This window comes from Toxotes jaculatrix, chromosome 12 (assembly GCF_017976425.1).
Source record: "Toxotes jaculatrix isolate fToxJac2 chromosome 12, fToxJac2.pri, whole genome shotgun sequence".
NCBI classification, from domain to species: domain Eukaryota; kingdom Metazoa; phylum Chordata; class Actinopteri; family Toxotidae; genus Toxotes; species Toxotes jaculatrix.
Window position 1 is genome coordinate 18,228,905 of NC_054405.1, and position 64,974 is coordinate 18,293,878.

General features: G+C 40.3%; 4 protein-coding genes across 6 annotated transcripts; 2 read left to right on the plus strand and 2 right to left on the minus strand.

The window, feature by feature from the left end:
• Window positions 1-5,297: 5,297 nt before the first annotated feature.
• On the minus strand, window positions 5,298-10,891 carry plac8l1 (PLAC8 like 1). Its single transcript, XM_041051463.1, has 6 exons — window positions 10,770-10,891; window positions 9,267-9,302; window positions 8,643-8,837; window positions 7,868-8,100; window positions 7,459-7,595; window positions 5,298-7,019 (listed from the first exon to the last, which is right to left on the minus strand). The coding sequence occupies exons 3-6, from the start codon at window positions 8,666-8,668 to the stop codon at window positions 6,888-6,890; spliced, it is 528 nt and encodes a 175-aa protein (XP_040907397.1). The 5' UTR covers window positions 8,669-8,837; window positions 9,267-9,302; window positions 10,770-10,891; the 3' UTR covers window positions 5,298-6,887.
• Window positions 10,892-10,952: 61 nt separating this feature from the next.
• Window positions 10,953-32,182, minus strand: lars1b (leucyl-tRNA synthetase 1b). The gene is made up of 32 exons (XM_041051462.1): window positions 32,025-32,182; window positions 31,571-31,692; window positions 31,069-31,156; window positions 30,868-30,948; window positions 30,347-30,484; window positions 29,800-29,961; window positions 29,463-29,575; window positions 29,105-29,168; window positions 28,610-28,698; window positions 28,293-28,518; window positions 27,888-27,975; window positions 27,014-27,090; window positions 26,733-26,786; window positions 26,426-26,566; window positions 25,670-25,747; window positions 25,377-25,462; window positions 25,081-25,146; window positions 24,783-24,865; window positions 23,172-23,310; window positions 22,464-22,676; window positions 22,166-22,223; window positions 21,776-21,839; window positions 20,236-20,419; window positions 19,262-19,352; window positions 18,833-18,973; window positions 17,857-17,997; window positions 15,834-15,944; window positions 15,453-15,563; window positions 14,479-14,583; window positions 13,335-13,430; window positions 12,869-13,001; window positions 10,953-12,067 (listed from the first exon to the last, which is right to left on the minus strand). Exons 1-32 carry the CDS (start codon window positions 32,028-32,030, stop codon window positions 11,862-11,864), a joined length of 3,555 nt encoding a protein of 1,184 aa, XP_040907396.1. The 5' UTR covers window positions 32,031-32,182; the 3' UTR covers window positions 10,953-11,861.
• Window positions 32,183-32,411: 229 nt separating this feature from the next.
• rbm27 (RNA binding motif protein 27) lies at window positions 32,412-51,219 on the plus strand. Of its 3 annotated transcripts, none has more exons than XM_041051944.1 (21): window positions 32,412-32,576; window positions 34,029-34,147; window positions 35,257-35,384; window positions 35,702-35,778; window positions 36,473-36,672; window positions 37,164-37,478; window positions 38,322-38,549; window positions 39,715-39,909; window positions 40,861-41,007; window positions 41,155-41,308; window positions 42,058-42,211; window positions 42,652-42,885; window positions 42,997-43,125; window positions 43,719-43,844; window positions 44,026-44,100; window positions 44,281-44,457; window positions 44,793-44,897; window positions 46,837-47,064; window positions 47,159-47,242; window positions 47,402-47,521; window positions 48,455-51,219. In XM_041051944.1, exons 1-21 carry the CDS (start codon window positions 32,491-32,493, stop codon window positions 48,557-48,559), a joined length of 3,186 nt encoding a protein of 1,061 aa, XP_040907878.1. In that variant the 5' UTR covers window positions 32,412-32,490; the 3' UTR covers window positions 48,560-51,219. The 3 variants fall into 3 exon arrangements, with proteins under 3 accessions (XP_040907878.1, XP_040907879.1, XP_040907880.1); XM_041051945.1 differs by having other exon boundaries at window positions 43,000-43,125; XM_041051946.1 differs by lacking the exon at window positions 39,715-39,909.
• Window positions 51,220-53,941: 2,722 nt separating this feature from the next.
• pou4f3 (POU class 4 homeobox 3) lies at window positions 53,942-55,359 on the plus strand. Its single transcript, XM_041051811.1, has 2 exons — window positions 53,942-54,061; window positions 54,424-55,359. The coding sequence occupies exons 1-2, from the start codon at window positions 53,942-53,944 to the stop codon at window positions 55,357-55,359; spliced, it is 1,056 nt and encodes a 351-aa protein (XP_040907745.1).
• Window positions 55,360-64,974: the final 9,615 nt, after the last annotated feature.

Consider the following 64,974-nt stretch of genomic DNA (forward strand, 5'->3'; position numbering starts at 1 on the left):
TTTTCGGCAGAGATTTCAGGCAGATGCTACCACTCGTCGCCAAGAAATAGTTACAGTCAGAGCCCACAGGAGTAAATAGGCATTTTCCCACAAAATGTCAAAGACGATTATGTCTAATGGCCAAAGTGACCTAAAAAAACACTAAAAATATATGATGTATAAATAAAGCTTTGCCTTGAGGACAATTTTAGTCGCAAAATTTGTGTGTAGTGAGAGAGTGGACCATCAAAAAAAAAAAAAAAAAGGGCTGAAGGGGGAAAAATGTAGTTCACACTTTAAATAGAAATTTAAATAGAAATTATGTTTATAGCTGGAGACTGGGGAGGCCACTCTTATCAGCTCAGAGTATGGGAACATCTAATGGTTTCTGGTTTTTCAACCATTAAGCAGAGCAATCAGATACATCGCAGCAGACAGCACACAATGTGCTGAAGACTTTTTTTTCAAATGTAAATGTGTTGAGAGGGAAACAGATGACTCATCAGACTGTTTACTGTTTTTCAATGCCCATGGCTTCAGGTTTGTGCTCCTCACATGAAGAGCAGATGTCCTGGAGGCCAAGGGGTCCCTGTAAGCAAGAACCCCTTGCTTGCAAGATCTGCACAGTGAAATGGCAAAAAGTCATGACCTAAACATTCACTTTGAAGCTGTCACAAGAAAGAAACCATCATGACACCTTCAAAGGGACTGTTTATCCCCAAAGGTTTTCTGTTGGACATTTAGGACCAGTGCTCTGCATTGACAGATATGCAATATGGCTCCTCAAAGTCTGCAGGGAGAAAGCAAAAGGTGATCACAGAGTTGCAGTAGAAGGAAGCCTTTCAGGCCCAGGGACCCATCATTTCATAATCCAAGCTCATATCAAAATATGCATGTCTTTGCAAAAGGAAGATTCAAAAGCCAGCGGTACTGTGAGCATTTGGGCTTCTGTGTTGGAACTCCACAGGTGCTGAAAGAAAAGGGGAAACACTGTGAAAAATTATACCTTTACAAGAAGTGTCTAAATCAGCATCCTGGCAAAATGGTGCATACTGAAAGCATCTATGCAAAAGGGAAAGAGTAAATCAGAAAAATTATTTAGCATCTGCCTTCTTTGGGGTGTTCAAACAGGAATGAGTGACATTCTTGACATTCAACAGAGAAGCATTTCTTTTTCTGTGTTTAAAAGACAGTGTTAGAAAGGCTTTTAACACTCACAGTTGTGTTGCTACTCCATGTTTTGTTTTTGTTTTTTCTATTTTTAGTTTGTGCTTTTGTGGTGTTAAGAAATTATCATAATGATTTTTTAGTTTTTTATCCTTGTGGGTTTTTTTTGTATCTTGCTCGTCCTGATCCATTTTTGTAATTTTACTTCCAAACTGTGGCACAAGTTGCATGGATTTTGAAATCTTGCACTTTGACCTCGTCTGACTAACCCTGATGTTGATTCGGCTCACATATTAGTGTGGTCACATTCCACCTAGTTTGAAGTTGACATGCACCTTTAAATAAAATTTAACTTTGAAGTTAAATTCTTTTGCTATTTGGTGTCTCGGCTTACTTATTTATGAACTATTTTAACATTCAGAATTCCACTCCTCTGCATAGGACAGTTATTACATTATTTAACCCATGTGACCAATAATAATTTGCAAGTAATGTTGTGACTCACTTCATCATCCACTTTAATTCTTTCAACACATTCATTTTTCTAAAATATAACCATATAATTCAGTATGTTCCATGACCAAATTGTAAGCATAGCCCATATTTGTTTATTTTAATTAATGCTGGAAGAAAAAAAGGCATCTGCCATTTTTTTCTAGGTCTGGCAACCGCCACTGTTTAATAACCTCAAAGGACACAAAGCTGATATCATGGAGAAAAAAAAGATCCTCCCTCTTCTTGTCAGGCAAAGAATTTATGGATAAATTTTCTTTAGCAGACAAGAATATAGTCGTGCTGCGGAACAAAAACTACAAAAGCAGGCAAATCTCTAGCATTATAATCCCTGTTTATGACAGTGGTTTTTGAAGTCAAATCATTCTACAACAAAATCCTCCTGCTGTCTGTCTTCTGGAAAAAAAAAAAAAAAATCTATAAAACCGCCTGCTTAGTCTGAGGAGCGGAGCGGTGCCAACACATTCCAAGCTTCCCTCATCATCACATACAAACACACACGCACACACATACAAAACAAGACAAGACTGCTCAGTAGCAGAGCACGCAGGCTGCTGCAAACTGCCAAGGCTCCTAGCTGCAGGCTAACCAGCAGCTGAATGCCTCCCACCCCCCCTTCTCTATGATGATGATGTGTTTGAGAGTAAGACAGAATGAAAAACAGAGAGAGACATAGGAAGGGCAACGATGAAACAAAAGAGTATCACAGAGAAAATGATATGAGAGAGAGAGAGAGAGAGAGAGAGAGAGAGAGAGAGAGAGAGTGTGTGTGTGTTATGTAAACCCCAGGTGGTACTTGTTGTCCTGGATAGAAGTATCACCAGGGGGACGACTGCTCCAGCTTAGCAGGTCTCTCCACACCTCTCTATTTCCTTTCGCTCTCTTTTCACAAACACACGCAAGGAGGAGTCAGGAAGAGAAGAAGAAGGGAAACAAATAATGGAGGGCAAAGAAGGACAGATGAAGGGAGGGAAAGAGATGGGGTGACTGAGGAAAAGAGGAGATTGAAGGGAGGGCAAGAATGAAAATCGCAAAGGAGAGTAAATACATGAAGGAGAAACAAGTGAAAGAGAGGAATGATGAAAGGAAGAAAGAGAGGAATGAAATGCATAAAAATACATTTCAGAAATGTTAGTGTGAAGTTTGGGGGTGCACAAATACTCCATGTTATTCAGTGGTTGTATGTTTGCAATTTGGGAGGTTAAAAAATAGGAAGGTCTATTTTTTGCCATCACCATGTTTGGTATTTTTATCTGTTTACTGATATCTCTGTATGAATAACAGTTCACAGTGAGCACAATCATGGGAACAGTCTGTTTAGCTACATCTGCATATACAGTATCACACCCACCTACCTACCCACCCACACAAACACACCACCCCAAGGGGCTGTTGTTGATAACAGCCTGCGAGCTACACCTGATGCCTCTGTTGGGATAGTCATCTTTGCGCTGACACAGCAGACGTTTTATGGTCCCCTGTTCCACTGCTGGCTTAGGATGAGCTTCAGTGTTCCAAATCTTGACCCGCACTACTGCTGTGGAAATCCCAACTCTGACCCCAGATCAGCACTTAAGAGTGATTTCACCCCACGGAGCAACAGAAACAGACAGCAAGGACCCAGATCTGGGGCAATACTGCCCTCTAATGGTTCACCCATGGATGTATCTCTGATAGAGATGACGTAAGGCCAGACTGAGTGTGTGCATGTGTGTGATATAGAAAATGAACAAAGCTTACATGTGTTTGGGGTTTAAGTGTAAACATATGCATAGATTACAGTATTCATTGAATATTGTCAGGTCTGTTTCATGAAACAGCAGCTCACAATACAGTATGTTATAGTTAAAGGATCAGTTCACCCTAAATTATGTAAAAAAAAAAAAAAAAAGAAAAAAAAAAAGAAAAAAGAAAGAAAGAAAGAAAAAAAGAAAAATAGGAATTTTGTTTATGGTGCTCACAGCAAGGAAAACATTTTAAAAATTCCAGAAATAACATCCTCATCATTCTGGATCAGCTACAACCCTCACTGAAACAGGTTTCATCGACACTGTTCCTTTTGGAAGAAGTTCCAATGAAACTTCCAGAAGGAGAACCATCACTGCAACACTCCACCGATCTGGGCTTTGTGGCACAGTGGCCAGATGGAAGGCACATTAAAGCTCATTTGGTGTTTGCAAAAAAGGCACCTAAAGGACTCTCCGACTGTGAGAAACAAGACTCTCCGGTCTGGTGAAACCAAGATTCAACTGTTTGGCCTCAGTTCTAAGTGTCATGTCCAGAGGAAACCAGGCACCAATTAACACCTGCCCAGTGCCATCTCAGCGGTGAAGCATGATGGTGGCAGCATCAACTGTGGGGGTGAGACTGGTCAGGGTTGAGGGAAAGTTGAAAGGAGCAAAGTACAGAGAAAACATTTTTGAAAGCATGGTCCAGAGAAGTCAGGACCTCAGACTGGGCTAAAGATTCACCTTCTAACAGGACAGTGACCCTAAGCACACAGCCAAGACAACACAGTAGCGGCTTAGGGACAACTCTGTAAATGTCCTTGAGTGGCCCAGACAGAACAACTGAACATCTGAACATCTGAAAATGGCTTTCTGTCAATGGTTGTCATCCAATTATTCAGTTAGCATATCATTTTTAGCATGATTTTAGCATAAGGCTGCAACATAAAATGTGGAGAAAAAAAAGTGAAGGGCTCTGAATACTTTCTGAATTCACTGTAGATACTTAAAAATTGTGTAAACATAGACATAAAGTTTGAAGCAGTATGTGGGACATTCCCAGACTGTATTTGATTTGCAAAGCAAATAGATTTCCAATTCAGATCTACTGATGCTGAAGAAACAACATTTGGTCATAGCGCAGTGAGGGAGAGATGCTAGCACGCCGCCTGAAGGCAGCTCTGCTCGAGGCGGATCCTGTTCCTTAACAACCCCCAGTAGGCAGAGAACAGGGGATCAGTGGGAGCATTTATCCATCCTGGGCTGATCAGGAAACACTAATGAACACATAAGGAAGATATTGCTGACCTTATTACCATGGTGACAATCATAAGCTTATGTTACAGCTCTTTTGAAACTTACATAGAAGTATTTTTACTTCAGTGCATAAGTGAAGAGTCAAAATAAAGCAACAGAACTTTAACATCACAGGATTACAGGTACTGTATTTTATACTGGGTAGTTTTCCTAGTTTGCATGATGAGAGTCTGCACCAGTATGCTATTTTTTTTGGGCTACAAAAAAGTGAACATATTTTTAAGATGTTTTTCAGCTGGGAATTTTGTGAATTGCAAAATGTTTATCTGTTTGCTGATGTTTCTTTGATCTGCCTGGGTACACACAGCCGCATGATACGGGCTGCTCTTGGTCTTCTGTGAATTCAGAATGTCCTCAGTGGGACATAAACTGGAAGGTGAAACCCCTCACAATGCAAAGTATTATATTCTCTCTCAGTATTTGTATAATATGCTGATGCAAACAACTATAATCTGAAATCACCTTTGCGTAAGATGCATTATCTGTCATTCCGATACTTCATCAAGCTTTAATAGAATTACAGTGCTGGTTAAGGATGAGGACTTCCAATATACTAAAAACCAACAATAAAATAATCGTATGAGAGAGGTGCAGTGATCTAGAAATATTTATTTTCATTCAAATGATTAACTCTTTGAAGACTATACAAGGAGTACTATATGTAAAATATGGTTGGATGTTATTATTCACATCTCTCTCCTTTTTGACACCAAACCAATTTCTCTTTTTCACCCATTTCATCTGAAGCAGCTGGCAGGTGGGGTGGGAACCACATCCGTAGAATTTAAGAAATTACATATTTGCCCTTTGAGGACCCATCTGCTTTGTGTATAAATAACATTTTCATATCCGTTCTTGCTGGTTGGCATTTCAGGTCCAGGGAACCACAGCAATCAGGACTGGATTAATAATATGATTGAACGCCTGAGGGTGAACCGAGGAACAGGAGGATAAAAGAATAATAGAAATATGGAAATAGGCTTTATTATCATCAGACTGTACTTGAACTGTTGACTGTAATCTGAACTGCACTGTGGCCTGCATACCATGTAATCAGACAGGTGGTTGTGCACCTGGAAATGACTCACTCACTTGTCTCAAATCAACTCTCAAAAGCGTTAATGCTTACTTAAGAAACCAAATGACTGCTAAGATCGAACTGAAGTGGCATTCAGCTTTTCTGTGCTTCTCTGGCTTTATTTGGATTTATTTCAAATATGAGCCTGAAAATAAAATTTATTATTCCGAGCCGTCGATATTGTCCCATTTGCGCCTCAAGGTCTGGAAAGCTTCATGTTCCCGCACTTCATCTTCCCTTCATTTCTGAGTGAGACCAAACACATTAATGTGTCTAGTGACCTTTGGCATGCAAGACAGGATTAAAGGGATCGGTTCACACAATCCACAGAAAGTTTTCTCACTTACCTCATTTGTACAACTTCCTATCTAAGAAATTGCTTCTCTGAACTGTCGTCAGCGAGCTTCATGGACTATCGAGAGCACAAAGGACATTGTGTTTTGAAGGACATGTTGCTGAGTTTTTCAAAGCTAAATTTTCACTCTTTAGTCGTTGTCTTTGATCAAGTTCTACATGTATTAATATGGGTTTGATTATCTTGATTAAGATGAACAGATAAAGCTGCTTACACGGCAGTTTCATTAGTTGGAGTATCGACTTTGCTGTTTTTTGAAACTTTCTATTGTCTCACTGAGAGTTATACCAGATGTTTAGTGCTATTTGCTGACAATGATGGCCACTGAAACCAAATAAGCATGTGTCTTGCCACCTGCTTTTCACTCAATTCAAAATGTAATTAAGGAACTCTTGGCTCTGCTAGAAAAGCAGAACATAGTCATGATATCCTCTCTAAACAGGAGTCCAACAGCAGTTTAAAGGCTGGTTTCAGTCAGAATTTAACATCTTTCGTGGCAGTTTTAAACCCTACACACTGTTCAGATCTAACAGCTGTGATTTCTCTTGTTGTATAATCAAACTTCATCCCTTCCAGGTCTTCTTTGAAAGTTGCAGCATAGATTTGATTTATTGTCCAAGGCATCCTCAGGAGCATTTAAAAGTACATTCAAACCTTATAGTATTGATTCTTCATGCTATTCATACCATGCTGTTCATCGGCCTCTGTTGCACTGTGAAAGGAAAAGCCTCATCTTCTGTCTGGAGTTTCCTCAGGAGCACTCGAGGGCAGTGGACACATGATACGTCTGAGTCTTCATCCTCCGCTTCATCTCTCTTATCATCTGACATACAGCCAGAGGGTAACAGCAATACACTGTGGTCCAGTCCTCACACACACTTCCCTGTGGATAAACATGCAGACAGGCGTACACACATACACGCAAACACATAAAGAGGAAGCACACATAAACACAACACAGTGTAGCAAGAACATGACCAGAAACATGAGGTATGTACATGAAAAAACACAGAAATTCACTGACATGACAAAGAGAACCAATGAGTGTGTGTAGTACTAGGACAATGTACAAGCCACTTTCCTTGTGGCCTTTGATTTTCCATTTGTTGTGGAGTCTTAAAACTTTCTTTGGACAAGTAAACGACCACATTGAATATTCTGTCACCTTTTCTGTCTATTTGCAAAGTTATTTTGCAGACATATGGTAATGCCAGTATGAGCAGAAACCATTTTGCAGAGTCAACCTATTAGTGTCTTAGCGCTGCTTGTCACTTCCCATTGACAAACACAGTATGTTTTTGAATGTGAACGCACTCACTCACCCGTATCTTATACCGCTCTCTGATCCCGACTCGCATGGCAAAAGTGGATCCTGGTAGGAGGGGCATACACAAACACTCACCGTACTGATGAGCTAAACTCAGGTCTAAACAGAATGGCACCAGAGCCCCGAGGATACCTGCAAGCACAGACACGGGTCAGCGCAGTGTGTGAGAGACAGTGTTTGTTCGTGACAGAACATTTTCAGTTCCAGTACAAAATTTTTTCCTTCAGCCTGTTATAATGATGAATGTTTTTTTGTTTTTTTGTTTTTTTTTTACATAAAATTAATTTTGCAGAAACACAAAACTGAGATAGCAAAGATACAAAGAATAACAGAGTCATAAAGTTCTGATGTATTGGAGCCTTGTGCTCAACAGAATACAGTGTCTGGCTGTGTGTTCATGTTACATGTAGTCTTGTCTCCACAGATGTCAAACAGGCCAGTGCTCCAGTCTCCTCCCGTCTGCGTGATGGTGGTGATGGTTGTCGTGGTGATGCCGAGTCCAGGCTGTGTGAGTATTGGGTCTGTCTCTGCAGGGACGTTTTTTGACCTCCAGTTATCTTCACTTCCTGTGGTGAAGCCCCCCACTTCCTCCTCTTGAAACACTGATGCTGAGACTTTGGAGACTGACGGTCCTGGTCTGAAATTAGATTTTTAATGAATCTCTCTTTAGATAGATGGTTGATAAATATACAATGGCTTGTCAAGCTTCTAGCACACCTCAGATTAGCTAATTAATCAGTTTTGCTTTCTTGCAAGGAGGAATTTATTTCATTTCAGTCATTCAGCCAATTTCATTTTGCTTTAGCAGCATGTTTTGTACTTGACTGGCTTCTATGAAAGTTTAGTAGCACAGTACCACAATTACACTAATATCTAAATAATATTATCTTACCACTATTAAAACACTGTATGTAATACAACATTTATTCTTGAAATCATCTAATTAAGCAACACTTCAATCTCATCAAACTGCAGTTAAGGCAAAATCTAAATTAGTTTAATTTAGCAGCAAGGAGTGAAAAAGCAGAAGCTGCAACAAGGATAATTTATAAAATGTTCCTGTTTCATTTGTTTTAGAGGCATTAAAAAGCAGAATAAGGTAAGTGAGCTGTCGGCTGTACTTCCATTGTGCTCAGTGGTGACAACACCGTGCACTGGTAGGGACAAAGAAACACTTACTGGTGTGTGACCGTCGTCTGCTCCATGACTAGAAACTACTGGCATCCAGAGACGGGTGAGGTGAGGAGATGAGGAGAGGGTGAGCAGAGAGTCAGCAGAAATGAGGAGGCGGAGGAGGTGGCAGAGCGGCACTTCCCCAGTGAGAGGGTGTGTGTTGGAGCAGATAAACCAGCAGTCGGATGGCTCGGCCAGAAGCTGTGTGACAGAGATAAGTCTCGTCTTAGTTGTCTTCTGTCAGAGACTTTACTGTGCCCCCCACCCCCGCCCCTCGTTAATATAGCAAATGCAGAGAGGGCAGATACCCATCAGGGTGCATGAGTACAAATGTCTAGCATAAAATAATCAGATGTGAATAGACGTATTCACAAAACACAAGCACACCAGCACAGAACAGGCTGAATCCATGCACTGATGCACAGTGCATCAGAAACATGTACACAAATAAGAGAAATTAGCTAAAAATCATACAAATTCATTTCAGTGGCAAAATCATGGATGTCGAATACAAGCTCAAACACAAGAAATCAAATCTAATAGTTTGTTTGACCCTTGACATTCAAAGGCATCCACTGCCTCTATTAAACTGATGTATTTAAAAAGACGTGCAGTAAATGTTAGACTCACCCTTAAGGCAGAAACACAGACTCGCACAGTGAAGCGCTGGGAAGTGAAAGACGCATTTTAGGACCAATGAAACACCTGTGGTTCATGTTTAGAGGGGACTGACTGCAATCATCCATTTCCTGTGTTCTGACATTGACCTTTAAATTTAGACTGATTGTGTGTGTGTGCGTGTGTGGCTGTTAATGAGAGAGAGAGAGAACTGAGGGGAGCTGTACGTGGTGGAAGGACACATAGTGAAACTAGCATGGGTTTTGAGCCTCAAACAGTTCACACACATACATATTGGCTCTTAAATGAGAAGTGGATGCTTTTTCACTCGGTTTAGCTCCTTCTCAGAAGATAAAATTGCAATTTTTTTACCCCTCAGTCTACACTAAGTAACCCACAGTGACAAAGACATGTTTTTAGAAAGTTTTCCAAATTTATTAAAATTCAAAAACTAAAATCTCTTCATTTATAAAATTATTCAGAACCTTTAATTCAGTAGTTTGTAGAAACCCCATTTGGCAGCAAACACAGCTTAGAGTCTTCTTGGCTAAGTCTCTATAAGCTTTGCACACCTGGATTTGGGCAGTTTATCCAGTTCTTCCAGGCAGATCCTCTCTGTGAACTGCCATATTCAGGTCTCCCCACAGATGTTCTAAAGGGTTTAAGTCTGGGCTTTGGCTGGGCCACTAAAAGGACAGTCAGAGACTTGTTTCTAAGTAACCCCAGCGTTGTTTTAGCTGTTTGCTTCGGGCCATTGTCATAGTGAAAGGTGAACAGTCGCCCCAGTCTCAGGTTGCGTGTACGCTGGAGCAGGTTTCCCTCAAGGACCTCTCTGTATTTGACTGCATTCATGCTTCCCTAAATTCTGATCAGCCTCCCTGTCACTGCTGCTGAAAAGCCCCCTGACAGCATGATTCTGCCCCCACCATGCTCCAACATAGGGACGGCATTACCGAGCTGATGGGCAGAGCCTGGTGTTTGCCAGACATAATGTTTGGGAATCTACTTAAAGCGTTCAAGTTTTGTCTCATGAGACCAGAGACTCTTTTCTCTCATGCTCTCATAGTCCTTTAAATGTCATTTGATAAACTCTGAGAGGGTTGTCATATGTCTTTAAGTCAAAGATACAGTGTGTTAATGACTTCAGAGGCAGATTTAGTTACCTGATGACAGAGCCAGGCTAGCTGATTCCATGTTTCCAGTCTTCACTCTAAGCTATGTAGCAGTACAGTAGCATACACAACTGTGGCATCAATCTTCTCACCTTACACTCGACAAGAAAGCAAATAAGCACATTTCCCCATGAACTTTTCCTTCAACAGTATCTCCATCCGAATAATAACATTTTTAGTTTCAAATATTTTATTCATTCAGTCAGCTGAAGTTTATTGCCTAATCCGTCTCCTTTTCATACTTCCACTCCAATGTTGCTCCAAGTAATCAATAAATACAGCCTGTAGGTGCTGAATTCTTACATACTCAAACCCCCCAGCTAGTTTGTAGCTACACACCAACCTCATCAGAAGACAGCTCACACAGAGTCCTCACCATCCACACAATAGGGGCAAAGATCCAACGACTTCTCCAAAACCATGATGCACTCTTGAGATGAGTGTCATTCTTGTGGCAAACACTTGTCTCATTTATGTCCTTAGATGAAATGAAGCAGCACAGAAAGGAGAGAGAGAGAGAAATAACAAGGCTGAATATTTCATGGTTTTATTATTTCCCTGGAAAAGCACAAGCCAGACATGTGCCATCCACAGCTAGAAAGTAGGAAAGCTGTCTGACAGGCTGACAAAACATGAAGAAACGCTATGCCTCACCTTCAACGTATAAAACAACACAGCAGACACATTATCACCTACATGAAAACAACAGGCATTCGGTGGGATGCGGGAGCAGTCTCACATTGTAGTAACATAAGTGATTGGTCAGCGGCAAAGTAAGAAATGATGGTAGATGTTTGTTCATTCACTGTACAAATAATTACTTAATGTGTCTTCTAAAATAGGAAAAACAGCCCATGTAGAAAACTTACGAGATTCGACTTTAACCTAACAGACAATTAACAGATGTAACAGATTTCAAATCCTGGTGTTATACTCCCATATCAAAACTTTAAGGGAAAGTTTATAGGGTTTTTTTCACACCATTAAAGAGCCTAACTGAAGTACTCCCATCTCTGTTTTGTCCAGACCAAACCCAGATCTGAATGTGCTGCAACTGTACGAGCTGTTTTCAAAAAAGGAAGATAGAAGCAAAATTTTCAGGTCCCACGAGATTCCGATATTCCCTGAGGTTGCATTCAGCAGTGACAAGATAAAGAAGAGAGAGAAGTTGGTGACAGTGAAGAGAAGAAGATCTTCCAAATCTTACACCATGTGCTGTTACAAACGGTGCCAGGACAGATGCACAGTTTATAAAACATACGTACGCATTTGAGTCAGTGTTCTATGGCTTTGAGAGAAAATTACCCATTTAATTATAATATTATATAATAATATTATAATATGTCATGATGTATTCAAACCTTTCAGAAATGATTCACTGCTGAATGTGTCCCCATGTGCCTGTGTGTGTGTTTGTGTGAGAGTGAATGTTACTCTAATGAACCAGATAAACCAGAGTGTCCCCGATGTCCACAGTCAGGCTGTTGTCAACCAGAGTGACCCTCTTCTCCTCCAGATTGATGTTGAATACCGATTTGTTGGAGATGGGCAATTTGCCCTGCTCCTCCTGTCCCAGGACAGGCACCCGGCGAGGCCCCAGCAAGGGGTCCTCATACCTCATCAACTTCACCCTGGACAGGTCTAGAGGAGGGGAAGTAGGCAGAGTCAGAGGGATCAGAAGTGAGGTGAGGTGAGGTAAGGTAAGACAGTGGTAGAGGTGAGACACAGTGGAGGGCAGGGACAAACAATGGCAGGGAAAGTAGAAGAGAGAAGAAAAGGATGAAGTCAAAGAAGTGGAAAAGGAGACTGAGGAATCAGAGCATAGAGGGAAGGAGGAGGATAAAGGAGAGGAGTGACAGGGATACACGCTACAAAGCAAACTGGGTCATATATTGCTCTTTTTTTCCCAAATCTGCCAGCATGTTAAAAACACAAAAGTAAAAGACAATGGGGAGCAGCAGAAAAGTAAAAGCCTCTGAGAAGGCAGAATGCCTGGTGGTGTTCTAATCCCAGTGGCATGTTTTTTGAAGTTGTTTACACAAATGTGATGAAGGGCGGTGGTGCTGGCTGTGTTCATGGCACACTGGTAGAGATATCTACCTTCACTGCTTTAGCTGCGTACGTCAACCACCTTTTGTGAGCTGACTAATCAGTAAAAAAGGAAAACTGTGGCACAACCGTTAACGTGGTTCAAAAGGCTAGCAGTAGGTGTTTTACTGGTCATAGTCAACACCCTCTCTAGACCCTGCGCACCTTTTTCCATCTAAAAGCTTAATAATCTGTGAACACCCTTATAAACTTTGATCCAATTGTTTCGCAGCATTTTCATCTAAAATCAGTCAATGTTATTTGATTATGATTAACATTCGTTTTTGTAGATTAACAGTCTCATTTTTTGATTTCTAAGCTGCTGAATTTCTGCTATCAATTTATCTTACTAACCTTTGATGAGTCTGTTGACCTTGGCTAGTCTGCGGATGATACTGTCTTTGCTGTCCCCCTGCCGGATGTCAACCTTTGTAGAAAACAAGCCGTTGCAAGGCTGAGGGTTGACCAGAGACACGCACACTCCAGGCTGGGTAGACAAAGGAATGACATAAATGCACAAACCCACAATTTCATTGTTGACTTGAGTGTACAACAAGCATTTTGATAATCAGGAACACAAACTGATGCTGAGGAGATGCACACAGTTCAACGAGCACCTACAGAGACAGATGCACACACACACAAAGTAAATATACAAACAGAATAAAATCAGATCTTAAAAGCTGACAAATGGGAGACTGAAAAAGAAGCTTACACCTGTCCTCTAACACACACACGCACACGCACACGCACACGCACACGCACACGCACACACACATACTGCTTTGAGAGCAGCTAACACACAGCCAAAAGCATTTACCTCTGATCTGAAAACACTGAACGGTTTCCCTGGGCAACAGTCCTCCTTCACTTTGTCGTCAGCCTCAGATGCAAACAAGATGTCGATCTGCTCCAACTGTAGAGGAGAAAGGATGTCATGGAGGGGGAAAAAACAAAAAAAGCATTAGATTAGTCCGGTCTCCTACATGGTGTGTATACAGATGTATATTTGGTACATACACTAGCAAACGCTGGTGTTGTCAACCAGGCTCCTGCAGTGATCAGAGACTTTACATCTGCCTTTATACTGATCTGTCACATGTTCCCAGTCAGTAGTGGCAGCTCAGTGTGAGAGTGCACAGAATACTGTACACGAGTTAAGAACAAGAAAAGTGTATTGCCACATTCTTGAATTGAAATTACGCTAAACGGTGTAGCAAGGATAAAGAATCAAAGTGTCCATAGAAAACTCTCAAACCGCATAAAGCCCTTCTCTGCTGACCATTCATATCCACAGCCACCTTCAAATCTATAGTGTTTGTCTCTCAAAAGACGGATTTGGTGGAGCACCTATTGAGTACCCGTGAAGTATTCTGGGTCACTATGTCTTGTGTGTGGCCATTCATCTTCAGCTATGATCGATCAGACACGTGGGAATTGGATTCAGGGTATTACTTTGAATTATGTACGATTTTTCCTTTTCTGTGGTTAAATCTGTGCTGGTTTCACAAAAGTATCTTAGGGTTTTAGTTTTTGACTGGACTAAGCTTCGGTGCATACTTATGTATTAAAGGCTTTCCTGACTGACAGCTGAGCTCACGACTGCCTCAACTGACTTTTGCAGAAGTAGTGAAACTCAGCTTTAAAGCTGAGGTATTTTTGAGGAAACCAAAATGATGTAACTGCATTTTACAGCCTGACATTTAGGTGAACACAGTCACAACCTAGTAACCTTCTTTGGTTAACTGCACGTATTTGGGAGGAGCAGAGATGTTGGGTTTTGCTGCTTGTGGTTGTTGTCTAACCTCAACAAATTTAGTATTATATTTCCAGCTTTGTTCAGCTCTGGGATCACAAAAAATGTAGACCCTGTCAGGTGTGTTTTTGGTTGGGAAAGACACTTTGAATGGGATGTGCCTTAAATGTCATGTCCGATTTAAGGACTGATGGATTACAAAACACACCTCCAGAGAATTGGTTAGGTAGACCAGGTTCTCCATCAGAACTGCCCGTTCGTCAAACTCCAGCTCCAGATCCAACACCCTGGGACCGTTCTTCTCCAGGTTCTCCTACAGAAGACAAAGCAGAAAGCAAAGTAATGAACAAGAAATTAACCTATTCAGTTTTCTTACACACCAGCAATTGGTAGAATAAGAGGAAAACCAATATTTCATCCACCTACTGAAGACATCAGGTTTTAGTTTATAATTCAACATTATGCAGAATGTTCATTGTTATGCTGATGTTGCCACCACAAGATTATTAAGAAAAAAAAAAAAAAAGCTTTACAAACAAAAGATGCCAAAACAAACCATCAAACAAGGAAGGCTGGGAGAGAAAACAACTTGAAAGCTGAAAGACCAGCTTGAGAGACAAACCACGGACGAACACAAAGCTCATCATGACTATTTATCAGTTTCATTCTGTTTGATCACTGCAGTGAAAACAGCAACACCTGAACAAAGCCTTCAGCACCTGGGAGATGAGACATCTAAAATTTTAATAAGCATCGTCCTTCTGATCATTTATTATCGACTTGACCTTTAGTGTATATATAACTTGATAGAAGAGAAACAATATCTGCAGTGAGACTTTAATGTCTTTTTTGTGTCATTTTAAACACTGTGTCATGCTCACATGTATTTACTGAATGCCTCTATTAGATCCAACAAAGACCTTAATTAGCTGTGATGCAGTTTTTGCAATTTCATAAGAAGTTAATATAATTTGAATGTAAAGCAGCTAAATTATGAAAGGTTGGAATAAGAACTTAAAAAGTTTAAAATTTTTATAAATGTAGCAAACGAATAAAGGAAAAAGATTGAGACGGCATGTTAAAGGTGTGTTTTGTACTCTTTCAATCATTAAACTCTGTGGACCAAGTTTTACTGCAATTTCTTAGGAATTTCAATGTAATACTGTTGTCCTCCAAATGTACCTTGATCATGGCCACAAAAGGCATGACTCTCTTCATGTATTTCTTCAGTTCAGGCAGGGCTCCCAGCTCGCTCGCTATCACTTTGTTGTCTGGAAGGACACCATTGTTGCTCTGGACAGGCACCAAGAACAAAAACAAAAACAAAAAACAGACAGGAAAGACATTTAGACAAACAGGAACAGAGACAGAAACAGAGATATGCACTAACTTGTAGAAAAGACACACAAAATTAAATAATCATTTAAGACAGTTGAAAATATGTATAGATAGGAGCAAGTATTTCAGTGCATCACTAAAGTACAGACCCCTGTACTAATGAACGTAATATAAAAACTTATATATGCATGTGTATGGATGTTAGGTTGTGTCTCTGTTGCTCACCTTGTAGTGCTTGCCGAGCAGGGATAAGGCACTGTGCTGCCATGGAGGGTAGCTCTTGGCTACGTAGATGGTGCAGTGGGAGGGCTTGGCTGGGGGCTTTGAGTCACCTTTCTGTCGGAGGAAAACAGCATAAAAAGGAGCATTTCAGATTCATCTCATTTACCCCCTCTGTCAGGTGGACAAGACTTTGATGGTTTAGTTTTTTATTCAGTACAATGGCGGCATATATTTTGGGGCGTGGGCGGCCTCAGTAGGAAGAAGAAAACTGTGTGTTTGGATTATTCAGGAGGTTAGCTGGGTTTTTTTTCGTGTGTGTGATCTTCTACAATGAAGATGGGCATCTGTGAACTTATTTTACGTGACAGCTGTCAAGTCTGCTCTTGTCCTGCACTGTATGCATGCCTGTATGTGTTTCCATAAATAAGTCTTGATATGACAGTATGTTACCGCAGTAAATTAAACATTATGAAAATTAGAGAAAGCTGCTTAATGGACATGCTATGCAAAGAAAAAGCCTTTTGCCTTTACAGTGGCCAGTTATCCAGCCTTTACTGTTTCAGTGCTGTTGCCTCCCACTTTGGTGTTATTTGTGTCACTTGGTCTGAAGATGCACATTTGTTGGCAAAGGAAGTTGCAAGTCTACAGGCTGCATAAAGCCCTTGATACCGCCTCTGAAAAATTAATCATCAACTTGACATTTATTTGGTAATTAATTAAAAAAATATGTATGGAGTTTTGCACATTCATAACATCAGCTTGTACCTTGTGTGTATAATGTGTGTTTAATGACGGTCACATGACGTATAGTGGCTCCAGCCGGGGGGAAGCTGGAGATAGAAACTAGCTCATTTTCCAACAAAATGCATCTGCCTCTTCACATACATGTATGAAAAAGCTACTGTTATCATAATAAAAAGACAGCCTCTTCCATCTATCCTTTTCTCCTCTTTTCCCATCATCCCTACAACCATGGCACCAAAATATTTGCAGCAGATCGATAAGGGCGGTCTGGAAGCATGAGGTATCGGCCGCCTTGTCGGTGCATGTTCTGCTATTCTTCCAGCTGCTAACAGCCACTTATCAAACTGCTAAATCGTAGCACAGACTTAAGTCTTAAAGAATATCTAAAAGGATACAGGACGCCATGGCACAGACAGAAGGTGAGAACATCAATAATCCACAACTGTTACATATTGGATGAGGAGGTGTGGGATGTATAAAAAAAGGTGATTGCTACACATTTTGTAAGCATGCTTGACACAGGATGAGAGAGACTGACCAGGGAATGGAAAAACTAATAATAGGGAGCAGAAAAAAATAATTTATATGTAAAGTCTTCATGAGGAAAATCGTGTCCCTCAGTAAGAAGGCAACTCTTTATATATTTATATATATATATATATTTTTTTTACATTCACTTCCAGGCTGGTAAAATACACACTGGTACACTTGTTAAGCTCTAAGTCATAGCAATTTCTGATTTCTCTTTTTGATTAGCAAAAACCAAAGCACAAAAGAAAAGTCAGGTAATCATTTATCTAAACAGCAAAAATATAATTTCATCAAAGCTTGAGTTTTAGTTCTAAGTTTTAATTTAGTTGTTTGTAAACCTAAATAGATTCAATAAGCGATTGAGATTTCATAAGCAGTTTGTGCACTTGAATCGGATATAAAATGCTTTCGAATGCCAACTCTACTTTTGGCTGCTCCTGCCTGATATTTTCAAGCTTCTTATTTGCTCTTTTTTATTTTCTGCCTCATTGTGCTCCCCATCAAACAACCATGAAACTGTTAAACAATACCGGAGGGAGAAAGGACTCCAATACATTGCTGCCTCGGATTTAATTACTAGACTTAATGAACACTTCCAGACTTGTGTTGGATTTCATAAAAAAACTATTAAAAAAGGAACACAGTCAATTCTGAAGTCAATATTCATTTTCATAGTTAGTTAAAAAAGCCATTATAGCAGTAAAAGAGAGTGGTAGTGAAGCATGTGACACCACACAGACACATATTTTACCTTGCTTTTTGGGGGAAGCATGTAAGCTTTGAGTCGCAGTCGGAGATCGTGTGCGGTCTCCATCAGGTACTGAGAGGAACGGATCAGAATCTCGTCAACTGGACCCGCCACAGGCCACGACGCCTTTATCACAGAACCGGTCTATCAGGAAGAGAGAAACCAAAGGACTGATGACAGGGGCATATTAACAGAGAAAGACTGTTGTTACTGTGTTTTGGTTTAAAGAAGTGCTCTGTGTGGAGAACGAGAAAACTACAAAAGTTTGAGGCCCACAGGAGGTTTTGAATGCTATTAAACTACACAGCCAGTGGTAACAGCACCTTCATAACAAAACTAGGCACACACAAAGTATTGACCAGGTTTGTGTACAAATCGCACACTGTTGTGTGTAGCTCTGTGTCCAATGAATGCCTCTTAGCTCTTTAGCTAGCGGTGCTGAACACATGATTGGAGAAAACACTGGTTGTGGGGCTTTTGTTGTTGCTAAGCGACAACCGAAAAACCCATCTACAGTGCAGCAGCGCTCTTTCATATTCATAAATTCGAGTGTTAAAAATATTTTTGGCTCTCTGTGCGGTGGGGAGTGTGCAACAGTGTGTGCAGTCCTTTCATAGCGATGAGAGAAACTAGTCCAGCGTGAAGACAGGCTCAGACAGTGTGTGTTAGTAGCCATTTCGCACAGGTAAATAGCAGTTGGATCAGCACCCATCCGGGCCTACATGAAAACATGCCTGCATGTTTCTTACTTTGTTGATTCCAGGTGTCATCATGAAATGCAAATGAACACAGGAAGTTTAAATGTCTCTTTTGACTTTATTTCTGTTTTAACTGAGACTATACAAGGGAGGTTAACTCTAAAGACACAGACTCTAAAGTGAAGAGAGGATGAAAGACAGACTTGAACCAACAGTCAGAGCACACAGACAACTCAGGACATGAAATCAACAGTATGAGGCCAAATCCATATGTGTCTTACCTTGCCCAGCAGACCCCAGGTGTATTCACAAAGGTGAGGGCAGATGGGGGCCAGCAGCAGAGTTTGTCTCTCTATGAACTGGAAGACAAGGTCCCTGTGCATGCCCTCGATAGCCAGCTCGCGGTACTTATCCTTGGCTGCCTGCATGAACACATAAAAACAGTTTAATGGTCATCATCATCACTGGTTATTATGTGATTCCTAAACTATCCCATACACTATATTCAGTTCAGTGAATTCACCACATGCTCAGGATGAGATCTGAACCTTTAGCCATGTTAAGCTCTAACCACTGTTTAATCTCTCATTGGAGTATCCCTAAAAATATATATATATAATAACATGATGAAAAGCCTGCTTGTCTTTAAAATATAAGAATGATTAAGAGAGAAGATGAGAGCTTTTTTCTACAAAAGACATTTTATTTACCTGGAACTCAAAGAAGCCACTCTTGAGAGCCTCCTTGTACATCATCCTGTCATAGTGCTGCTCGGTCTTCAAGATGCCTGAATTCATCTCACTAGACAGGACAGAAAATCCTTTCAATCAGTCTGCAAAGTCAGTTTCCTATTCACGTTTCAGCATTACAACGCACTGACTCAAAAGAAGGTCAGGATCTTCCATGGGAATCCAAACTCTGGAGGACTGGTTTACTTCTAGTTACCTGGTTTCATTTCTTGCATTTGAGTCCCAACTGACCATCTCACGTTTATTTACAAAAAAAATAAATCAATTCACGTAAGCTCACAAAATCATGCTGCAATGCAAAACAAAGAGAACAAGACTGTATTTGATCAGTGCTAAACATCAGTACTGCTCAGTATTGAGCTGAAATGATTTGTCCAACACAATCTAACACAAACAGCGACAATTTTACCAATACCGGGCGATTACTCTTTTAATCACTCAAGTAATTTTTGAAAGTAAAATTCCATTTATCTATTTCATGTCATTAAAAAAAAATCCCTTTTTTAAACCATTCATTTATTCACTACAACATTTTTAACTGTTTTTCAGTCAAAAAAAGCAACTGGAAGATGACATTTTGGGCCTTGGTCTTACACTGGGTGTTTTCTCCTTTTTATATTTTAAAAACTAAACTATTGATCAGTAATAATTTTTTTTTTTATTTAAAAATTCTAATTACTTCAAGCCCAGATTTCTGTTTATCACTTCTTTAACTATTTATCCATGCTTCTCATGTTTATTCTTTTTATTGACGATCCTGTTGTTCAAGGATTTTGAAATAGCAAGAATGAAATAAAGCTCTGTTCTCCATCTCTGTGATTTAAAAAAATCTGTGTATCGCCTTGCCTAATGTGAAAATTTGCACTTAAGAATTTATGTGAGCTATAAATCTTGTCAATCCATACGACAACCTCTTTATGAATTTCTGCATCTACCTGGCAAAGACCCGATCGTTGAAGGTGTCAGCAGGTCCTGTCCTCAGGTTGTCCTGGTTGGCAATCATCTCTTTCACCCACTCCACCCAGGTGTAGAGGCGCAGGATGCCGGCATCAGCCATGGTTTCCACAAAGTTGGCATCTTCCACTGTATCGCCGGCATCAGCTAGAGCCAGACGCATACCTGAGAGAGGAAGATGACGGTGTGTGTTAAAACAACAGGAACAGGTACAATACAACATGGTTGAAGCTGATTTGTAGTAAATGCTTCAGAGTGAAAAAAATGCGTCCATTCTCTGCATTGTATTTGTGATTTGCTCAAATTAAATATCCGACTATGTGGGTCCACTTGTTACGATGATATACATACAAACAATGAACGTAGCTTTTATTTTCTCTTCTGCAAAATACTACGACAACCAGGTGAAGTTCACAGACATAGTGGAAAACTCCACAGTCTGAGAGAACTTCAAATACCCAGCAGACATCACTCCAAGCTCTCAGACAGGAAGTCAACTTAATAAATCTATCTGCTGTCAGGCCATGAAGTTCTTTTCTCCCATGGTAGGACAGCTTCCAGAGACACAACAGACATATCTATCTATTATTCAGCTTGGTCAGAATATATATAAAAAAAACAACGGTAGAAATAACAACCAAAAAAGAGGGAAAAAAGAAAACCCAGAGGGGACAGATCGACTAAACCGCAGGTATACTGAAGGCAGGGGGGATGGATATCTGGGTTAACCTGTGCACCTTCCAGGCACTGATGAAAAAAGATCAAATAATGAGGGCTAGAAGAGAAAAACAGAAATCCAAATTAACATACGGAGATTAACACCAGTCTCCAAAATGGATTACTATTATTAATTATGCCAATGGGGACCCTTCCAAATATAAGCCTTTAGTTTTAAATGACATTTTTGGAAACCAATCCTACCACTGTACATCAAGTCTCATTCTAGGTCTTAGAAGTCCCCAGTGAAACTCTTGTCTTCCTCTCATGTTCCTTTAAATATTTGATTTTAGAGCTGATGTTTTGCCCCGTGGAGACACTAACCGTAGATTCTGCCTCTCTGGAATGATGATCATACAAATACACAATTAATGATAAAGCTGTTGGACATTAATTAGTTGCTTCTGGTTGAGAGATCTTATTGAATATACGCTGCCCTGCTGGTTACACTTTGATTAAAGCACACATGATAAATTATTAGACAGGAACTCATTGCTTAAAGTGCAGTATAAGGGATCTGACATATACAATGGCTCATAGCACCCAATATCAACACTTCAGCCATCTTATGAGGATGGGGTGTTTTCTAATTACCTTCACCCAGGGATAAAAGATGTTTATAGTACAATCAAGTGCAATGGTCCGTGCACTATGAAAACACACTGTTCTAAATGCACACCTGATGTGTTTTTCTCCTGTTTCAACAAAGCATGACAGATATTGGAAACAGAAAAATCAAGAGAGAGGCAGAGAAATTAAAAGATAAGGAACACAACATGGGGGGGAGGTAAATCAAGAATGTACCATCTGCTGAGAACTTGTCAATGGCTTGGCTGAGAGTGAGAAAGTTTCCAGTTGATTTGGACATCTGGTGGATAGAAAAACAGATGTTAGCAGCCAGACTCTTTCAAGTATGCCCACCCACATAAGTTCATTACAAAGCATAGAGGAATAAAACCATCGAGTAACAAACTGTCTGTTTAAATCTACAACAAAGCTAAACAAGTCAACAGCCCACGCAGTAATTAAAAATTTTAACAGCATCAAACACTAGTTAATTACTGGCACATGAGAAGACGAGTTTTAAAACAAATAGGTTTGCAGCAAAATTATAGCATAATGTTAATATAATGTTTAAAATCTGTCAGTAGTCAAACAAGTCAGACAGATTCACAGCATTAATATTTGACGCACCTTTTCAGAGTTAAGAAGCAGATGTCCATTGGCTCGCACTGCCTGTGGCCACTTCCCACTATAGACCAAAGAGAAGGTTCTAATTCGAGTCATCTGCACCATCATCTTCATCATCATCACCAAGGATGCTGCTCACTTTTTAAAATCAATCCCCCATTAAATTGCATACCCTTTATAATCGTGATAGAAAAATGTTCATTTATTCTTCCTTCTCCCCAAACCGACCCTTCCCTTAGATCCTAAATCATCTGACTGTTCTCCTACCCTTTGTACAGGTCAGTCAAGTGGGCAGACTCACTTGTCTTTGGGCCACATAGCCACATGGTTGTACAAGTAGTAAGACAGATGGTTGGGAACCAGATCTTTGCCAGACACACGGACGTCCACAGGGTACCAGTACTCAAACTCCCTCCTCAGCCTCTGCAGATGCTCTTTAGGGATGTCTGTCTTGGGGAAAGGAGACGTCTTAAAGAAGATAAAGTCCCACACCTCTCTGGTCATTTGCTCCGGCCTGTGGGAGATAAAGAATAAAAAGAATGGGGGAAAAAAAGAATGTTCAGGGTTAGAATGAGGGATGTACTGGGCTGCAATGAGGTGAGAAGAAGTAATTAAAAGCTTGTCTGTGAGTGTGTTTTTGTCTCTTTAATTAGGACAAGATTTGAGGCTGCTTAAATGAAAGCTGAGCTTTTAAAAACCGGTTTCAGAAATGCAGCATTTGTCAGTGAGTGCATATTTTATTTATTTATTTCATTGTTTTATTTCATAGACGAATATCACGCAACAAATTGACTCTGGGGGGGGGGGGGGGGCAGAACCTGTCATTTGAAATTATTTAATTTCGTTATTAAACCCGAGTCTTACATCTGTGGCTCTTTGAAGGCAGAAACAGAAGGACAAGAGAAGGCAAAAAAAAAAAAAGATAAGAGCGCGCCATCAGTTAGGGTCTAATTATTATTTATTCTGATGTGTAGGCGTGTGTGTGTTTTGTGTGTACGTCTGTCCATACTTAATGCCCAATGGTGAAGTTCCCTGTCCGTTGAGCACACCCCCCTGGAGTAGGTGGGCTACAGTGTAGTAAGCCATGTAGATGGTGGAGTCTGATAGTGACTCAATCAGCCACTGCTCATCCCAAGGCAGTCGCGTTCCTATGGTAACCAGGAGACGTGCACACATACAGATACACACATGATCAGAAAATCCAGAGAGAGCGAGACACGCACACAATCATGAAAGAGAAAGTGAAAGAGACACAAAATATGAAGAAAAACAACTGTTCTCTCTTCTATATTGACACAATCTTTTGTTGCATTTGCCGCCTTGTCAAGCTGGTTTCACGCTGGTGCCAAGAAAAACACTAACACAATGGAATAAGTCCTGGGACTTATTGGGTAATCCTTGGCAAACAAGCTTAGATGTAAATCTTTATTGTCAAATGAACTAAATTAAACCAAACCACAAGTGGCCAACCTGTTGTTTTTACAGACACCAGCAGCTCCTTTTTTCACTCACTGACTTGCCACATTACCTCAAATTTTAATTTTGTTGACTTTTAGAGCAAAGAAAGTAGGTGAAAGAAAAAAGTTAAGAGGACATACTACTCAATCAGCCTCAAATGCACTAAGCTCATGTTTGTGGGCTTCCTGGGAGATTCCACTGAGAGCTTTCACCACCTTTTCATGGTTAAAAACACAAAATTACTGCAAGCCTGAGCAGCAATTGACTTTTACAAGAAGCAGCTGCATGAATATGAAATCTGGGCAAGATTAAATATGAATTTCTGATAATAAAAAAAAAAAATGCACCTACTCGTGCACACATTTGAACTTAACATCAAAAAGATAAAAAGAAACAACCCTTCTTTTCTTCAGTGTTACAGAACAAAATGTACACATCGTAGATAAATTATTTAAAAATATTTCTCTATTAGTTTTTAAATCTAATAGGTGTTAGGTATACTTTGCATATACAGTCTCTCTGTAGGCTCATAGATTTTCTGTATGAAAAAACAGAGCCTACAAAACTGTGATCACATTGATCAAAACACACGCTTTATTTTAACTGAGCATTGCATTGAGCTTCCAGTGAAGCAACTATGTTGGTGGAGTGGAATTTTAAAAAGTGAAACAGAAATGAAAGGAATCTTCACAACCTGCACCTTACAATAAATTCTCTGAGTAGCATATCAGCCTGTTCATCCGGATTGCTGGTCAGAAGCTTTGTGCTTCATACTCTGAAAATGTGTGGGGAGATTTCTACAGTAGGAGTTTACAACAGGCCTAGACTGTACTGCACTGGACTGTACTGTATGCCAGCTGGCCTTCAGTCTGCATTTATTCCTGTATGAGCCGACAGGCAGACTGTTGCTAGGTACTTTATCATCAGTCCTCTGTCTCCATCTATAGACCATAAAATAACCATATAAACATCAGTCATTCACCAATTCAAGAATCATGGTATTTAATTTAATCCTACCACAAAAAAAAATAAGATAAGCTTCTGAGTGAGACAACGATGAAAGCAGCATCAAAATTGTAAATAAAATTGAAGTTGCATAGGTCACTCGCATAAACATTCACTGTTGACTCACAAACACAGACACAGGAGGAAAAACACTCACCGAGTCCATAGGTACGAGAGCAGGCGTGCTCCTGCAGCCAGGCCAAAGTCGCCTCAAAGTTTCTCCTGGTCTCTTCACAAAATCTGCAGTGTGCAAAATTACATATTACACATACTGTATACTGCACAACAACACATGAAGTGGATGCAGTTCTTTTATTTAATATAATAATGGAATAATTACAGTCTATAAAGTCATTCCATTTATTTTCTACCCTCCATACTATATTTTCAAGGACTTCAGCAACAAAAAGGCAAAATCTGACAGAGAAGGGAAATCACTGTGTCAGGTCACGTACGTTTCCAAAGACTTGAGGGCTTCATTGGCCTGCTGCTTCCACTCAGCATCCCCATAGTCCAAATACCTGAAAGGCACATGTAACAGTACATGGCAAATGGCATCAGACCATCATTCTACACTTGAAAATTCAGATTCTGGAACATATTTTGAGTTTTTAACAAACATGCAAACAGCTTCATGAGAAAAAAAAACAAAAACAATTCAATTCACTTCCATTCTGCTAGTTTTTGTAACACTTCCATGCAGCTTCATATCTACCTGAAGATTATTATGATCAGAATTCACTTTACTTACCACTGGTCACAGAGAGCCACAACACACTCGTCAGCTGAACGCGACATCACCTGTTTTTCTGGCTCCATGTAGATCATGGCCTCGCCCTGTGACAGGTTAATATAGAGCCAACATCTTTAAAAATAAGTATAAAATCAATACATCTCTATTATACTTAACAAATTAACTCTAAATACTCAACAAAGCACTGCAACAAAGTCAGGGTTTAAAGTTGTTTCTACCACTTGTTATTTGATTCTACTTTATTTTTATTTTGAAGACTATTACTGCATTAGAAATAGAGAATGTCTTACCCTCTCCACCATCATCTTCTGGATGGGTTTCTTGACATCCTGAACCTTCTGCCCCTTGTAGTCATCAACCAGCATTATCTAAGACAGGAACCCACAGAAACATACCATTGATATTGATGCATTTCTGTCACAATTCTGGCAGCTCTGTCAACAGGAAGTGAGCACAGACGCTGAAGTTTATACTCCAATCACAAATTATCATAAACTGCTCAGTGGGAAGACACATATTCAGTACACACATATGAAATGTGCTCTGCTTGATGTGCTGTTGCGTTGCTCCTTGCAGAGTGCGCCTACATTTAAGTTCTTATCTCTTTCAAATTTGCATTCTGCCGGCAGTGAATGCAACTGGCTTTGTAAATTTTAACATGACTAATGTCATAATGCTGTGACAGTAAAAAAAAAAAAAAAAAAAAGAGATACAAAACAAAACAGAGGCTTAGTAAAATATGAAAAATAAAAAATTCTAACCCCCATCTCTGGGTGCGTGTGTTATGTTGGACAAACTCAGCATGCTCTTAAGCATATTTTTTCACTAGTATACAGAACCAAACTGTGTGAGGGCAACACATAGCTAACAGCCAGCAGTTGAATAATTTAGTCTAGCCTTGAGATGTGAATCACTTGGTTTGTGTCTCCGAGTTAAATCATACAAGCTTCAAACCTTGAGTTGAATCCACAGGGAGTTTGCAGAGGGGCTGCAATTTGCTGACCTGTGTTGCTGTTTTTTGCTTATTAACAACTAAGGCGACTCACCCCTTCATAAAATCCTTTCAGGTAGACTTTCTCCTTGGCCTCAGTCAACTTCTCCCTGTCATTCTGGCTCTGGATCTTCAGTTCGTCACACACCAGAGGAGCTGACAGGTTCCCATAGCCTGGGATCTCTATGATAGGGACCTGGCATGTGCATACACATTAAAGAAAATACACACACATTAAGGCTATGTTAAACAACTCAGACTGAATTTGTTTTCACATTAGTGTCTTTTTTTTTTTTTTACTAGAACTGATGAGCTCAGTGCAACCTGAATGAAATCAAACTGACTTCAGAAGATCAGCTTACCGGCTCAAAAGGCAGCACCATCTTGTCCTCAATCCCATACTTCTCCCGAAGAGCCTTTTTGGAAATGCAAGCATTTACAGCAACATTAATACCATTCAAAATGTAGCAGGGGTTTAGTCCACCTGAACTTAAACACATAGCACAGCAGACTACTCTAACAGCACAATCTGTTAAGACACTCAATAATATTTTTAAACTTCATTAGAAGTTTCATTTAGGTGCTGTTTAAATATAAAGGATGGCAGTATAGTAAAAACTTAGTTAAGGGTCTGTAACCTTACCTGTTTTTTCTTGATGTCCCTGAGAGCGGCGATGTCATCAGGAGCATCAGAAGGAACGCTGGTAACTACCCCAGTACCTGAGGAAAATGCAGACAAGGCAAAAGGTCATGAAATGTATTTATGTAAATCAGGTGGTTATGTTTCTCAGTGATACTGTAATTTATATTATGCAAATTCAAAACTATGAAATGTCCACTGCCACAACATTTCTGCAGCTGCCTTTGCCAGCTGCACTAAAGCAACAAACAAACTGAAAAGAGGGAAAGAATCATTGCTTTCCATATCCCACAAAGGCAGTGTGACACACTTGCCAAAAGAGATTTGTTCTTAATGAAATTCTGACTTTTTAACATAATCATGTAGAAATCCCAATTAAGACTATTCAGAAAAATTCAATGACAGGACACACAGACAGAGAAACTCAATTAGATCCATTTTATATGCTTACAAATGTTCCCTAACAGTAGCCATCACTTCCATCGTTTGACACTGCAGTACAACACTTGGCCTGCTATTTTGAGGCTCCCCAATATTTTTCCATACATCCCACCAAGTATATGATAAGGCAAGGACAAATAAGGGATGGAGCATAATGCATAAAGTATTACCTACAGCTACAAAACTAAAAGTAAACTATCTTAATTTGAAACACAAATATAAACATATTGACGCATTTCAAAAAGTTTTTGTTGATCTATTCAGCAACGGCATTCAGCTAAAATTCAAGATGGCACTTGAGCAACATCAGAAAAAAAAATCCTTTATTCTCCATTGATTAGTCTGCCTTGTAAAACCATTTAAAACAAATTTAACAACACAACCTCTCAAACTGAACCTATCTTTTTGCTATTTTTCACAACATCTTGGCCTTTACCTTTGTCTTCCTTGATTGTGAGCATGGGCAGAGCGTAGATAATCTTATAGGAGGTCAGAGGAGCACTCAGGGCACAGCCAAGGATATCCTACAAAGAGACAAAAATGATAGAGAGCCTGATTTAATACACTGCCAACCTACCTGATTCTTCTAAGAAAATGTGGCTGACTTATTCCTGTTTTAAAGAAACAGGCAGAATAGAAGTGCCGGCAATCACTTTATTTTTTGGCCACTTGGGGGCAGTGGAAACAACATGTGAACACAACAAAAAATCATCACTTTTTGAGTTGATGTTGTAACTTGTTGTTGGCAAGCAGTTGCTTATTTACACATCCACTTGCCTTTTACTGTTTACAGTTTATACTGCTTGAACTGAATACAAACAAATAGACACAAAGTTGGTACCTGTCCCAGTATTTCCATGATCACTGGCACCACTCCATTCTCTTTGGTGAAGCCCTGGTAAGACATGTTCCTGGCAGACCTACTGGTGCAGATGAAAATGTCTCCACTGGCTGTCTCAAAGGCGACATACTTCATGTCGGGCCTCACCCAGCAGTTGGTCTGGCCAAACATGGTCTCTGGTCTCATAGTGGCAGCCACCAGGAAGATGTTTTTACCTTTCATGCCGCTGTGGGGAGGACGACATCAACACTTCTGTCTTAAATCTAGAGATAGTGCATGTAAGACTAGTAAAGTGCTCAGTGTTTGTAATTTGTTACCTGCTGTAAAAGACTTTGGACTTGAATTTTGCTGTGTATGGCTCAACTATCTTCATCTTGATGAGAGTGTACTCCTGGGGTCCAACTCCCTGTAGGTGAGGGAAAAATGTTAGTTTGAAGAAAAATAACTTCATGCAGTACTCAGATCTCCTCAATTCAAAGTAAGAGACAAGTTTCAAAGATTTAGTTTTTACTGATACAAGAGTTTGTGCTGACATCAGTATAAGAAACACATTCAAAATTCAATATGTGGAATTTTCTTCAGGAACAGATGAAATCACTATTGATTCAATGGCCAAGTGTTTTGAAAGTGGAGTGTTGTGGTAAAGCACAATAATTTCCAATATACACGCTCTGTTACCCAAAGTGGGGCAAAACTGAGAGCACAGTCCCGTTTACTGTTTGCTACAGGACACACAATTGACCACATATAATCACAGCACAGTTACGATTTTCACAACTAATATATTATTTCACTAAGCCAGGCAAGTGTACCTCTCCAGTCTGCCTATCATGGTCCATGCATGGCTGCCCATCCTTGGGGGAGTAGATGGTATACCTGCAGAAGAGTCAGCGACGGTGACATTATACAGCTGAAAGAATGTTCAAAGCTGCAAATTTCAATTAAAGGCAAACTTTAAGGTCAGTCATCTACCCATGTCTTAAAATTTCCAGTTCACTTTTACCCAGTGAAAAGAAATGACACTGACACAGAATAGCTGTCATATTGTCTCAGGCCATGCAGTTCAACTGATGGTGACAGCAACAAAGATAAAGTGTTCCTAAATCACTGTAAGGATAGTGCTACAGCTCTCGTAAAATATTTATACAAAAACCTCTAAAACCATCTCACCTTTTGCCAAACTTGATCTTTTTTCTCTCCTTCAGTGTGATGAACTGCCACCTGACGAAGGAGTCGTAGAAGGGGTTCACATCTGTGGTGATGAATGAACGCCTCCAGTCCACCTGTGAGGTGATTACATGACACCAAGATTTAGGCCTCTTAACACAGTTGTTTACACAATTTAGCGCCATGATATTCCATGATGGCTCAAACATAAGCTGTATTTCACTCCTAAAAAATGATGTAAATCAAAGCATACATTTACTTGTGTACTCTGTTGTTTAAAGAGTCAGACATAGGCAGATACAAAAAAGAAAAAGACAGTTTCCTTGGTTTAGGTTATCACCTTGACTCCCATCTGTTTGAGGTCTTTAACAGCCAGAGGAGGGAAGTACTGCAGCCAGTGTTCAGCACTGGCAAACTTGGCAATCTCCCGGTCATTCAGGCCCAAAGACCGCATAATGCCCCACTGGTAAGTGGAGGATCCAGATTTGGCCACCGCCTTACTCTAACAGAGGAATAAAAAGTGAGAGTTGTAATATTGTAAATTAATGCATGTGGATGCTGAACCAAGAATTATGTGGGTAAGAAAGCAAAGAGTAGCTCACAACACAGACACATTCAAAACATAAAGCCCCATATCATATCTTTATCCAATAGGTTTGGTACTAGCGTTATTATTAGATATGTTTACTTAATATTATGCAATGTATATAAAGACAGGTACATCTGGCTTATCACTTTTGGCTTCCACATAAAAAGTTTAAAAAATATTTACATTTAAAAAAAAAAAAAAAAAAGCTCTACCTGTTATGGACAAACCATACACTAAATTCAGTGTTTTTTCATCCCTATGTGATACATGCCACCAATCTGGTCCCTTAGATCCTGACCTTCTTGCCCTTTGCTTTGTCCTTGATGATGATTTCATCAGATGTCTTTGGCTTCTCCTTCTCTTCTTCCTCCTCTTCTGGAAACTGTGGAGGGTTTCCATACAGCTCCATCTCTCTCTTCAGCTTGTCTGCACAGGCCTAGTGGATACAATATCGATTTATGAATAAAAGGAAAAAGTTAGTGTGTGAGGGGGGATTATTAGCAGAAAATTACTAAACGTTGATAAAGTATAATATGAGTAAGTTCAGTACTAGTTAAATGATTACCACTTGCTTTGTTTCCTTTAATTGTGCAGGGACATTAAGAAAAGAATGTGGTTGGTGGCAACCTGCACATTATGTTTATTGAATGCAGAGTAGGAAGTGGAACATTATTTCAGATCATGTGTCCTCGAAATAATCTAGGCTGATTTTTCTTACAATGCAATGGCAACAATTATCATACCTAACATTACTTCTGTGCGTCATTGCAACTACACAAACAACACTTGTGTGATGGACTGAAAAAAAACACCACTCACTTTGATTGGCATTCCTGTGCAGTGCAGCCCAAATGGGAAGAGGCATTTCTTCCCTTTCAGAGACTGATAACCAACAGCAAACTGCAAGAAAAACGGCAGCAACTCAGAGGACAGTGATCATAAGTCGAGTACCTGCATCTCAAGCATCTCTTATATAACTACTCAGTGTTCCTCTCTGTCTGCTTTTGTAAGCAAACTTACCTCACACTTTGACAAGCTGAATGTATGGCCAAGGTGCAATCGGCCATTCATGTACGGGTAGGGGAAGGTGACAAAGTACTTGTTTTTGCTAAAAGGAAAAAGAAATTACCAATTAAAATAAAGAAGCAAAGTGCCATGCAATGGGAAATAAACCCAGGGCAACCACCTGTGTCAAAGGCTCACTGTTCCCCATACAACTTAATGACAGAGCTTTATCCATACTTGAATGACTTGGTTTTTTTTTCTCAACACTATCAAGATAAAAAAAAACTACATTACTTACTTCTTACTCATAGTTGCATCAGAAAGGGATCAGTTAGAGGAAGTAAACCTGCATAAACTGCTGTGACATTCCTCAGTACAGTCTATGTAAAATATTTCCTTCATAAATCATCTTACCACTGCATACAGAACTATTCCTGGTGTGTGAAAGAAAGTAAAACTCCGCAGGAATAAAACACAGGATTTGTCCTCATTATAGCAACATTAGGCAGCTACTTACTTTGTGCTTTCCCCAATTGTTGTGGGAGCATCAGATTCAAATGCCCTCTCCTTCTCCCATTTCTCCTGGATTTCTTTCTCAATCTTCCTCAAAAAGTCCAACTTTGCTGTTCCTTTCCGCTCCTGGAATACATCAATCAGCAAGGTGAGTTCATTGGAGAAAAGCCGGTACAAAGATAGTGAACTCAATACAAATTTCATACGTACATACACAAATAAATAAATACAATTTTAAGGAAACTTTTACTACCCAAGAATAGAACACAGTAGAATAAAACAACTCCAGCCGAGTCAAATTTCTTTCAAGTCTATTTCTGCAGCTGGCTCGGCAACTAGCTTGTTAGCTAACGTAGCTAACTAGCTACAATAACTTAACATAATGCTATAATATATCCACTGTCTCTAAACCCGCATTCACCACTCTAAACTGTAGACAGTTAGATAATTGGACCTACCGTCATTTTGACCTAAATTACCAGCAGAGACAGCAGAAGTAGAGACAGCAGAAGTAGTTTCCAGTTTGACAAGGGAAACCCACGCCACCGGTGCCTGGCTGATGACACACACGCTCAGATTCCTGTAAGGCTTTCTGGGAAATGTAGTCCGAAGAACTTTACAGGAGTCGTGTCGCTCAGTATTAAACAAATTAAGACTTTGATTCGGGTGATATTGCTTTGGTTGACCCTAAATATTTTAATACACGTCTGCAGGCCCGCTGATGTGAATTTACTGAATCGCGGCTGAATAAAGACACGGCGTGGCTACAACGTCCGCCGTCAGGCCTGTGTTACGACAACTCGCCTTGTGTTGCCATGCCGTAAAACATTTTGTCCGACCTGCCAGTGAAGAGAGACAGAAGGCCTTAAAGCTTATAAATTTATAGACGATGAGAGTAGGGTTATCAAAACGCACTTTCATTTTATGAACAGTATTATATTCTTTCTCACGATGATCATAGAGAATGTGGAAGCCTTGAAGTCGTGGCTGGCAAAACTCCTGGAGCCAATGTGAGTGTTGAATTGAAATGACATTTAGCTCGCATGCTACGTCGCTACGTTAGCTGGCTAGCTAGCGGGTTAGCCTGGCATCAATGAGGAATTGCTAGAAACCGATGGCATATTCTTGCACGAGTTAGCGAGCCACCATTGCCGCTAGCTGGCCTTTCATGGCAAACAGTGGGACTTTAAATTAACTAAGGAGATTGATTTGTGCATGATGTAGCGTGTTTGTCTGTGTTTGCCGCACTGTCGTTTTAGGTTGGTTAGGCACGTAGTTGGCTCACGATAATGTAACTTTATCACAGCTCTGTAGCAAGCCAGCAAACTGCAACAGATAACCTTACTTACATGCCGCTACTTGTGATTTGAATAACAGTTGAATCTGTTGGAATATATCCAGCTTTACCCTTCGAAGTTGTAGTTTATGTGCTGTGCAGTGTTTTACAATTGAATAGCGTTTGCTCTTGGAGTTACCATAGTTACACATTCGCTTTCACTCCTTTCTCTCTCTTTCAAATGTAAAATCATTTAATTGCACGTGAAAGCAGATGTTGCCAATGAACGCACACGACTGCGTTGATGGATTTAAATACTTAGCAAAGCCGTTTAAGAAGAGGTGGTGTGTAGAAGAGTAGATGGTGTTAAACGCGGGCACTGGTGAACAGGTGATGCAGAAACAGTCACCCACTCTTCGAGAGCATGATATGTTCTTAGAAGTACTGCTAGTTTTCTGCACTCTCCTCCTCCTATCACTTTTGAATCTTGATGCCGTGGCTTTGTTAAGCTTATAAAAGAGTTCACACTGACATTTCTTTTACAGTTTTCACATTATAATTAGCTTAGTTGCAGGCTCATATATCCTCCATTTGTAACAAAGCCTCTAGGAAACCCCTATTTACAATGCCTGTTTTTTTTTTCAGTTGCTAATTTGTGATCAACCAGGGTTTGCCTGGTTAGTGTTTTTGTCTGTTATTTTATCAGATACTAACAACCCAATTGGTTCTTTAAGATCAAATGGTAGTTTTTAGAGTTAGCAGTTTTATCAAATTTAGGAGTTAGCTTTGGCTTTCTTTGTTTGTAGTGCTAGTAATATGTAATAGCCCACCACTTACCGGCTGAGAGAACGCCTACCATCATCTGTGAGCAAAGGTTTTGTTAAGAGTGGTTTATGCTAATTTTTTCAGTATTATTCTGCCCAATTGGTATTGTTAGGGGTTTCACTTGGCACTGATAATGATTAAGTTAATTCTGAAAATTTCTGCAAACATGGGTATTTAGCCACTGACGTTGCATTTGGTTTAATTATAAAATTGACAGTTTTCTATCTCAGTTTTGTCTCTCATTTTTTACTCTTTCTTTAAATAGGTTGGCAAAGGCTTCATTGTTTTTTCACTTTTGCATTGCATTGTTAAATTGCGATACTGGGTGGCTGATATTGACAAGGCATGTTTTAACCTGCAGATGTGATGCTGACCCCTCTGCATTAGCCAACTATGTGGTGGCTCTTGTGAAGAAGGACAAATCGGAGAAGGAGCTGAAAGCACTTTGTGCAGATCAGCTTGATGTCTTCCTACAAAAAGGTATGAACTCCACACAAAGCATTTCTTGCTGGGTGACTGAACATAACATGCAGTTTTGGTATAGAGCCGAACTCTTGCTGGTCAGTTGTGCAGGTTTTCCCTTCAGCAGAGATTTCCATCATTCAGTCACCAGTGGAACAGCATTCATCTTATTCTCCTCATACATCTCACAGACAATAGAGGCTTAACAGTTATGTCACAAATCCTTTTGGAATTACAGCCGGTGGCCTGGTCCTTTAGTGAAATTATTATTTCCCAATAGTGGCTAAATTGATGAGGATTAGGTTAGAAAAAGAGGTTCATACTTAACATTTTAAATGTAAACAATACACGATTTATATGTTTTTCCCTTTTTTTGTTTTACCTCACTACAGTGGTCCAGTAGTGCAGATGTCATGTGTGTTAATCAAGGGGTAATCACACTTAGCCAGTCTGACACTATATGTAGTCTGCATTCTACAAGTAGACATCCTGTTAACAGAGCACCAGATTTAGTGATAAGTGATGAGATGGTCAGAATGCTTTAAAATTAGTAATTAAAATTACTTTCAGATCATAATCATGAGCTTAAGAGATACAATCAGCTGTACATAATCACTATCTTCCACTTGTGGATGCCCAATATGGCCACCAGAGGGTGTGTTACATCTTTTGAAAGTACTCTCACTAGCCTATATAACATGAAGCATCAATTTGACTAGCTTGAGTTGTACTGACTTTCCTCGTATGGTTGAAATTATTTAATGGGTTCACATTATAAATAAAAAAATAAAACTACAATCTGGGCACGTGCCCTTGAAATAACAAAATAGCTGCTAGATAGAAGTTAATATTTCATGGCACTTGAATGTACTATATTATGTAATATTTTTGTCAAGTGATTTGTCCCTGTTTCCTTGCAGTGTTTGTTATTCATTTGGCGTTTATTAAACTTTGGATATATTTAGTGCAGCCACAAGCAGAGAAACATGCAGTGTAGTGTGATTCACGAGGAATGTCAGTACATTTCATGCCTGAGGGCCAACTTGCTCTTTGAGGGAAAATGGACAAAGTGCGCACAATTCTAGTAAAGATTATATCTACTCACACAAGTCATTTTGTCATTGCAGAGACAACAGGATTTGTCGATAAACTGTTTGAATGTCTGACAACAAAGAACTACCTGGGAAATCCTGCTGCCAAGGAGGCTCCTAAAGAGGAGGTCAAACCACCTGCAGTCAAGTCTGATGTTGTGGAGGTAAGAAAAGCTGCTGAGGAATGGCAACATTTGGACTCTCCCTAGCTTGCCTGTGGTCATATATAAAAACATTTTCAAGTGGTCTTGTAGATAAGTGTGTAGAGCATAACACAAAAATGGGCATTCTCAAAGGATTTGATAAAATATCTCAATGTGTGTTATTAGACATAGCACTTATTGCGGTATCCTGACCTTATAATCAATGTTCTCCTCAGGCTGAGGAAAATCAAATCCTACTATCCTTAAATCTCTTTTTAATTTCAGGACATAAAATAGACATGAGTTTATTTTGTAACTGTATTTTTTTTTCCCTGAAGGCTGAAACTCTAGAGGAGGAGAGAGAAAACAGGTGGAGGAGAAGTCCTCTGAGAAACCGCTCTGACTTCGAGTCCAGGTATGACTGTGGCTTCGGGGATTCAGCTCAGCTTAATGACCAAGCATACGGCATACGCAGATATTATTCTAACATGTCAGATGCACAACACTTATATTCCTGTCTCATGCTGAAATTTCCAACACACAGAGCTTTCCTTTCTTATGGCTGTTGAAAACAGCACCTTACGTTGGAAAAGCTGCTGTTAATGACACTCAGCACTCCAAGTACATTTTTAACAATATCAGCTTCTCTGTATGCCCCCTAGAAATACTTTAATAGCTTTAATGTAAAATAGATGGAGAAAAACGTTGCAGTTTTATGTAACAGCAACAGCAAATTAACACAGTGCATTGTAGCAGTTCAGAAAGAAGGGAGGCTTTTAACTAAAATATGATAAATCTTCTTTTAACAAGCGAAATCACTAGCGAAACCTCTCTCTAATAACAACTTGTGTCAGTTAAAAGCCTGGTTCTCTCTTCTGTGCAGTTAAATAAAGGCCACTGCTTGAGAACAGATTTCAAGGTGCATATTAATAGATACATATTAAAATATGATCCATGTGCCCTTTGATATTCATTAAGACCTACATTTGTCTTAGCTGGTTTAAGATTCAACCCTGTTGGGACCCTCTCAGATGTGTCTGACTCTTGCATTTAGAACAGGTATCACGATAGTAATTCAAATGCTTTCCCTTAATTCACCGTCCACACAGGAGCCGCGATGACAGGAGGCGAGATGAGCGCAAGCGCCGTGACTTCGATCGGCACGGGAAAAGCGGCAGCGACTCTCACCGCGAACGGGAGCGCCACGAGCGTCGCAGGGGCAGCCCCCGCGGGAGGAGCTACAGCCGCAGTCGGAGCAGGAGTGGCAGCCGAGGAAAGAGCAGGGATAGGGAGCACAGAGGAGGTAGAGGTGAGAAAGTTCCCCCACACCCCACCCACACAACCAATAACAACAGCACAGGGGACCAGGCCCAGGAGTGTAGAAGTTCCTGAAGCCCCTGCCAGCACAGTTGAACTGTGCATTAGTGATGCAGAGGCGCTGCTGGAAGCTTCCTGGGTGTGAGGTGTTTAAGATCGCTGAGAAGGGACTGAATGGAGATCTGGATGTAGCAGTGTCGGATTGTTGGTCAGCAATACTGGGAGTTGTTATTGATAAGGAGCAATGTGGACAGCTGTGCATTCACATCAGTGGGGATTCAACAACATGGGCTGGAATTGGCCTTATTACCCGCAAGGTTAATCTACATCTCAAGTGTTTGATATGATGAGAGAAGTAGAATGTTTTTTTAAAAAAGCTTAAAACTCACAAGGGTTTAAATCTTTGTTATGGTCCAATACTTTACACTAATATTTATTTGTGGTTTGTGAAAATACCTGTCTATTTCTGCTTATCTTTGACAGACTTTAAGTCAAAGTTTGAGGTGGAAAGAAAGGATACCGACGGCTGCAACTCTTTGACCACATCCGGATCCCAGCAGCAGCACCCTCCACCTCTCTTGCCCCTGCCCACACCTCCACACCCTTTTTCCTCCTCTACATCGTCGTCCGCTGGAGTCTCAGGAGCTGGAGGTGTTCCTGTAGCAACGCTGGCTCGCCTGCCCGATAGCACCACAGACAGCTGGTCAAGCTACTATGGCAAACAGAGACAAGATGGTGTCGGGAAGCCGTTCAACAACAAGAGCGTTTCACTCAAACAGCGTTGCAGGGATTATGACGGTAGGAATAGTGAATCTTTTCCTCCTTACCTTTGATACTTGCTTTCTATCAGTTATTCTGTTCTTATAAACATTCCTTCCTCCATCTTAAGTCCCTTTATCTGTTTTGGTCCAATAGCAATTTTCACTGTACAACTGTTGCATTAAGCAGATACTATCTGTGAATTGAAAACTGGGATCACAATGAAAGATGCAATTTTTGTTTAGATAGAAGGAAAATATCAATGTTGAGACAATTTTTCCAGTAAATGATGTGAACATTGTAAGGTTTGCTCTGGCTACCTCTGCCGCTATTTTCCCATGAGGATTATTGATTGCCTTGTTTAGTCTCATCACTAATGACCACTGTTTAGTTCTCCCTTTCTTGTCCCCGGTGAAAGGCAAGAAAGCAAGCAGGCTTGCACCCAACTCTCCACAGGGACACACGAGGGTTTAAACTTACCCACTGTCCCTGAAGCACACTGCTATCTGTCACAGTGCTCAAACACACCCACTAGGGACCCAGTGCCTTAATGAGACTGTGGGGTAAATACATGCACCGTGTGCCTTAGCTGCTTTGAAGTTGGACAGTTGTACATCTTGTTTATTTTCTCCTGTTGTTTGTTTGTTCTTATTTTCTTACATATATTGTGATATTTTTTTTCTGACTCTGGACTTGAATTTGACCATCAGGAGCCCAAATCCCTTAGAAGAAATCGGAAATAATGCTCTGATTAGGTACTCAAAAGAGAGTAGAAAAATTACAGAGAAGGTTTATAGGTCTTACTTAGAGAATGTTAAAACTTCTAAAATCACTGCACGTACATGAACAAAGCAAAGTTCTGATGTTTGTCTCTCTGCACAGAAAAAGGATTTTGTGTCCGTGGTGACCTTTGTCTATTCGACCACGGCAACGACCCTCTCATCGTGGATGATGTCAATCTACCAAATATGATTCCATTCCCGCCCCCACCTGTTATGCCGCCCGCTGGCATGCCCATGCCCCCAATCACAGAGCCACCTCCTTCCCTCAGGATCCCTTCGATGCCACCCTATGGCCAGCCACCACCACCGGGCGTCTTCCCCATGACTGGTGAGTAACTTCTATAAATTGCATGTATTTTGCATTTTGATGAGAGTAGTAATAATAGTATAAATGTAAAATGTACACTTCCTGTCACCTCTGGTCATCTCTCAGGAAGTACCCTTTTCCTTTTTGTTTCCACCACCAATTACATCAGACAATGTGATTATATGTTATAGTGACAGATTAGAAATACCTTCTGAAGTGTAGTCCTTAATTTTATGTGTAATTTTTTATTTATTCATAAATGTGTCTATAGCTGATTCAAATGGATCAGACAGAAAACAAATTTTATGTACCAGGATGGAAGTAAATGGTTAATTTTAACTACATAACTTAAGTATCTTGGTTCTTTTTTCGACCTTTTTTCATTTCCATCTTGTATGTGCCTGGTGGAGGAAACTAACTTTCCTCGAGACAGCTCTTGCTTCTGGGCCAGTCTTACATACCATCCTGCCTTCCAGTTCCACAGTTACTGAGCATCTTATTTTTCAACTTCTTCATTATGAATGTTTTGTGCAGTTTCTAAAATGGTCCATCAGCATGATATAGAGAAAAATGTTTCAAGTTGGAAGAGAAATGCGAGGCTGAAAAAAACTACTGTACTATAGCTTATATAATACAAGAGTCTGCTTATTGGACAGCTGATTGTTTCGATAGTTTTATTTTTTATGTGTTTTAGGAAATCAGTATATTCCTCAATAATGGACTGTATGAGCTTTTTTTTATGTTTTGAGGCTGGTTTATGTCGGAGACATTAGTTTAGACACATATACATACGAAAAGAAAAAAGCACATTTTACATATATTTTCTTTCGTTCTGTGTTGTATGGGTTAAATTTGAATGTGACCTATTATGCCGTTGTGTAATAACCACTGAAAGCTTCTTTCTGAGTTTATAAATGATGTGTTTAGCTGTCTTTCTGCAAATTAATAATTAATAACTAATTGCTGGATCCCTTAAGATATCCTTGTTTTATTCTTGCTGCATGAACATATATAGCCTATCGTAAAGTTAAAGTATTGCAGCAGGTGTTTCCACTTTCTGTCACTTTCCCTGTCATATTAAAGCAACAAGTGTGGCATGAGAGAAGTTCAAGTAGTTCAAACCAAAGACTCACTGTCATACCTGCGATATACCTGAGACATTAGCTTGGGCTTGTGTCTCCCTCAGGACCCCCACTGATAGCAACCAGTGGGATTGATACCCCCAACCACCAATCTGCAATCACTTCTTCTCCTCCTATTGGACCGCCTGGTGTGGGGCTGCCGCCTACTCTTCCTCCTCCTCCTCCTCCTCCTCCTCCTCCACCTCCTCCTCCTTCGTCCTCATCTGTGTCTCTTCGTCCCCAATATGTCCAGTCTGAATGTAAGCAGCAATGCTTTTCCTATTCAGATTGGGACTGTGTGTTTGGACGCGACATTGCTGTGGCTTTTTGTTTGAGTTTTCTTTTTGTTGATAATTGTGGTCATTTAAGTTTGTGCAGTTTGAGTTTTCCTTCATGTTCAGTTTATAATTACATTGGATCTGACTTTATAAAGTCGAACCATAATGATTAGGCTGCTGAGCACTGACGTGATTTTTGTGAAGTACCCTGTGTTATTGTTTCCTGTCATTTTAAGTTGCTTTGTGTGTGATGTTACAGTGCACTGCGTGATGTCCATGTATTTCTTTAGGCAGCAGTGACAGCTGTTGACCAGAGGGTAGCACTGTTTATTTACCTAAGAGACAAAGCTCTGAGCAATTAACAACTCTGCTGGTCCAGTTGTGTTGAGTGCTTTTCCCATAATTATGCATGAATAATTTCAGTTATACAGAAAAGCAGAAAAGGGAGCCTGTTTTTATTTAATTACAAATTAAGGTTTTTGATCTTAATTCAACTCTGAGAGCAAAAATTTTAATTGTCACGAAAGGTCCCATTTTGTTAATTGTTGCCTCTGTGTTACAGTAGACTGTGGCTCAGTATAAAAATGATCATCTTATGGTGTTTCATCTTCTTTCAATTAGTATAATTGTATTTTTATTTTTTTCTGCATCTGTTCTCCTTTCTGTCAGTATTACATATTTATTTCAATTACTGCTCAGAGCTGTATTTAAAGTGACAGGTTTAAACTCATGATGTTCTACCAGATTGCTGTGTACAAGATAAGGAATTGATTGCCAGGCACTATTTATTTGTTCATGTGGGACTGCGTGTTTTGCTTGTGTAATTTCATTTTATGTTCTGTGTAAATGTGTTGTATTTAGGTTAGTTTCACATTTTTATGACTGTGTCACATTCCAACTAACAGCCCGTGTGTGTTCATTTTTACACGTTAGATAACTATGATCCAGAGGGCTACAACCCAGAATCCCCAGGCCTGACTCCAGCAGGTCGTAACCCGTATCGACAGTTCATTCCCCGAGTGCAGACCCAGCGCTCCAACCTCATCGGCCTCACCTCCAGTGAAGGACAAGGCTCCAGAGGTAGCAAGTATTGCCCTTCTTCGTACTCACATTTTTCCTACCTTATCAGGCTGATGTTTGTTTAATTAAAAGACAGCTTTGCTCCTAATACTGAAGCTCACAATTATATATTTTTTCTCTCTGTTTTTGTCTGTGTGCATCTTACAGCTGCAAACATAGTGATCCAGACAGAGCCAGCCACTGTGGCCAGCACTCCTGGAAGTAACGTGTCCCGTTTCAACACAGAGCAGGACAGCAGGAAGCGAGCCATGGGGCATAGTACGGCTGAGGGACCAGCAGCTAAAAAACCCTGGATGGAGAAGTAAGGATTCAGTGAAACACACACTGAAAGAGTTTCCCTGCAAAATAAGAAATTAAAATTTGACAGGGGTTAAACTCTTGTCTATCGTTAGCACTATGTCCAAGGATCCAATCACACAAACCCACAAAAAGAAAACTTAAGTATTTCTACAAAAAGAAGAAAGCTACTGATTATTATTTTATTTGAAATTAAGCTTGAAACGTTGACATTTTACTCGTACTTAAAATTATATGGATATATCAGCAGTGCCTTATTTGCCTGGTGACCTCAATGTGATCAAAGACACTTAATACCTTCACTGAACAGGTTCTTGTTTTGTGAAGAAATTTGAAGAAACTATCTGGCCACTTGAAATTTGATCAAACAAAAAGGCGCCTCTCCCCATTTCCCATTACTGCTAAGAGAGCCTTGTTTCAAGCCAAGGTGACTCATAGGTCAGCAGCTGATCTTTTGTCTCAGTTGTGGGAAGCAGGTGCACTCAAACATGCCCATGATTAGGAAGCTCTACCTGTAATCCATCTTGAGTGTCAAGCAGGTTGACATGCGGTCCTCTTTTTCACATTTAACTTTGAAATGGCTTGAACGAATTCCGTATGAAGGCTCGAACCTCCAGGTTATTATTTTATGGATTCCATTTCACTGTCAGTGGTCTTGCCAAAATGTTGATTAGCTTGTTTTCTTTTCCTGTTATTTTCTCCTGAAGAAAATGCCTTGGCAAATAATCACTTTCTTTTCCCTCTCTTTTTCAGGACAAACTTTAACAACCAACATAAGAGCAGTTTTCCCAAGAGGAATCACTATGTTAACACCAAGCTAGAGGTGCGCAAGATCCCTCGTGAGCTCAACAATATCACCAAACTCAATGAGCACTTCAGCAAGTTTGGAACCATTGTCAACATACAGGTAAAATGCACCACCGGCTCCTCTGCACTAAGTTTTCATTAACAAGTGTAGCTGAGATTAGTTACTGTAGATGTACTAGAACTGTCAGATTTTCTAAGTGAATATAATTTAAGTTAATTTGATTTTGCATATTTTAAGATGCATTACAGAAATACAGTGCAGGATTCACACAACTTGCTGGTATAAAAGGCGTTTTAACTGTATCTGGCTTAGATACACTCTCACACTCTCAGCTCTTAGAACATGATTAGCAGGGCTAATCAGAAAATCAGAAATTGTGAATGCTACAATAAAACCTGTTAAATATATTGTTAAAGTAAATGCTGCTCATGCTACTTTGGATAATGCCCTCATCAACTGGAGGGGTCAATATGGCTGTCTTCTTTATGCAATGAGTTCATGATGTTCAGCTCTGAAGAAGAATTTGTTTGATCATATAGGTTGTGTTTGGTGGAGACCCAGAAGCCGCACTGATTCAGTACACAAAGAATGAAGAGGCCAGGCGAGCCATATCCAGCACTGAGGCGGTCCTCAACAACCGCTTCATCCGTGTGTACTGGCACCGTGAACCCGGCACCAATGCCACGGGGCTTCAGCAGCAGGAGCAGAGCTCAGGGAGCCAAGCAGCTGGATCGGCACCCAGCCAGGGGCCGCAGCACAGCAGCGTGCATAAGGTTATTATAAAGAGCTAAAACATATAGAAATCTTTGGTCTTTTTATGCTTTTTCTCCACGTTCCTGAAGCCCTTCGTCACATTTACTTTTGTGTTCCTTCTCTTTTACCAGCAGGGGATAAAACAGCACAATCCAGCCGCCTATGTGTTGAACAAGACTGTACCAAAGCATCGCCCGCCAGCAGCGGCTGGGACCACACCTCCAGCCAAGACGGACAGCCAGAGCCCAAACACAGACACGGTAACTGTATGTTTTAGTCTCATTGCATGTGTGTGAGTGTGTCAGGTGCCGTCAATCTGAAGAACAGCGAACAGCGATGTGTTCTGGTACAGGATATTATCATATCTGAACAGCTTCTTCTCTGTATCACTTTCTTTCCTGTGTGGTTTTGGTTGTATTTTCTCACCGGTTTCCTCTCGCTTCCCCGTGCCTAACTTTATTTAGGTCCTCTTTTTAAGTCCTCTTTTCCTCTTCCAGCTGTTAGTTGATTTGGAGAGATTTGTGTCACAGGTTCTACAGCAGTAGTCAAAGCTGAACAGTGTAGCCTGAATATTAATAACTCACCCGCAGCATGTCACTCCACCATTACACCCAGCCCTATGGTGTGTACCATCACAGAGGGCGCACACCACCGCAGAGGTAGACAGCAGTAAATAACAGCAATAGACTGAATGAATAATCATTTGCTTACACGCATCCTGCAATGTAACATTTAGTTAGGAGCTGTTGGTGTTTAACAATGCATCCTTGTTTGTGTCTTTGTCTACTGCTGTCTATAATCTCATTCTTGTGGCCTAAATATGTCACTCTCGCTCGCTCTCTGTGGCACTTAGGTGGCGCCTGCACTGACAAACACCCAGAAGGGCCCCTACACTTCTACAGCCCTCAAGTCGTCCTCGAAGAGCCTTGGGAAAACGGGAAAAGCTCTAGAAGCACAGGAAGTCCTCAAGAAGAAACAGGCACGTCGCTTCATTTTTTAATACATATTTTGACTGCTACGAGAATAGCAGAGCTAGGATTAGCCATTTGTTTTACTCAGGGGCCACTAGTGAGAAGCAGACTACAGCTGAGAGAGAAAATGTCCGCCAATAGTAGTTTATTTTCCACCTTTGTGAATAGATTTTATTTTATTTTTTTTAGGAGGCATTAAAACTCCAGCAGGACATGAGAAAGAAGAAGCAAGAGATGTTAAAGACACAAATTGAGTGTCAGAAGGTAAGACTGGCTTCAGAACCCCTTTTCATCTATTTATCTCCTCAGTTCTTGCCATTCTTTTCCTTATCCTTTTATTTTTGTACTCTGTCCTGAACTCTCCCTCCACTTTTTCCTCGGTTCCCTTCCTTTTCCTGTCTTTCACACCTCCCTCTGTCTCACTGCTTGTTCTTCCTCTTCCAGGCCCTGATAAACCGTCTGGAGAAGAACCGAGGGATGAAACCTGAGGAGAGAGCCAACATCATGAAGACCCTGAAGGAGCTGACGGACAAGATCGCCCAGCTGCAGAATGAAATGAACCCTGCTTCCCAGGTCTCCAGCACCAAACCCAACCACAGTCAGACCAAGACCAAAACCGATGTAAGTTTGAGCCCTTTTGGCTGTGAAGATGACAGAGTGCATCCTCTCCTATCAATAGAGACAGTCAAACGTTATGTATCTTTCCATTTGCCGCTACTGTACTGTAACTGTCGAGTAGGTAGATTTGAGATTTTTTTTTCATTGATTGACCGTCTTAGACATAGCGTGCACAAAAATTCATCAGATTGTGCCTATTTTCTACTTTGTGCCTGAACCAAGTTCATGTACTGGATCAGTTTTTTGCAGACTGTGCTGCTGCTTTGGGTCAGTTTTTTCATCGCCTCTTTATATTTAGTGAACTGAACAATGTCTCATTTTCCATGACATGTGACCAGGCCCAGAAGGAGTTGCTGGACGCAGAGCTGGACTTTCACAAGAAGATGAGCTCTGGAGAGGACACAACAGACCTCAAGAGAAAACTAGGGCAGCTGCAGGTGGAGGTAATACACATACAAACACATACACATATGGTACACAATCACTAAAGATCTGATTGCTAGAACGACCGCAAACATGCAAGAGAATTTTTCTTGAGGACTGAAGCTGACGTTGTGATACCAGGAAATGCCTCAGAGGAAGTCAGGAGATAAGATACTCGTCACATGTCATTCAGCACTGCCTGATTGTATACAGAAGAGTATAATATAAAAGAGGACAGTACATCAGATAACTTTATATAGGTGCTGCGGTAAAAAAAAAAAGCAGTACTGCAGAGAGAGGCAACAAATAGTATTTGCACACTGTGTAAATGGCTTCCAATAAAATCAACAAAGCAACATTTTAATCCCAAGAGAGGATTGAATAATACAAATAAAATCCTTTTCAGTTTTTTTTTGTTTTTTTTTCATTCCCACAGTCAAGTTATATTAACTGTAGGGGAAGAGCTTATTCAGATCTGGGCCAGAAAAAATTAAAGTTATACACACTTTAACTGAAGAAAGTGTGTGTACCTGCTATAAGCACTGATGCTGATTGGCATGACAATTATATGAAAACTCACTGACACTAATGTAATATTGTTACTGTTATTGAACCGGAGCTTTAAAACGCTTCTGCATTAGACTTTAATGTATTATGTTATATAACTCATAAACTGTACAGGTCCCCATAATGAGCTTATTCACATTTTATCATTGCAGTAGTACTGAACATTTTGAGATTTGAATGCCATTTGTACTGTAAACAGGTGCTGTTTTATAAACACAGTGGGGCTGAATGGACCTCCACTGACTTTAATGCATTGCGTAATTCATATAGTGTAAATGATCTAATTATCTTGCAGAAATGCACAGATTTCTCTGTTTGACTTTCATTATGATATATGTAAAGAATTACTATATACATTTTGTGTAGTGCTAACCATCATTTCCTCTTGTTAAATCTGTAATAACTGACTCATTTAGTGAATGACTCACAACAGAAAAAGTACATGAATCTGTGAGTTTGAGGCGGCTCGTCAGAAAATTGGCCTTTTTTTTTTTTTTTTTCTAGGAAAAAAAAATTGTCGAGCTCTAAGATGCATCCAGGGCTTAGTCAGCACAGGCTTGGCCCACATCTCCTCACCTCTCCCCTCTGAACTAGCGTCACACACAAACACAGACGAGGTCGGCTATGTCACAAGATCAGCCTGACAAGAGCAGAGCTTTTGTTAGCAACACCCTGCTTGGCATGTTTTTTTCCCCGTCTATACACCCGTGGGTCCTAAATTAGCTAGTTGTTAAAAATGCATATCCCCCCAATCCATCCAAACCCAACCCTCCTTCTGCACATTAAACTGCAGCCACTTAAGCAAGCCCAGAGGAACAGCCGCTAACGAAGCCAAATCAGACACAGGTCCTACACTGATGGAGCCCCACCTCATTAAAGTTTGAGCCGCTGGTCCTTGTAAGGATATCGTAGGATGACAATTAGAGGGAGAAGTGAAGGAGGGACAAATGGAAGAGAGTGGTTGTGAGGTTGGGGAGTGGTTAGGAAGCGAGGAGATGTCGCTTTAAAAATGGAGGAGTAACAACTAATGGTAAAGGGCAGAGGGTGACAGAGGAGGAGACCAGAGTCGTGGTTGTTTCAGCGCTTAAGATAAGGAAAATATGCAATATTTAGCCTCTGCTGTTTGGGGGTTTTATTGTGACTTTCCACAAACTTGTTTTCCTTATAAATTCAGATTTTATTATTTTGTTATGATAGATTTTTTTTTTTTTTTTTTTTTACACATGATAAACCGCATCAAGTTGCACTGTCTGGTGAAGTTTTCCACATCTGTTCATAATGATTTTTTTAACAGCCAGGTGGCTCCACATAATCTTGTCCATGTGCAATGGATCAAGCAGAAGCCAGTAAGTTGCTTTATAGCACTGAACTTGCCCGTCTGTCCTCCTTTAGGCGACACGGTTGGGTCTAATCCGGCCCCCTGCAGGTCGAGGTCGGGGTCGAGGAAAGATGGCGCCTGAGCCCGGTTCGATGCACGTGGGCCGCGGCAGGGGCCGAAGCCGGGAGATGGTAGCCCGCGGCGGGGCCGTGAACCGTATGGTGGTTGACCACAGACCCAGAGCCCTGGCTATTTTGGGGGTCACTCAGGAGGAGAAGGAGGAGCTAATGCCACACTTTGTGGTGAGGACTGTGTAACTGTCTGTAACTCTGAGCTGCTTATTAAACAGTTACACTGAAATTCATGCTGATCTTTTTTTTTTCTTTTTTATCTTAGAAATTTGGCGAGATTGAGGATCTCCGTGACCAAGATGCGAACAGTGTCGTCATGACCTTTAAAACACGAAGCGAAGCAGAGAATGTAAGTCACACTGCAACTCCAAATCAGACCAGTCTGTCTCTGCCTCTATTTCTTTTCTCTTTCCTCCCTCTAATCCCCCCCATTTACTGAAATGGTAAAATTTAACAAAAAAAAAAAGCTGTAAAAGCATAACTAAGCAGTTTTCCTCTTGTTTTCTAGGCAGCTAATCAGGGAGCTAAGTTCAAAGGTCGAGTGCTGCAGATTTCCTGGTACAAGCCCAAGACGCCCTCTGTTACAACAGAGCCGGAGGAGGAAGAGGCTAAAGATGAGGATAATAAGGTGCGACACATTACACACACAAACTCAAACATTTGATTTGAAACAAAGCTTTATGTGTTATCGTTTAGTAACATATAGCCACGTAGAAACGAAGGACGTCCATGTACATTTCAACTTGAAATTCTAAGTGGGGAAACTTTAGTAGAAGTTTTAGTCATATTCACAGATTTTACTTGCACATTTCTGTGCAGTGCTTTTAAATTTTTCACTGCCGCTCCCAATAGAAAATCAGGGCAAGCCTCTCAGTACTAAGAGCATCTTAGCCCTTTGAGTAAAACTGCATTACTGTCAGATGAAATCCTCATACTGTATTTTTATGTTTTGAGTTGCGTTTTTGAGGTTGCAGTCTTCCTTTTGTGCAAGTGAGTTTTATGTCCTCAGGGCCAATCCCATCACTTAAATATGCCTTTTATAATTTTTAGTCTTATGATAATCGTTCTGAAAATATGTTTTAATGCAAGGTTAGAAGTTCTTTCTGACTCCAGATCCACTCAGAGACACTCAAAGCCTTACTCATTTCAATCCAATCCTTTCTGACATAATCGACCTGCTTTGTGACGTGTGACGGGTGTTATTTATTAAATATCTCACAGAAACCCCCTGTCGTGATGCTGCCAATCCTCACTACCATTTTGTGCCGGAGAAATTGGCAAAGAATGCAAAAGTTCACGTTTTAGAAGACATACCTGTACAATCGAATGCAACTGAATACATCAACCCTGCAACACATCCTTACTTTGATTATAGATGTTCTTTTTTGTTGACACTGTGTTGTTGAGGTCTTGTATTGTTAATAAAAGACAGTAGCGCTGGTTTACCAGGCTGTACAGTGGTGCGTAGTAACAGAATTGCAGAGCTATATGCACTTTAAACCAGAAAAGCATAAAGCTAAATACCGTGATGCGTGTTTGTTTTGTTATTCCATTCAAACAGAAGGAAACTAGCTCCTATTTGCCTGGTGAGGAAGAGGAAGAGGAGGAGGAGGAGGAGGATGACGACGAAGACGACGAGTACGAGAGCCGGTCTTGGAGACGGTGAAGGCATTGCCATTTGTCATTACCTGCTCTTCAGCAAATCAAGGGTTATTTTCCCCTCACGGGCAGATAAAATCAGTACAACGGAACTCACATTTTTTTTTCCTTTCCAGTATTTTCAAGCTAAGTAATTTTAGACTCTAATCAAAGTAAAAACATCATTACTTTATTGTACATCAAAAGAACTTTAGAGGGTCGACAGCTTTTGTATCCCTCCACTAAACAATTATTTAAAACATCTCACTTTTGCTGAGAAAGATAAATGTTAAGTTGTTCTTATAGATAGAAAAACCTATGTAAGTTTCAGTGTGCTTACCAGATGATTAATATCAGTAATGCACAACATTTGTGTCTACTGTGAATAGGTATTTTTATACATACTGTATTTAAGCTCTTTTCTCACCAGTTTTTTGAAAAATCTCGTCCTCCATTCAGGGACAGCCATTCCATCACCAATAGAGCGTTCTCTGTTGCTACCAGAGAGATATTTATTTATTTTTTCACTGCATAAATGCACTGTGCCGTACCTATATTGGCACAGTATGGTATGGTTTTCCGTTTTCCTCACAGTTTGCTTTGGCATGGGACAGCCCAAAATGTTAAAGGATCCAAATACATTTGACAGTGGCTCTGTGTGCCGGCACGAATACATGCTGGTTTGTGCATGTTGTATTCGTAAACAAACAGAGCCACTTCCTCCCAGCACTCAGAGGTGCTGAGACTGTACCATGACCATATTAGAGCCAGTGCAGGTACAGAAGGATACCAGTGCAATAGAAAAAACCCAGACAAAGTTTACAAATTGCCATGTTCGTGCACGTCACATACAGTCTTGTAGTACATATTCAAAATTTCCCCCACGTTTATTTTGTTCTTCACTCAATGTCCAGTGCCACTCTGTGTAAATATACAAACACCCACACGGGTGTTCTACGTTTTCTAAGAGTGTGTAACATTTTTCACTTGTTTTATTCTGTCACTTGGTCATCCAGAGGGCCTGACAGGACAAGGATCAGATCACCCATTTCAAAAATGTGAGATCCAGAGACAGGTGTCTGAATGTAATACTGAACAGTTGATTTTAATATATAAATATATATATATAATTTCTTTGCCTTACACAATCAGCAGATGGCTGAATTTTTACAAGATTTGTGATTTACTTTTGTAAATTTTGTAAATGCTTGAAAGAGAAATTACTGTTGTACTTATTTTTTTTGTTGGGTTTTTTTTTTTTGGGTTTTGTTTTTCTGTCATTTTAAATGAATGACGAGGTTATGTCAGGTAGAAAAGGTCAAGCAAGAGTGCATCGCGTCTCTGCTTATTCGCAAGAATTTTGCATTTGTGACCAGTCCACATTGTTATTTCACTAAATTTGTCATCAAAGTAGCGCATTTCTTTTATAGAAACCTTTGGAGCTGCTCTGATCTGTGGAAAACACTCTGGGAGGGTGGGGCGCGGAGGGCACCTCACAATATTATTTGTGCATTAGTGCAGCTTTGCCTGCATCTGACTATTGTCAAAGCTCTAGACCCACTCTACAAGTGCAACCATATATTTGTGCACCTTTCATGACAAAAAGTTTTATTTTGTTTTGCCTTTACATATACTGTATTTTAGAACCCTCAGGGTGGGAGGAATGAATTTAAGCTTCATATGGAAATGTGCTCATTGCAAGATAATACATTTTTGACAGTGTGTACTTTTGTTGCTTCCCTTAAACAATGTTTACATGCAGCCTAATGAAGTGTTGTTTGACTTATGCTTATCATAACTTAACTAAACTGATCATATCCAGAAAGATAACAGACTGAAGCACCACAACAAAAGGAGATATTAACTTATTAATTGTAGCAGTCTCGCTCTTGCAGGCAGAAATCTGCACGTATGCTTAAGTGCAGATTTCTGCCTGCATATTGAATACAGTCAGTAACGAATCATTTCCTCCCACCTACAATGTCAGTAGCGCTCTTGTTTGGATTGCATATCTCACTGTTGTCTAATAACTCAGAGGCCTCCTGCCATTGACTTTATTGTCCCATTAAAACCTTTGAGTTCATGTTTTTGTCTCCACCATCACTGTGTCAGTCATAATGAGGTTCAGGTGTGCGATGGAAAGCTAAAGCTTTTCCCTTTGCACGTAGTACTTTGATATGATTTGCTCCTGTGATATTCTTTTTTTTTTTTTTATATGAGGTCACTGGCAGTTTTAAAGGACAAACCTATACTGGCAGGGTTCTTGCTTGTGTAAGTGAGGACTCAGAGAAGGTCTCTCTCCCACGTTTTGTACTATCTTCTGTATGCTACTATCACACAATAGTGTAAAAAAATGTAAAATGTTTATTGGATAATAGTTTTGGATTTGTTACTGTTTATATTTGCAGGATGTGGATGTATTTTCTTCATGTATTTTGTTTGTAAAAAATGGATTTCTAATTTACAAGCATGTTTGCTTTTGCCAATAAAGATGGAGGAATGGGGTGCTTGTAAAACGATCAAAAAAAAAACAGAAAAAAGAAGAAGAAAAGAAAAGAGAAAAAATACAATTTGAATTGGATCTTGGATGAAAAACATTTTGAGTTATTGAAAGAAAATTGACCAAAAAAGAAGTCAACATTGGCAAGGGGGAAAAAAAAATCAAGCAAAAGCATTCCAGAAAACATTACCTTGAACTCTTGTGTGGTCTCCTTCATTTTGCATGTTGTGTCTTAAAATGTGTCAGTGGATGCCAGAGGGGGTTCCTAGGAGATTGAAAAGATGGGTAGTTCTTCAGTATCAGTTACCAGTATCTGCTACATAATTTAAATATTTATATATGAGCAGAATCACTTTAATTCTGCAGGTCTAAGTACAAAACTAGTCCTTTTGAAGCATGTATTATCACATAGAAATGGCATTTTGAGTTTGAAGACGAAAACTAAATTCATTTACAATTTATTTAACGCATTTTAAATACTAAACTGATCACTGGTACAGCCAAATACATTTAGAACTTAGACAATAAGATAAGTAGAAATCACTGACAAATAATTTAGGGTAAACACATTGACTAGTTGATCAATTTCCTGACACAAAGCAGAAGCCAGCAAATTAGAGACAAGGTGTCCTAAGATATGAAAATAACCTCTGTGTCATTCATTATGTTCAAATAACAGGACACCTTGGAGTGCATTACTGTACTTATAACATGACCACTTACCACATACAGAAAGTGAATTGTCATAAATTTTTTAAAGTTTGCATGGCGTCAGTTTATGGCTGGGCAAGGTTTCTGATAATGATGATGAGCTGATATAACAGTAAATCTAATTGCATAGTCAATATAATTCAGGACCTCCCACTGTGTCCATGTTATTGACGAGAATTAGCCAATCATTACTCACAGACACTCACTTTGACACCCATGCTGCCAAACAGATCCCATCACTGCACAGCAAAGGCTGTGACCCCTGACTCTCAATTTAATTACAGCACCAAATGACTATGACATATTAAAATACCACTGGATAATGCATGAACGTTTCTTACTTTAGGAAGTCAAGTGAAAACACTCAGAGTCTGTTTAGTTTAATGCAAAAACCTTCGGCTCTCCCCAGGGGAAGGGACTTCAAACTGGCTCCTGAATGGCACAACATTCCTGGCAGATCCCATTGCAGCCTGGTGACTGGGAAGTGAAGAACCAGCACTGGTAGAACTGGGCTCTGTGGAAGCCATTTCCTGCTAATATCTGTAGTAGTGACATAGTAAAATAATAACATTTAAGAAGTGAAAAGAATGAATGATTAAACTGTATCATTAGTCTGGCCACACATCTGGATATACAAACAGTGAAATTTTCAGTGTCTGCCAGAGGTGATCAATTAAAGCTGTTTGAAGGCCAGATGAGGGGTGAAGGGGAAAAAAGAAGAAGAGCTGCTGTTACATTTGGCCACAAGTCACAACACTCTTCATAAAACATGCCAGATGCAATCTTCAGAATATGAAAAGCACAGAGATTACAGACTTGTAAACAATGACCATTAAATTATGAATAGTGCCAGCTTTGTGGCAGCTATTAAGTAAAATAAGGGGGGAAGGGTGAGAGAAGGGATTTCATGCTTTACTCAGACTAGGTCAGATTTAGAAATTCAATGGGTCCTCAAAAGTACAGTAAATGAAAACGTCCAGGGTAGGACTGAGGATATCAACTAAAGTTTTAGAAACATTTTTAAAGGTGTCTTCATCAATTTGTGTTGGCTTATCTGAATGCACAAATCAGAGTTAACTCTGTATGTGCTTTCCCTCCCTTATCCCCATGCAACAGGTTTGCATGGTGAGAAAAAACATTGGCTCTTTTAATCTGTGTAATGAATAAGAACATGCCAACGTGGTAATGGATGCCTGCCACCCTACTGCTAAATTATTCAGCGTCTGGGGAACCAGAGAGGCGGCAAGCGGGATCGGATGGACCCGCTGTGTCATCAGTCCGCTACTGTCCGCCTGGCTCCTCTTTCGGCCCGTCCACCGCGGCTTCATGCGTTTTAACCAGGCAGCCACATGAGAAGCCTGTAAAGCAGCCCCGAGGACGGGCGTTCACATGGGGAAGAGACCGGGCCAAGGCCGTCGGGTCAACGGGTCAGCAACCTGACAGGCCTTAGGTACAGTTTGAAGCATGTAGGACCAAAACTGTTGTTCAGCCACAGAAGGCTTTTGAGAGCTTCACCGTTCGCAGTAGTGATTTCAGCACCACGGACAGCGCAGGAACAACCGGCGCTTACCATGGTGCTGAAATACCTGCATCGAGGCTGAGCAAAGACTTTCACCCTGTATGTTAGATGGTAGACCCACTGATGCCTTTAACACACACCGAGTCAGGATAAGGTTAAGATGAGAAGTGCGTTATCTCCAGAAGAAGTTGTGAATGAGTTAAAGTCAGATCTCATTCTTTTTGACAGAAGTGACGATCGAGACCACAACTGTGGGCATGATAAACACTGATGCCCTGGAATTTATTTTAAAAAAAAAAAGTATATTGTATAAGAGATTTGTACAAGGATACTACAAGAGAAGAAACTTTTAGACGAGTAAGGTTTTTTTTAAGTAGTCATAACAACGATCGCATCGATTATAGTGATTTTGTTGGATTTATTCGACGCTTGCGCACAGAGGTCAACATGTTGCAGCTTGTAAGTTGAGCAGAGGAGCAGGTGGGAGGGAAGGAGGAGGAGGGAGGCTGAAAAAGGAGGAGGAGGAGGAGGGGAGGAAGAGGGAGAGAGGGATGCCGGGAGGCGCTGCCGATGTCAACAGCTCAGTTTGGTGAAGAAGAGTAGAGGAGCTCCGTAGCTGTCCGCTCCCCGGCTTTCATGTCAGGGGCCACACTGCTTGAGAGGTGCTTGCAGGGAGGAGGATGATGACCATGAACGGCAAGCAGCATTTCTCCATGCACCCGGCTCTGCACGAGCCCAAGTATCCCGGCCTGCACTCAGGCTCGGAGGGCATGCGCAGAGTCTGTCTGCCCGCCCCGCAGGTACGTTCAGGTCGGGGTAGACTGGCTGTGGAGTGTAGTGGGTGAGAGGAGGGGAAAAAATATCACACTGGAAAATGTCTGTAAAGTTGATTTGACAGGACTTTGTTCTATCCGCTATCTCTCTCACTCTCTCCTCCGTCTGTGTTTCCCCCTCTCCCCCTCCCACCCCCCTCCTCCCCCCTCTCTCATCCACGTCTATTCAAGCAATGCTCTTGCTTTCATATTAATTTTTATGACCTGCGCTTTGAGGAGGGTTCTCTCCTCTCCTCGGCGCTGCTTGCCTTTGGAAAATGTTTTTTAGATCCTGAGAGCTGCCTGACAGAATTCCCCACTGACTCCAGTATGCGCACTCTTGCTTGCAGCTGCAGGGCAATATATTCGGAGGCTTTGATGAGAGCCTGCTGGCACGGGCAGAGGCTCTGGCGGCTGCTGACAGCATTGTCTCTCACGGCAAGAGTCACCCGTTCAAACCAGACGTGACTTACCATACCATGAGCAGTGTCCCCTGTACCTCAGCCTCCTCTTCTTCCTCCACCACTGTGCCCATCTCCCACGTCCCCTCCACCATCGCCTCCCACCACCACCACCACCACCTCGGACAGACCCTGGAGGCCGGGGACCTCCTGGACCACCTCTCCACCAGCCTGGCCGTGACCGGGATGGGTGCTCCAGAGCCTCCAGGGATGACCACGCCGGCGCACCACCACCAGCATCCTCACCACCACCTGCAGACCATGGGGCAGCTGCACCAGGCGATGGCCACCATGGCCCACCCTCACTCCCTGTCAGTGCACGGGGGCATGGCGTGCGTCAACGACGTGGAGTCGGATCCCAGGGAGCTGGAAGCCTTCGCCGAGCGGTTCAAGCAGAGGAGGATCAAACTCGGGGTGACCCAGGCGGACGTCGGGTCAGCGCTGGCCAACCTCAAGATTCCCGGAGTGGGGTCCTTGAGCCAGAGCACCATCTGCAGGTTCGAGTCCCTCACCTTGTCCCACAACAACATGATAGCGCTCAAGCCGGTTCTCCAGGCCTGGCTGGAGGAAGCCGAGGCTGCGTACCGGGAGAAAAGCAGCAAGCCGGACCTATTCAACGGGAACGAGAGGAAAAGAAAGCGCACTTCCATCGCGGCGCCGGAGAAGCGCTCTTTGGAGGCTTACTTTGCCATCCAGCCCCGACCCTCCTCGGAAAAAATTGCGGCCATCGCCGAGAAACTGGACCTGAAAAAGAATGTGGTTCGAGTGTGGTTTTGCAACCAGCGGCAAAAACAGAAACGAATGAAATACTCTGCGGTGCACTGAGTTTCACACATCATGAATAAAATAGCCTACTACATTTTTGATCGAGTGATTAATAATAGCCTAAGTAGCCTAACTAACAGGGATTTATCAACATCTCTTCACGTCTCATCTGGGATTATCTCCATAAAGACTTTTGATCTGATTTTTCATTTCGTGTCACTCACTCTTCGTTGCTGCACTTTTTCGATTTTGCTATTGATATGGGTCTTATGAATAACTGTGTTATAGATCTGTGATGGGGGGTGATTTTGGTGTTTGTTGATCATGTATCTTGCACACACTGAGTATGAATTTTCAGTCAATTCACCCTGACAGCTCGTCACTATTCAGGGATATTAATTCACTTTTTTAAACCTATGAAGTGGAGTTTAGAGGCAGCGTTTATGGGGCTGTTTAGTTGTCAGTGTTGTTAAACTGATGCTTTATGAAACGAGATAAGAAATATGTTGGTTTTGTGAAAGAACAATTGAGTTATTTTTTCTCTAATTTTTTGTATTGTTGGTTGAGGTCGGAGTTGATCCTCCACATTATCACTGGCTCACATATGCAGAAGTACACCATGATAACTCGAACTGTATTTTCACCTCTTTTTTAATCCATAACTCCAAAGACTTAAATGGATTGTGATTCAACGATGAGGGGTTTGAAAAAAAAAAAAAAAAAAGAAATCACCCAACCTTTTTAAACCAGCACCACGATTTTTGCAAACAAATTTGCTGAATTGTGTGATAGTAATTTACGCACAAAAAAGAGTAATTACAAATAACTCTTTCACAAGGTATGACACTGAGTCTCTTTATCTTTAATTATTTAAAAAAAAATGGAAATGACACATGTGAGGCACATCCGTGTGGCTTTGGCTGCTGCTATATTTTAGTATTTTGATGTGAACATGTTTTAGAGCATTACAGGTGAGCTATATATTTATTATATAGCTCAGATATATACAGTATATAGACATACATCACCTAAGTTAAGTATTTATTTTCCCTCACTCTTGATTTCACTTGGAAAAAAAAATGTGTGAAGTTTAAACTTAATAAATTATTGGTTATTTTCTAAAATTCCTCTGAAGAAGCGACTTTGTTATTTTTGTGCTTCATTAAAACGGTGTTATTTTAATCCTGAGGATACGGGACAAGGCCTTGTAAATGCGGTAGTCTAAAAGTATTTTAAGTCTAACCGTGGGTTAAACAAGAAAGAAAAAAGAAAGAAAGACATTTTCAGGTGTTTTCTTCTTCTTAATGTAGTTAGGTCTATACATCCAGAGACGCACCAAAGGGCGATAAAATCTTTGTAAACTGTTTGTTTTATTGGAACTCGTTGGACTGTTTTATTTATGATCCCCCAAACCTCTGCTGGGATTAAATATGTATCAATCTGTCGTATATGATATAAGCACCACGGAATTTCAAGGGCCTCCGTTTTCACATATTTTCACACGGCGGAGCGCAGAACGTGTGTCCTCCACACTGCGGCTAATGGCCCCTTCCTCTCTAATTAGTGCAGTTTTAATTATGGATGCCCTCATGTCACCGGGTTATGTCGTGCATGGGGTTTGAAATTATTAAGTAATGACGATGCAATATTAATTATATATTGGTATAAAACGAAGTAATGTGGAGGAGCTGGGAGTAGAAGTCTGACTGGGAACTGTGGTGACTCTAGGGAGAGACGAGCTGGACACACAACAGGTTGACCGAGGAAAGAGGGAAATTAAAGTAGCCTATGTTTTTTATTTCATTGTTTCTTGTGTGGCTAAGTAAGTATTTTTCAATTACTATGGTATTATTATCCCATTATGTTAGGCCGCCAAGGCGATTTTTCATTATTATTATTATTATTGTTATTATTATTATTATTATTATTATTATTATTATTGAAGGAAATAAGTGACCCTAAATTGCATTTACCTTATTTTTTCGCGTACTTTAGTAAAACAACCGACTTTATTCCGGCTATGGCTAAAATTACATTTTACTCCAAATTCCTGATTATTCTTTGTGAAGAATCCGCTCACACGAGCGACCACTTTCTCCTAAATATTAAAAGAAAGAAAGAAAGAAAGAAAAAAAGCATTTTTTGAAAAAAAAAAAAAAAAAACTAAAATAAATTAGAGCAGAATAATAAAATGCTTTCACCGGATTTCTCCCACAGTCAACATGACCTCCGGTTGTGTGATTTTCCCGGTGAGACTTTCGGCGTATGGGGGATCGATACTCTGCAGTTACGCGGAAACGTTTGTGGCGCTTATTAATATTCCCTTTGATGCTGATTATTTACAGTCTGTAATTCGTGTGTTCAATAGGACTTTGTGAGGGGAAGGCGGGGTAAAATGCAAAAGTCAATCGTTGTCGTCATTATTGTGCATATCTCTGCACCCTGTCGCGTTTTTCACCAGGAACTCTTTCATAAGGTTCACCAGAAGTTTCGTCATTAAAAAAAAATTCAAACTTTCTAAGAAAGATAACGATTATTTGGCCACAAAAAAAGCCCCGCATCTTCGGGCTGAATGAGGTGTTTCTGACGTAAATGTGAGGTTAAGAAAAAAGGAGCATCTCCGTGTGAATAATTGATCTTTGTAATACCCGTATTGATATCATAACGTACTGGCTGTGTGGTAAACTGAGCTGAAGGCTTGTGAGCGTTAGCAGCATGTGGTGACTGAGGGCACTTCAATTATTCAGCAGCAGCTGAAAGGTATATTACATTTTCTCATGCAATAATGGAGATGTGTTGGGTCTACGGGCCAATTTGTGCATTATCTGTAATTTATGTGTAAGTATGAAACCTCGTTTTGAATCTAACTTTATGCACATTGATTGACAGTTAAAACAAGTATGAGACTGGTGTTAGAGACGGTGAAATGAAAATTTAAAAAAGAAAGAAAGAAAGAAAAAAATACAGTGAGATAGATCCAGACAGAAAAGGAAGAGAGGGATGTGAGAGGAATAGAGACAGTGGTAGTGTCCCCACCCTCCCCGAAGACAAGACACCCCAAACTCAATAATTCATCCGATGCCAGTAGCAACACATGAGAATGTGACCAGAGCGGAGGAAGACAGCTACCTCTGCGCTCTCTATTAGTCACCTCCTATTATCATCAGAAGCCAAAGCAGCTCAGGGCCGACCTACTGCTGAATTCTACACACATACCTGTGAGCAGCAGAGGCATGGACACACACACACACACACACAATGAGATTGTGTTACTGTCTGGAAACTTGAGGCCAGGGTGATGGATCTCTTTTAAAGGCAGCCTATAGCAGGAGGTGCTGCCCATCAGTAGCTCCTGTTGCCTTCTCCCTTCTCTTTGGTGCGTGAATCCACATCAGTTGTGTGTTTTTATTCACACGAGGGCAAATAGAATATTTTTGTGGCTATAGATATTAGTGGTGGGAAAGCACATTTCTTTAGTGTATTTTAATTTTGTGCTACTTTATATTTATAAAATTTAAGGGGAAAACTTAGGCTACTTGTTACTTCACAGATTAAGAGCTTTAAAAAAAACCCTGTAATGAGCACATAGAACACAATGCATTCTTATACAGCAACTTAAACTAAAGAATGGTTTAGAAATTAACTAAACTCCATCTAGCACAGGTGTAATATTAAAATGCTGCTTGATAAAACAAAAATAAAAAAACAAAAAAGCAACAACATTATTGTTAATTGTTATTATTGACTGCGTAGTACTTATTAGCAAATTAATTTAAAGCAAAACACTGGCCTCTGTTGTTGTTACCACACTTACAAACTCAAATAAATCAATCAATCAAATCAGTGACTTCTGGGTTAAAAACATACTTGGGGGTTGATGCCATACTAAGCACCAGCACTGCAGAGAGATCTTCTGCGACAGAGAAACAGAGTCTCAAAGCCTGTGTGTGAGGTCAAGCTGTCTGCTAACTAACACACCATCACGCAGAGACTATTGAAATGTACGCGCACACACTCACATACACACACAGGAAGACATGCGAGAGAGAGAGAAGAGAGAGAGAGAGAGCTTTCCCTCCCCTAATCATGGTAAGGGATGAGAGAAGTGTGATTGTGTTGTCTATATTTCAGCATACATTAGCAGCGCTCTAGCATTTTACTCCAGGCTTTTCTTCACTGAGCTCTGCAGGTGCAGGTATATTTGTGCTCTAATTCCAAAAAAAAAAACAAAATAAGAGTGCTGAATTGAAAGGACAAGGGAGGGGACACAGGACATTATGTTAGAGACACCAACAGAAACTCACTTATAAGCACTTGCTTAATTCATTCAGTGGCCTGAGGAAGAAGTATTATACATCCCATTCATTATTCAAGTCCTCTCCATTATCAAAGTGCCCAGAGAAATAAGATTAGCCCAGCCAGAAATAACTTGCTGTGGCGTGATTTTTTTTTTTTTCCACAAAGCACTTAGCTGGTCAGGTGCAAGTCTGCACACAAACTCAGATTAGAGTATATGAACATATAATCACCGCACTGTCTGCTGAACACAATAATCCTCTCCAAGAAAATGTGGATGTAGTGTAGCGAGACAGAGGAAAGGCGAATGAGGGGAAAGGGAAAGACCAGGAAGGGGAAAAGGAAGGAGTAGAATCACAGGCAGAAAGAGATGGTGAAAGATAAAGAAGAAAAAAAAAAAAGGGCAAAGGAAGTGCAGAGGGAAGGAATGAAGAAAAAAAATTGGAAGGAGAAAAAAGATTGAAGGGACAAAATAAAGGGATGAAATTAAGTGGAGTAGTATAGTAGTAGGAAGGAGGAAGAGAGGATCGAAGGATGGATGTAAAGAAAGGAAAGGAAGAAAGAAATAAAGACAGGAAGAGAGAGAATAAATCCCTAGTGGTCAACATGTCTGTCATCCTGACTGTCTGGATTTAGTTCTTTTCATTTCCAAGTTGATCATGTCAAGGTGAGTGCGTCTCTGTCGGCCTGAACAGCCTGACGCTGAACTCCTGTGACAGGAGGAGCACCCAGAGGACCCACAACCAAGAGGAGAGGAGGGTACGAGGAGGCTACACCGTCCTGCACAAGGAGGGACATCATCCAATCCAAAGTCTTGTCCATTTACACACTTCCTTAATTAGCTCTGCACCTGTTTTATGTTTTATGCAAACAAAGAACACTGAATATAAATAGAGCAAAACTGTGTGGGCAGAGAAAACAAGTGATTAACTGTAAATGCAATATTAGGTGGGAAGAAGTGATTGTAATATGTGAAAACTGAGTTAGCAGTGGAAACATTTCGTAATGTATTACGTTGACTAATATGGCAGCAAAATTAAGATACTGCACATCACCTTAAAAGCCACCTACGTCTGTTTTCTTTTATTCTGATAAAAAAGTATGTAGGCCGAAAAAAAAAGTCAAATGACACTGAAGACGGGAACATATCAGCTAATATTACTGTGTACATTCTGTGTTTCTAAAACCTTGAGGATGAAAAACATGTAAACAGGCCAGTGAAAAGCAGCTTGGTATTGACATGCTCCGTCACCCCGGATACTGTGCACTGACTGAGGGCACATGGGAAAATAACAATGGCAGCGTCACTGTAGATGAACTGTCTGCACCCCTCTCTCTCTCTCTTTCTCTCCACGGGGCTGTGCCTTTGAAGACAGACATGAAAACCGAGCCAGGCCACAGTGGGGCCCCTGAAGGAGGTCCCCTAGCAGATGCAGCCACCCACCCTCCCCCTGTCTGCTCCCACTGGCCCCAGGCCCTGAAGACAGCCCCGAGGCTAATCGACCAGGAACACAATAAAGAAGCAGCAGAGGCAGCCAGTGCTGAGCGAGTATATCTGAGTGTGTACAGATCAAGGGGAAGAACATAACAAAAAGATATTTATCAAGCTGCTCTAAACACCAGTGAGGATCCAGGATCAGCTTGGCCTTTCACACATCTGAAGAGATTTATGTTTACACGATGCTGGTCAAAGAGTAAAGATTTGAACTCTTTTCATGAGACGTTCGGCACAGAGAAATTCTGAAATGGTTGACAGCAGGATACCTGCTGGATCCCATCAGATCAGGTAGAAGAACAAAGCTGGTGTGATATGGTTGAATAACAGGTCAGGATATATTGCCTGGGGTGATTCAAGCACATTTGCATATTTGCAAACATTCCCACACGAGGTTTCCACTTTTAGCCACAATAATAGTCTCTATAACTCAAACTAATAGTAATACAACAGGACTAAAACTAATCTCATTTATCATTTACTGAGGCCAATGACACCAGTGAGAGAGATTCCTTTAAATTACTTCATTACAAAACATAACTTCTGAATTTATGAGATTATAACCAATCATGATATTCTTGTGCCACATTTTTCCTCATTCGCTCCCTGTGGCCATGCATTGTGATGCACATGCGATACATGTAATGTGAAGTGATTTTTTTCAGCAAGGCGACTTATTGAGATTCTGCAGAATCAGATCGTACTAAAACTACTGGAGTGGGTTTACTTTAAATGAATATTAAGCGCAGATCAATGATTAACATTTCATGAATATTAATTATGTTGTCAACATAGTAGAAATAGGACAGAGCTTTCTAAAACATGAAATCATATAACAGCAGAAATCGATTCTTGAAATTAGCAAAGACATTTTTAATGTGAAATTACCCTTAAAAGGGCAACATATCATATCAAGAGGCCACTCTGCTGCATAATGAGTAGATCTGGTGGTATTTTGATGATAATACTTCTGTAGTGTTACATACATAAGATTGTGAGTGTAGGACTTTTCTCATAATGATGTAGTTTTACATCACTGCATTGCTTTTATAAATTAATTAAAGGCTCTGTAAACTGATCCCACCACCGTTTATTAGTCTATGGTCTGCGAGAAAATGGCCAAGCACTGTCATGAGCCACTGAGTATGCATGGGTTTTTCTTCTCTTTAACACAATGTTAAATTAATCTGAGAGTTTATTTGTCCTTTTAAGTCCTTCAAGAAAAGCATGGGAGGGAAGATTATACAAAGCATTGGGAATATTTCAACAGTTCTATATAAAGCACTGTTGAAAAGGAGAGTGATTCTCTTTATTTAGTAATGAGGGAGCCACGGTTCAGTAGCGCACATACACACAGCCGAACACCACACAGAGACCCAACCACCACCAAGAGCAAGCCTCCCCATAGCTCTCACATTGCATCAAGTCACTGAGTGACAGGTACATTGTCCAAGGCAAGGGGGAAAGGAGTGGTGAAACATGTTTCTCTCAGAGAGCTCCTCAGTCAGTCAGGGAACCAGCTCACCACAGCCAGGCAGAGAGCATCTACACAAATGTATTTCTGGGGCGCCCCGACTGGTTGAGTGCACTCTATGAAAACAGGGTTCTTCAGAAGTTCTTTGTGGGCTGAATGATTTACAGAATCATTCATATTTGAGCAATCATTTGAACTTCTAAACGTTTCTGTATTTCTATTTCAAGACCCATCAGTGCTTCTGCACACACATAAATATCAAAATACTTTATCCTGTGGGTCCCCCTGGTCCCATTGAAAAGTGAATGCTCAACTGATCAGCTGGGTTAGAGCAGCAAGTACTCACACAATCTGATGTTTTCTTGTTTTCTTATTTTTGTAGTTTGCATTGCACATTCTGCACATAGATTATTCTGCATATGATCATTATTGTACACATAATCATTTCGGTTTAATCCATTTGTAGTTCAGTGAGGTTTTCACTGAGGTAAATGCTGGAAATTAAATGTCTCTAAAAGGAAAGGAAAGTAGTTAAGACAATAGCGATGTGTTAAGGTGAATTTCGCATTTCAGATCTTGAGATGTGAAGGAGCACATTTTAAGATTTGTTAAAATCATTGAGGTCAGTCAGCGGTTTCAAGGCCCTGAATGAGAACAGTACTTATAAAACGACACACAGCACAAATCATTTCCATCCATGAACATATAGATTTATTGTTTCAACACTTTACAATTGTATTTAAATATTGCATGAACTATTACAATAAATATATTAGTCAAATATTTTACAGCCATGGCTTAATAATTTATGTTAAATACAGTGGGAAAAAAAGTTAGAAAACAAGCAGGTGTATTTGATAAAATTCAGATCACAAAAACGTCCATGTTGGGTTCCTTGATGCTCTTTCTCATTTTGGTTGACAGTTTTATTAAAATGCCTGTACTTCATTTTTGAGACTGCTATTTTCTGGTCATGCTGTTTTTGTATCGGACACAGAACTTGACATGTTTCAAAAGTTCGGATATTACAACCTCTCTACCCGCACTTCCCATCCCCTGTAGTGTCGCTGTACAGTTTACCTGAAAGAAAAGAAATCTGGTCAGTGCTTCATAAACGTTACTGTAATGGTACTCTAAACCTTTAATCTTGATTTATGCCCCATTTGTCAGAAGAACAATGTTCCCAGTTCTTACATGTCTCTGTTGATTATACATCTTCAGATTTCTCGTGAGCAACTCCTTAGTATCGCCTTCACAGAAGTCTGGAGAGTTATGCAGGATATTCTGAACTTGGCAGAAGAACTTATCCTGTGTGGAAAAGAAGCAAGAATGTTTTAGCTTACATACACAAACAAGGAAAAGGCTACACAGCAAGAAAATATGCTGCTAAAATTTTAAGTAGACCAAACAAAAAAGTATTCTACTGACCCATGTTTCATTTTATTTCAAGTTCAAGTCAAATTGATCAAAAAATAAAAATGTATAAAATAAACCAGTCAAGAGATGTTACTACAAATTAAATGTAATAACTGTTTTTGTTTTCCTTGTTTGCCAATCAGAAAAGAGTATACACTCACACAAACAGGGTCATAGTTGCCACTGATAACTTAAATGAATAATGATTAATTATGTAAATTTAGATTACCAATGATCATGTAAATTTAAATAACAGTTGGCGAAATTGAGGTTCTCAGCATCTAAAATCCTGGACAATGGCCCAAACACAACTATGCACAACAAAGTACTGGTGTATAACTGGTGTATGGTGTATAACTGCAACAGTTGCATTTCCTCTCCAAACAACCCATTCCACATGAATTACAACCAACAATCTTTCAAAAGAATAACACTGTGCTCACCTCACATTTGTTTCTGCCTTCAGCCAGATGTGACACATCTTCCACAGGTTTCTGCTGCACATATTAGAACAATGAGTTAAACTAGCACAATTTTTTGGACAAAAAAATGTTTTTAAAACATATGGCACAAATTAAAAAGCAAGAAAATACTTGTGCACATCAAATTATTATTATTGTTTTTTTTTTTACCTCAGTTTTCAGCATGCAGTTTTTAGCCAGTTGAAGTACCATGTTCAGATTTCTTTCAGATCTTTCAGACCTGACAACAGCTTGATTGACCAGCAGCGTGACAGCAGATAGCAGCAGAAGCATCCACATCTTCATGAATCCAGCTCGTTTTAAGAAGTCCTCGAATTGATCACTCAGCTTGTTGTTCCAAGGTCTTGACTGAGAACACAGGATTTATACTAGCGCTGACTACGCATTTGACTTTCCACTCATGACAAAGACTATGCTGTCAGTCTGTATTTAAGATAAGATGTGACTGATTACGTGTGGCTGAAAACTATGTTGTCTAAGTATTGTTCTCTGAACTTGATCAATAGGGAAGG

Coding starts and splice junctions, on each gene's coding strand:
- plac8l1 (XM_041051463.1), bottom strand. CDS start 8,668: ATGGAGCAGACGACGGTCACACACCA. Junction 8,101..8,642: donor CAGACGACGGTCACACACCA/GTAAGTGTTTCT, acceptor ATCTAATTTCAG/ACCAGGACCGTCAGTCTCCA. Junction 7,596..7,867: donor CTGTGGAGACAAGACTACAT/GTAACATGAACA, acceptor CTGTGCTTGCAG/GTATCCTCGGGGCTCTGGTG.
- lars1b (XM_041051462.1), bottom strand. Junction 27,091..27,887: donor CACAATCAAGGAAGACAAAG/GTAAAGGCCAAG, acceptor CATTTTCCTCAG/GTACTGGGGTAGTTACCAGC. Junction 23,311..24,782: donor CTCTCGTACCTATGGACTCG/GTGAGTGTTTTT, acceptor TGGTTACCATAG/GAACGCGACTGCCTTGGGAT.
- rbm27 (XM_041051944.1), top strand. CDS start 32,491: ATGAACAGTATTATATTCTTTCTCACGATGATCATAGAGAATGTGGAA. Junction 35,385..35,701: donor TCAAGTCTGATGTTGTGGAG/GTAAGAAAAGCT, acceptor TTTTCCCTGAAG/GCTGAAACTCTAGAGGAGGA. Junction 39,910..40,860: donor CCAATATGTCCAGTCTGAAT/GTAAGCAGCAAT, acceptor TTTACACGTTAG/ATAACTATGATCCAGAGGGC.
- pou4f3 (XM_041051811.1), top strand. CDS start 53,942: ATGATGACCATGAACGGCAAGCAGCATTTCTCCATGCACCCGGCTCTG. Junction 54,062..54,423: donor TCTGTCTGCCCGCCCCGCAG/GTACGTTCAGGT, acceptor TCTTGCTTGCAG/CTGCAGGGCAATATATTCGG.